This window comes from Moschus berezovskii, chromosome Y (genome assembly GCF_049115385.1).
Source record: "Moschus berezovskii isolate FMDL1 chromosome Y, NW_MosBer_1.0, whole genome shotgun sequence".
Classification (NCBI taxonomy): domain Eukaryota; kingdom Metazoa; phylum Chordata; class Mammalia; order Artiodactyla; family Moschidae; genus Moschus; species Moschus berezovskii.
The window spans coordinates 76,129,746-76,201,834 of record NC_142489.1 but is presented as its reverse complement, the minus strand read 5'-3'; the positions used below and the strand labels follow the sequence as shown (position 1 = coordinate 76,201,834).

General features: G+C 39.6%; 1 protein-coding gene across 1 annotated transcript; it reads right to left on the bottom strand.

The window, feature by feature from the left end:
* Positions 1-12,154: 12,154 nt before the first annotated feature.
* Positions 12,155-43,007, bottom strand: LOC129557788 (eukaryotic translation initiation factor 1A-like). The gene is made up of 7 exons (XM_088834532.1): positions 42,950-43,007; positions 21,422-21,525; positions 20,288-20,338; positions 15,981-16,062; positions 14,994-15,082; positions 14,212-14,337; positions 12,155-12,268 (listed from the first exon to the last, which is right to left on the bottom strand). Exons 1-7 carry the CDS (start codon positions 43,005-43,007, stop codon positions 12,155-12,157), a joined length of 624 nt encoding a protein of 207 aa, XP_088690658.1.
* Between the last annotated feature and the right edge of the window lie 29,082 nt (positions 43,008-72,089).

Below are 72,089 nucleotides of genomic sequence, written 5' to 3'. Positions count from 1 at the left end.
CTTCCCAGTTCCGAGCAGCTCAGGTGACCAGGTGTTTGGCGACCGCAGTCGCTGCAACCTATCCCCTCCCCGTCTCTGTCACTTGGTTTTCTGGATGTACAACCGGCACCCTTTCACAAGCGGATGTCAACTAGTAAGAAGGCCAATAAATCTTGGTTAGCAGCAAAGCCTGTTTGCAGTTTGGTATCGAATGTCTGTCTCGGTAGAGGACCTAAAGTCTTCACTTGCGACATGTCCCTGACATAGCTGTAGGTGTTAACAGTGAAGTTGCCTGAAGCTGTGGTTTTTCTGCTCGTCACAGCCCTTGTTGTGGTTGAAGATCATATACATCTACATGGGGTGGAGCCTGTCAGGTTGGACTGGATTGTAAGCTTGCAGTTTTCAACCTTGAATGGTGATCTCTTGGGGTTCTCAGAAATCCAGAGGACTCTTGATAAGTGTGGTGGCAGTAGACTACAAATTCTGCCACAGAGAAGGTGATACCAACATGCCTGGAAAATTGACTGGAGAGAAGGCCCATGTGGTTCCAATGCTTGGGAGGCCTTGAGATCCTCTAAACTTCCCCATGGCTACTGCCATCTAATGAATTTATACGGAGCTTAGGGAGGCAAGATTGCAATGGCATCAACATTTTTTTATTTCACTGATGAAATAGGCAGCAATTCCTTTGTCACTACACGTTGTCTCCTAGGGATTTAGCAAGAAATCTATGGTAAGGATAAAAGTAGTGGACTGCATCTTTCTGATGAGGACAGAATACCTTCCTGATACACTTATTTTTTTCTACCACTTCCCGTAAATTATTCACATTCTAATCTTCCCTAGGTCAAATTTACCGATAAAATAAGAATAAATTATAGCTTAGTTGAGTCTCTAAAGAAACTTGAATATTCTTAGTGAGCATTAGGAACCTGTAAGGATTATGAGTAAGAGAGTTCTTTACTAGTTTCCTTTCCCTGAGTACATAGGTAGGAAAAGGAGTCTCACTTGAAATTGATAGCCTCTTTGCAAAGAGTTTGTGGGTATTTGTGTTGCTATATCAGGTGTACCATACCATACCAGTTAGCTTAATTAATTTTCCCCTCAAACTTCTGGGGATCAAGTCAACAATCAAATGGTAGGCAGATTTAGTTTTTCTTCTTCTTCTGGATAGTGACTGTCCATCTTCTGCCTTTTTCTTCACATAGTAATGTTTCTGTGTTTTCTCTGATCACCTTTTCTTCCAGAGAAACAATTATATTAAGTACATATTTAGAGGTTCTATTTCCAAATAGGGTCAGAAAGAAATGACAGTTTATTCATATTTTGACTAAATACAAATAGGGTTAGGTTTTCAACATACAAATTTTGAGAGAATACAGCTTATTCATAAAATTGATTTCCATCTTTTCACTTGGTACTGAAGTATATTCATCTGTGTCACAGATTTCAACCAACTAATTGTGTCTTCTCAACCCAGAAAGCAGTTATGTGGGAAAAAAAAAAAAGTGATGCACATGATAAGTAAACTACTAATACTTTACACAGACAAAAGGCTTATTTTGTACATCAGTTCAGTTCAGTCTCTCAGTCGTATCTGACTCTTTGTGACTCCATGAACCGCTGCATGCCAGGCCTCCCTGTCCATCACCAACTCCCAGAGTTTACCCAAACTCATTTCCACTGAGTTGGGGACGCCATCCAACCAATTCATCCTCTGTCATCTCCTTCTCCTCCTGCCCTCAATCTTTCCCAGTATCAGGGTCTTTTCTAATGAGTCAACTCTTCAAATCAGGTGACCAAAGCATTGTATTTTCAGCATCAACTCCCACCATTGATCTCCTTTAGGATAGACTGCTTGGATCTCCTTGGAGTCCAACGGACTCTCAAGAGTCTTATCCAACACCACAGTTCCAAAACATAAATTCTGGGCTCAGCTTTCTTTATGGTCCAACTCTCACATCCATTCATGACTACTGGAAAAACCATACCCTTGACTAGATGGGACTTCCTTGGCAAAATAATGTCTCTGCTTTTTAATATGCTGTCTAGGTTGGTCATAACTTTCCTTCCAAGGAGTAAATATCTTTTAATCATGGCTGAAATCACCATCTGCAGTGATTTTGGAGACCAAAAGAATAAAGTCAACCACTGTTCCCACCGTTTCCCCATCTATTTCCCGTGAAGTGATGGGACCAGATGCCATGATCTTAAAACATTCAGCTTTCTGAATGTTGAGCTTTAAACCAACTTTTTCACTCTCCTCTTTCACTTTAGTCAAGATGCTCTTTAGTTCTTCACTTTTTCTATCAGGGTGATGTCATCTGCATTTCTGAAGTTACTGATATTTCTCTAGGCAATCTTGATTCTAGTTTGTGCTTCATCCAGATCCAGCAAATCATTGACTGTGCTAAAAACTTTGTGTGGATCACAACAATCTGAAAAATTCTTAAATGGATGGGAATACCAGACCACCTTAACTGCCCTGCCACCTGAGACTTCTGAATGCAGATCAGGAAACAATATATTGAACTTTGTCTGCAACAAAGGACTGGTCCAATTTGGAAAAGTGTAGGTATGTCAAGGTTGAATATTGTCATCTCATTTACTTAACTTATATGCAAAATACATCATGAGAAATGAAGGACTGGAGAAACACAAGATGGAATGAAGATTGCAGGAAGAAATAAAAATAACCTTGATATTCAGATGACACCTTCCTTATGGAAGAAAGTGAAGAGGAACTAAAGAGGCTCTGGTTGAAAGTGAAAGATGAGAGTGAAAAAGTTGACTTAAAACTCAACGTACAAAAAACTAAGACCATGGCATTCGGACATGGTAGATAGATGGGGAAACAGAAAAATGACCAACTATTTTTTTTTTTTGGGGGGGGGCTACAAAATACTGCTTTTGACTGTAGCAATGAAATTAAAACACGCTTGCTCTTTTGAAGAAAAGCTATCAATACCTATACAGCATTTTAAAAAGCAGGCCCATTACTTTACTGACAAAGGTCTGTATAGTCAAAGTTATGGTTTTTGCAGTAGTTATGAATTGGTGTGAGACTTAGACCAATAAGAAAGTCACGTGTCAAATAACTGATGTTTTTCAATTGTGGTATTGCAGTAGGCTCTTGAGAGTCCCTTGGAGTGCTAGGAGATCAAAATAATCAATCCTAAAGGAAATCAGTCCATAATATTCATTGGGAGGACTAATGCTGAAGCTGATGCCACAATGCTTTGGCCACCTGACGTGAAGATCCATTTCATTGCAAAAGAGCCTGATGTGGGGAAAGATTGAAGACAGGAAGAGAAGGAAATGACAGAGGCCAAGATGGTTGGATGGCATCACCGACTAAATGGATTTGAATTTGAGCTTGCTTGTCAAGATTGAGAAGGACAAGGAAGCCTGACGTGCTGAAGTTCATGGAGTGGTAAAGATTCAGACATGACAGAGTCTGAACTAATCCTAGCAAGCAGAGTTGATTACAAAATTTACAAAATGAAAAATAGTCCTTAAACAAGACCTAATCACATTTTTTTCCAGTTATTTTGCCCTAAATTAACCTGGTAATTGGGGTAGCCACCAATGTTTACTCATTGTTTTCTACAGAAAAATGATAAACTTTAAAAACTTTCATGACTGTATGTGGTTTTAGAAAGAGACCTTCTTACAGATACTCTCTTAACCTCCACAGAAACCAGAAATGGATGTTAACGAGCATCCATGTTTGCAGCATAGTTAGGCCAGGCAATATCAGAGCACTGGAGCTTAATGCAGAGAGAGAGTTATTGCAGGGCTATACAAGGAGATGGTTGGTTTACTGTGAAGAAAGCTGATAGCCAAAGAATTGATGCTTTTGAACTGTGGTGTTGGAGAAGACTCTTGAGAGTCCCTTCGACTGCAAGGCGATCCAACCAGTCCATTCTAGAGGAGATCAATCCTGGGTGTTCAATGGAAGGACTGATGCTAAAGCTGAAAATCCAAGACTTTGGCCACCTCATGCGACAAGTTGACTCACTGGAAAAGACTCTGATGCTGTGAGGGATTGGCGGTGGGAGGAGACAGGGATGAAAGAGAATGAGATGGCTGGATGGCATCACCAACTCGTTGGATATGAGTTTGAGTGAACTTCGGAGTTGGTGATGGACAGGGAGGCCTGGCGTGCTGTGATTCATGGGGTCGCAAAGAGTCGGACACGACTGAGCGACTGAACTGAATACAAAGAGATGGGTGGTTTACACGTTTAAAAATCCTGAAATCCCCCGAAAGCTTTCAGCAAATTCCACTTCTTATTGAAAGATGAGGAAGGCGTTTGATTAGCTATTGCAAATTACTTGCTGTCAGATCCTCTGTACTTGAAGTAAATTATGTGGTGTAACTGTGTTCCTATAAACTTGTTATTCCCTATGTTGAAAGGAAATGTTCCAGTATTTACTTTCACCTTCTAAGGCCCTGGTTAGAAGGAAGGGGTCCCTCATTTCCTGTCTGGGAACATTTATCCAGCACCCAGTCAGTGCTCCCACCAGTGCCCAGTCTCTGCTGAGGAGGCAGCTCTCAGTTCTCTGTGCCCTGCTCTTACCAAGGTCCTCATATCTTGTACAACCACCTTCAGTGAGGGAGCCGGGCGTCCAGCAAACAACTAGGACTCAGTAATTTCAGTCTCCCCTAGTGGGATCTGGGTCCCGTAGAGTGTGACCCATGCAGATTGCCACAAGCTTTAGGGCAGTGAGGTGGGGATGGGAAAGAGTTTAGCTATTACTCTGAACACTGGGCCAGGCCAGTGAGTGACTCTAGCAAGAGCTCTGGGCCTCTGAAAGACACAGCTTTTAGCTTGTCTACATATTCCACAGCTTGCTACTCAACCCAAGGTGAGAGATCCTGGAGGGCCCTGGGCAAAGACGCTGTAGCATATACTTCAAGTACAGAGAATCTGACAGCAAGAAATTTGCAACAGTCAATCACATGCGTCCCTTCAGTCAGTTCAGTTCAGTTCAGTCACTCAGTCGTGTCCAACTCTCTGCAACCCCATGAATCACAGCACGCCAGGCCTCCCTGTCCATCACCAACTCCCGGAGTTCACTCAAACTCATGTCCACAGAGTCGGTGATGCCATCCAGCCATCTCATTCTCTGTCGTCCCCTTCTCCTCCCGCTCCCAACCTTTCCCAGCATCAGAGTGTTTTCCAGTGAGTCAACTCGTCGCATGAGGTGGCCAAAGTAGTGCAGTTTCAGCTTTAGCATCAGTCCTTCCAATGAACACCCAGGATTGATCTCCTTTAGAATGGATTGGTTGGATATCCTTGTAGTCCAAGGGACTCTCAAGAGTCTTCTCCAACACCACAGTTCAAAAGCATCAATTCTTCGACAATCAGCTTTCTTCAAAGTCCAACTCTCACATCCATACATGACCACGGGAAAAACCATAGCCTTGACTAGACGGACCTTTGTTGCGTCCCTTCCCTTTCCTGAAAGCTTTTGGGGATTTCAGGAGGATTTTTAAAGGGTGCTCATATATATATATATATATATATATATATATATATATATATATATATATATATATGACTGTTGGTGGAGCTGGTCTTCTAACTTCACTAATGTTCTTGAGCTAAGGGCTTCAGCTCCATTATGCCCCATTCCACTGATATAGCCCTGATAAGTATATCTCTCTGTTTCTATAACTCAGGTATTTTTAACTAACAATATCATGCAATGATGAATTTTTTGTCTTCCTTGGTTGAATTGTAATATTTAACAAAAAAATTATTGGAGTATAGTTGCTTTACACTCTTGTATCAGTTTCTGCTGTACATCAAAATGAATCAGTTATATGAATACATAAATCCCTTCCCTCTTGGAATGCCTTCCCATTTAGGCCAAAACAGAGCATTGTGTAGAGGTCTTTGTACATTTCTTTCTTCTTATTTTGTTAATAATTTAAACTAATTTATTTTAACTGGATGATGTTTACTATACAATATTGTGATGTCTTTTACCATACATCAGTGTTAATGAGCCATTCGTGTACATGTGTCCCACAGATCCTTAAGCTTTCCCACAACTTCCTTCCCACTCTATTCCTCTCGGTTATTCCACAGCACTACTTTAGGCTGCTCTGTTTCATTCATGTGCAAACCTCAATGAGGATTTTCTTACATCAGCTATTCAGTTATATATATATCACATATGAAAATACAGGTGCAGGTTTTTCCACATGAAATATGAAATCTATATCACATTTAATTATCTAGCTGTAAATTTTTGGTAATGATATAGGGATTACTGTATGTTTGACATATGAATATCTGTGTACATATTTTCTGCCATCAATATAGAATTATTTGTTATTCACATAGGAAAATTTGAGCACACAATTTCCTTATTGAAGTATGGAAATTTATATTTCACAAATGAGCTACTCAATTGAATTTTCTGAGTGTAATTCTCTGCACTGAATTTCAAACATGAAATTCCAGGCGCAAATTTTCATTCCTAAAATATGAAATAAGAAAATTTCACAAATGAAAGTCTAGACAGAGATTAAGTTACATGAAATTTGGTACACTTTCTATTTCAGATAAAAAAGAATCTGATCACAGATTTCCTAGATTTAAGTATATCACATATGAAAAAATACACATGCTCTTTGTTTCACATTAAATATGTAATTTTCTATATTTCACAAATGATAACCTAGGCATGAATTTTCATACATAAATATGGGATTCACGATATTCCATATATGAAAGTCTGAAATGAAATGTTAAAGCCTTCATATTAAACTGCACATTTTCCTACACAATATATGGAATTCTCTGTTTAATATTTGAAAATATGGACATTAGTTTTCCTTCATTAAGTATCAAATTCATTGTACTTCACAGTAAGCAGACTAGCACAGACTTTGTAGACATAGATTCTCATATGTGACCTATGGACTTTGTGTTTCAAGTGTGTACATCACATTAGAAGTTTTCCTAAATGAAATATGGAGTTATGTATATTTTACAGTAGATAATTGGAGCAAAGTTTTTTCTGCTATATCAATATATGGGATTCTGTGTATTACATATATGAAAATCGTAATAAAATTTTTACCTAAATATGTAAATTTCTATATTTGACATAGAAATTTGGTAACAAATTTTCTTACATATACCATGAAATCTCTACATTTCAGATATAGAAATCTGTGAACAGGTTTTCATACATGATCTATGAGATTTTCATATAAGGAAATTTCAGGTCAGATATTTGTAACAAAATTATTGACCTCTCTATATTACATGAATGAATAAATGGGTGCCAATTTTCTCCCACTTGAAATGTGGAATTCTCTATATATCACATTTGATATCTGACCACCCATTTTTTACATGAAATATGAAATTATATATTTATCACATAAGAAAATCTCAAATTTTCCTATAGGAAGTATTGAACATCTCATATATCACATAAGAAAAAGTGGGTGCCATTTTCCCAGAAGCAATCTGCAGTTCTGTATATTTCACATATCAAAATCTGCACACCCATTTAACTACATAAAATATGGAATGCTTTATATTTCACATATGAAAATCAGGTGTTTTTTTACAGTTAAAATTGGAATTCTCTAAATTTTATTTATGAAAATCTCATTGCTATTTTTACTTCATGAAATATTGAATTTTTTTCACTCCATGAAAATCTGTATGCAGATTTTCTTATATGAAATATGGGATTCTCTGTTTTTCATGTATGAAAATCAGGGTGGAGATTTCTCTATATTTCACACATGAAAACATTGGCACTGGTTTCCTTAAGATACAGAGAACCAATATGGTGTTGGAATCACCTCTGTTTCACAAATGAAAATATGGGCACCACTGTTTCTTCATGAAATATGGAATTCTTCATATTTCTCATACATATAAAAAGACAACGAATTTCTACCCCCAAAATATGGAATTCTCTGTAATTTTTATACCAAAAAAAAAATTTCTGTAGATGCTGGATTTCTTTCATGGATGCTGGATCCCTCTATAATTCACATTTGAAGATCAGAATGAAGATTTTCCTATAAGAAATAAGAAATCTCTATATTTCATATAAACCACTGGCTTTTCAGGTGTGGACACATGAATCCCTGTTTGTGTTTGTGTCCCTGTGCCTTGCATGTGTATATTGTGTCACTTGTGTTTGTGTGTGTGTGTGTGTGTACGTGTTTGGCTCACTGCAAACACAGAAATGAAGGTTAAAGAACATGAGATGTGGAACAACCAGAAGTGTAAGAATGAGGCATCCACAGATCAGGGGAGACTAGTTTCCCACAACTCTGCAGTGCCCCTTCCCAGGACAGGAATGAGGAAAGGATGGCCAGTGGCTACTCCAGTTAGTGGGTCCACAAGTCTGCAATTACATCAGGAGACATAAACAAGCTCACAATTTCTCCTGTGTCATTTTCTGTGTTTGTATCGTAAGAGAGGGTGAAGGGTTTGAGTTATCAACCAGAGTAAATCAAGTGCTGAGGGGTTTCAAAACCCCTGTTTGTGGACCCCTCTGTCTGTGGGGGCATTGGCTGCCAAGTGGAAATAGTGGTCGTGATTAAGGCAGGACCCAGGATTGTGAAGAGGTCAAGGTTCTTCAGAAAAGGGCAGAGACTTAGAGGAGGAGGCACAGAGAGCCTGCTGCCCTAGAGACTAGCTCCACATGTGGGAAGGAGACAGTGTAAGAGCCTGGGCTAGTGCTGCCTGGGATCATTAACCTGTAAGCCGGAACACTCCTTCCCCAAGTGTGGCAAATACTGGCACCATGCAAGGCAAATGTCTTGCTAAAGTAGGTGGTCAGTGTAAAATGCCAGGCATCCTATTAGAGACAGTGTGTGAATTTCAAATCCATTTTGGCACTTCCAGCCTACCTAGCAGTGCAGAAACCTGAAGAAAGCACAGGTGTGAGATGTGTGTTTGTGCCCCTCTGCCACTGTGTGCCTATGAATGAGGGAACAGTGATGAAGCTAAACAGGCATGCTTTTTGCCTGCATGGACTCTAGAAAAGAGAGAAAAGGAGAAGTTCAGAGCCAGCTGGTTTAACGCTCCAGGAATTAGGGAATAGCACTCCTTCCAAACATGCACGATTGTCCATGCCTAAAGTCCTGATGTGAATTCCTTCCTTTCTTTGTGTTCTCATCCTTCTCTGTGGAGGGCAGAGGGACAGTGGTGTGGCTCTGCACCTGAGGGAGGGTTCTGTCTAACTCGCTGGAGCGCAATTTCTCGTTTTGTAATGGGCACCCTGAAGGAAATTCACACCACGTGACTCTCACAGGGAACCTGGAATCTGAGTGTCTTGGATGTACCCAACCCAACTGTAAACTGGGGTCCATGGACCACATGCTGTGTAGGCGATCAGGGATTCCTGAGCTGTAGGCCTAGCTACCACAGCCTAATAAGGGCTGCAGAATGAGAGAACTGGTGTTCAGTAAGTCAGTGATGACTGGTGGGGATAAAGGCTTCAAGAGGCATGAGCTGTGGGCCCAGAGTGGGTCGGCTTCCCAGGGTGCCACTCTGTGGGGACACTGTGTGTGTGGATAGTAGTAAAGAGCAGAGCCAATGGGAAAGAAAGCCCCTTAACATTCTAGCATTACGTCCAGTGCCTTATTTTGGCAGGACTCTTGGGATCCATGTGCATCTCCTTCACAAAATTGTATCAGAGCCTTTGGCCTGTAACATTCTCTTTGGCTTCTTGGAAGACCTCTTTTTTGACCTTTTCCTGGTACAGTGAGATAACACTTTGGGGAAAAGGAAAGTTGCAAAGAGAAAAATACACTTAGGAAGACCAGAGGAACCTCACAAAGAATGTTGCAGCTCTGCGGGTGTTTGGACTGTGATGATGGTGCAGCATTGACAAAGAATGATCTTGAGGGGTGCAGAATAATATAGAAGTGCTTCAAGTCAGCTCAGTGCTAAGTTCGGGGCCATTTTTGTGTGGTTCCTGGAAGGAAAGCTCAGGGAATGGGATCATGACAACTTGATTGCCAGTGTGAACTTGTCCAACAGTTCCTCCGTGGTGGCAGAAGGACATCCCAGAGGGCCTGCTGCACAATGTTATCATCTTCTGGCGTTAGGACATCAGTACACAATTTTAGGAAAATAAAAACAAAAACCAAAACAAACAAGCGTACAACAACCAGACCATGACAACTAGCAAACACAATGTAAGTGAAGGTTAAGTCTTTGGACAAGCCCATATTTGTATGAGAAAGTACACAGAGAAGTTTTTCACTGTGTCATGTGTGCAGATTCTTCTATTTTTGGCCAAGGGTTGAAGAAACATGTGTAAAAAGTACTAAAGAGCCAGGAAGCTTTGATTATTCATGAAGTCAACTTCTCAAGTTTATTTCTTGAGTGTTAAAACTGGTCCTCCATCTCAAATGCATTCAGCATATGAGTGTTCAGGAAGTTCACAGATTAGGCACCAAAAAACACACCAGTGAACTTTTTTCTTGGGTTTCATTATGTACACACTCAGTTTATAATCTGGGAAAGAATACCTAGCATCACTTGCTATGAACCATCCGAGGGTTTACTCTCCTTTTTTGTATTACAGAAACCAGCTAAATATGGATTCCCTATAAATTCTCAGAAGAAATATGTTTCAGAAATTACTAGATGAATGGTCTCTCACTACACACAAGTAAATTTTTATTGAGGTCATAAAACAAGGAATGAACTTCATTTCGTCTTAATACAGAGGATAATTTCAAATCACACTGTTAAAAATCAAAGTTAGTATTGAAATTTGCTGTGAAATACACAGACCCATAAATACACCAGTGACACAAAGCAAGGCCAAAATATACTGAGTGCAACACTTTCTTGTATTATTCAGTGGCTGTTCCTTCCTTTCCCTTATCTCAGCCAAGGGAAAATTAACAAAAGACTTACTTTCCAGAATTTACTTAGGAAATTAGATTTTCACACGTACAATGTGATTCTAATACTCAACAAACTGAGCACTATTTGGTTATAATGCACATGACTTTTGAGAATGAAATTACATACAACCAATTTTATCTGTAAAGGATCATCTAGTGACTTTACCCTCCATGGTTGTCGTACTTGATAAATATTTAAAATGCTAAGTAGAAACTGGAGCCTATTATACAGAGTGAAGTAAGCCAGAAAGAAAAACACCAATACAGTATACTAACGCATATATATGGAATTTAGAAAGATGCAAATGATAACCCTGTATACGAGACAGCAAAAGAGACACAGATGTATAGAACAGTCTTTGGGACTCTATGGGAGAGGATGAGGGTGGGATGATTTGGGAGAATGGCATTGAAACACGTATGTTGTCATATGTGAAACGAATCACTAGTTCAGGGTCAATGCATGTTATAGGATGCTCGGGGCTGGCATGCGGGGATGACCCAGAGGGAGGATAAAGGGAGGAGGGAGGTGGGAAGGGGGTTCAGGAAGGGGAACTTATGTAAACCCGGGGCAAATTAATGTCAATGTATGTCAAAACCGACCAATATAATAATGTAAAATAATTTGCCTCCAATAAAAAATAAATTAATTACCAAAATAAAATAAAATGCTAAGTAAAAACATTCTCAACAAACAGATCAAAACTTTCAACGTTAAGAAAACTGAGTATTAATTACTGTCAAATTTCTGCAATTTCTAATCCATCAGTTGAACATATGACTCCAACCTGTCTTCTGAAATCTTCATTTGGAAATGCCCTTCTTATGATGTTGGCAACCCCAAATTTTGAAAAGAATATATGTTATCAAACAGAATAAAATTACACTTGGGCAAGGTAAGTAAGAAAATTGCCCTTTTCATTAGCTTCAAATGCATACTTCTGCTTTCTTTACAGTCTATCAAAATCTCAAGAAACCTTTAGATAACTGGAATACATAGAAAGATTCTGCAAACAGACAAGTCCATTCAAACAGACAAGTTTATTTAAAACACCCATTAACTGGAGGTCAAACAGGAGAGGAATCTTCTCTCTTCTTCCTTTCCAGTATTTTAATGCATAATTTGTGGTGTGTTTCCATTACATTGAAAGAAGCAAGTGTTAACATTTTACTCAGAATACTTCAGTTTCATCACTTTTTAAAAGAAATATGATACTTGCAAACAACGAAAACAAACCACTGTTTATTTAAGGCACATCATTTAAGGCACAGTGTGCCTTAAACTACATTCATACTGAGGTTTTAGTCTTCTTAGCAGATGATGACCAAAATTCAAAGGGTGCATGATCCTCAGACCTCTGCGTTCAATACAGATCTGTAAGTGAAAAGAACATCAGACCTACAGAAAAATTAATTCTAATAATGCATATAGGATCATCTTACAGTAATTACAAAGTCCGTTTGAACTAAAGTTAAGGACACTGACCAGATTGTTTTCACAGTTCCTGTGTGTTTTCACTGAATCTCTATGATCTCCAAGAGAATAGAACATGTTATGCAAGCTATTCTCTTTTTCCATGATTTAAATTTACTTATTCATCTTAATTGGATTTTAGCCTTTTTTCTTATCCTAAAGAGTGAAGGACAGTACTAAATCAAATTCTTCTGATACAGTCTGATCGCAGGAGAAACACTCTAATTAATCCCAGGATAACTAACTCTGATAAGAACTGCGATTCTGACATAAAACAAATAAAACTAAACAGAATTTCCAAAATAACACTAATGCTTTTAATTACCCTTGTCTTTTGTCCTTTCCCTAACTGAACTGCTTAGTCACAGCTACAAAAAGCTGTTATCTTTTCCGTCTAAAACAAGGCTTATCTCTGTGGGACTTGGGGTTCAAGTGTTCCCTTTGGTTAGATTCCTTGCCTTCAACCCTAGCTCAGGCGTGACAACGTTCAGGTCTCAAATAACATACTATGCAACTGGTGCATTTTACATTCTTACCACAGAAAATAGCTGTCAGTTGTACCTCCACAGAATTAATTTAGCCACAAGGAATCTCTGGCAAAACTGAACAAAATGTAAGAAAGAGAGGACAGCATTTCTATGAAATCTGTTGTCAGCATTACAAATGACCTAGATACTACAAAGATATCATTAAACTGAAACCCATTTAAAAGACACTTGATTACTGGAATCCTTCTTTGTATGTAATCATTTTTCAGTTTCTGATTTACAACGGATTCATAAAGATCAGCGTCCACTCTTTCAAGTGAAACTGCCTTTTTTTCTTTAGCTATGATAGACATGACATCTTTGAGATGTTCATTTTAACCTTTACATGATTCAAAACTCCAAATACATAAAAGACGATGACGGAAGTGTCAAAATATATAAAACAAAAATCGACGTAAAATTGTTAGAGCCTCTGATAAATGATAACAAAACCGGAAGAGAAAAAATGAAAAAACGCTTTTAATGATACTGCCACAATACTTTTCTAATCCTTTTTCCTTTCCTATTTCTCGTGCACTTTAAAATGCATACAACATCAGTAGATTATAGGGCTTCCCTGGTGGCTCAGAGGGTAAAACATCTGCCAGCAATGCTGGAGACCCGGTTTCCAGACCCGGGTCGAGAAGATCCCCTGGAGGAGGAAATGGCAACCCACTCCAGTAATCTTGAACAGAGAACCTCACTGAAATGGACGGAGGAGCCTAGTAGGCTACAGTCCAAGAGGTCGCAAAGAGTCAGACACTACTGAACGACTTCACTTTCACCTCAGTAGAGTATTATCATACGTTTAAAAATCTGTAACAATCTGGCTTTAAAAAAATGGCAAAAATGTCTCCATTGAAGGTGCATATCCAGCTGTTCTAATTCATAGTGTGACTCATCTCAAAGAGCCTGGGTTTTCAAGGTTCTTTTTGGCCATGCCACGCAGGCTGCTGATCATTCTTTTCGGAGCAGGAATTGAACTCACGACCCCTAGAGTGGACACTGAGAATCTGAAAATTCTAGACCACCAGGGAAGTGCCTTGGTTTCATTTTCTAAATGATTGGGAAATCCATCAAAGTATAAATGGACTGGTATGGACAGGATAGATGCGACAGACTGTGTAGAAAGTCGCAAGCTGTATAATCTTGGGAAATATGTGATTGCTCACTTCCACTTAAAATTCAGTTTCTCTGAGTGTCTGAAAATGCTCTTAATTAAAACGTTGGTGACTGAAAGATATTGAAATCTGTGTACTAGGGCAGTGATGCAATTTAGACTTCCTAAAATCTCCTCTCGGAATTCTGAAATTCTACCTTAGTATTCAATCCAACAGTCATTGACGATTTTGCACGAAGGACCAAAACAAGAAGAAGACACCTAACAGGCCTTACAAGAGTATATATAAACCATACTGTCATTGCAATTATTGATATGTCTGTCTGAAAAATCAAGAGATACAAATCAATAAAATTTTTACTGAAATACATTCATAGTAGAACAGTGAGGTATTTAAGTCTTATCACCACTATCTCCTTACCAAGATAAGCAACCATTTCACACACAAAAACTCCAAACTAAAAGTTTGTCCTAGAGAGATACAGGACAATTAATGTAACTTCTAAACACATGGGCAACAAAACAGGCCTTCATTTTAAGAATGCTTTGGAGTACACTAAAATTCCAGAGCTTCAGCAAACTGGCTGCAGCATACTTTACTTCTATTAACGTACCAGCTTTGGGAGATGATACATTTTAAACCTGTCTGCAAAACATCTTAATGCTATCTCTGTAGACCCCCCTTGCGTAATAAAGTGTCATTATGAAGTGCCCACTGTCAGGCCTAATTGATTTAAGAAAACAAACAAACAAACAAGGATCCCATGAATTATAAAGTTTTCAAAAATTCACAACGGTTGACACAGTGGTTCTTGAATTTTAATGAATATTCAAATTCATGGATACCTACTCTTCAATATATATTCAATTCAAGCGTTCAACCTTCTGAGACCTGAGGTGGTGGAAGATGTGGCTACTTTCTTGTACAAGACATGAAAGAGCACACATGCACATGGTTCAATCTGGACTTACACCTCACCTCAATGTCTTCATCCTCACCTGCAGTGTCCTTAAACTGGATTTTGTCATCATCTTCAGGATCAAAGGTATCTGTTTCACTATGTTCTGCTAAAAACACAGTAAGAGCATACTCTTAAAAATATCAAATCAAGGTGTTCCTAGATTAATTGCTGATTTAAAAAAATAATACTGGATAAATTGTGAAACACTGAACTGTACAAGAAACTGCTTGGACTCAATCTTCGATTCAACTGTCTCATTCAGAGAAAAATCTTCCTAACTGCAAACATATCACAGAGAACAAAGTCACAATGAAACCACTAAAAGAAATTCACAGCCAAGTAAGTATTGATCTGATTCCCACTTATCTTAGGATTTCTTAAATGGCCTAATTGTCATCAGAATCTTCACTCTTCCTAAAAATCACCTCACTTTATAATAAAATGCACTGTAATAGAAAAAGTAACACTGCTCTCATGTTCAAAACGTGAGTTTAGTATATGTCCTCTCTTTTGTTACCAGAAGCATATTTTAATCTTTCCAAGCTTACTAGAGGAAGAATAGAATACTTTTCTCTTTAAGAAATAAAAGGGATATCTTTTAAAAACACTCTCCACAAAACACCACAACGACACTCTATATACTAAGAAACACTGAACACTGCTCCATAAAAATCCATACCAGTACCATAATTGTTGTTATAGAGTTTCTGAAACCAGGTATACTCTCTTAAGAATTGTTCACAAGAGGCACTACTTTAACAATTCTTACAGATAAGTCTTGAGTCTGTAAACTTTATAATTCGCCACCCAAAGAACATATTGTAGGAAGAGAATCCATTACTAAGTTGTTAATATACTAAAGTATTTAGTACACAGTTACAGTGAATTGAAACCTATATGTAAAAATACATAATAGAGAATTCTGAAACAACTGCTTCACCTAAACACTAACTAGCAAATGCTATGAGAAGACAAGGAAATGTAAAAACTTTGATATTAACTACCATATTCTGGAAGTTTTCCGTAAGCCTTCAGACTTCTAGCTTCAGCTGCATTGTACTTTAAAATTACATCTGCTTTGTTATCCTTGGAGAAGAACAAGGAAGGATCAAAACCGGTCATGCAAAGAATCATCATTTCTTTCATAAGTTAATTTCAAATTAAACACTCTTATGTAAAACGTTACTATTCGCTCACCTTCCTTCTATCATCTGCACACACACACACACACACACACACACACACACACACAAATCCTCATGACGAGGTTGGCATGCATGACCAAATAAAGTATAGACTAGGATTGTGATGTATACAATGCACTGAATCAAAGTAAGAAAAGGAAACATGGGTGGTGGTGGTTTTGCAATGTTGTCCTTGTTCACACTCTAACACTGTAGTTCAAGGTGGAAGTGGCATTTTTACCCAAGAGAAACCTGTCTATAATGCAGAGTTCTTAGAGTATCTTAATGAGTCGAATTGTTGGAATTGCTTTAAAAAGATACTGGTATCTTCCTAAAACCTGGCAGGCTTGAAGTGAAGGCCTTGTGTGTTTATAAAGCTCTTCTGGGTGTTTCTGATGCAAATATGCCTGAAAAGCACTGCCCTAAAAATGTTCATTTGAGGCAATGATTCTAAATGTTTACAATTAACCTAGCAAAGGCCTACAGAAAGGCAATTGAAAATATCACAGTCATAAAACTGCAGTGTAATACATACCAACACTTATCAAACTCTAATGTGCACAAAACACATGTAGGTATTGTGTGAAAACTCTGAGTCCAACTCAGTAGGGAAGAGGTTAGCTAACAATGTGCTAATACACTTCCACAGAGTGGGGATGCTGCTATTATCTTTACATTATGATTCGAGCAACAAGGGTTTGTTTTTATCCACACCAGGTGAAAAATCAGAAGAGCTGTTTGTGGCTATCACTTTAAAGTTAGCATTTTAACCCCTTAATGAATTAATAAAACTGGTTACACTGCCCATGAGACAAAGAATTAACCTGGGAACTAACAATTTTTCGCTCCATTTCCGGGATTATAGGCTGTTAAACTAAAATAAGTGGGCACAAAATTGATACACATTTAAAGACAGAGTATATATTGCTGTCATCACGTACTCAAAATGGAAAGGTTATGAATGGATGATCCAGATCACAAAAACATACAAGGGAAAAATATTCAGTAAAATCAACATACAAAAATCAGGTATAGTAGTAATGTGTCCGTATTACCCAAAGTAATGTAGAGATTCCATGTAATTCCTATAAAATTCAAGTAGCAGTTATTTTCAGAGACAAAGTTAGATGGAACCTCAAACTATCTTAAGGGCCAAAGCGATCTTGAGGAAGAATAAAGCTGGAGGGCACACACTTCCTGCATTTCAAACACAACTGTCCAAACAATATGGCACTAGAATTCCACCAATAATGCAGATGCTGGAAAAAAACTGAGCACTCAGAATACAATTTTTCAAAGACAGTCAACTAATACGAACGGAAGCAAGGTTACTGTGGAGAGAAGACGTCCTTCCCAATAAACAGGACTGGGAAAACAGTACTTAACCTAAACGTGGACCCCTATCATGCACCAGAAACTACCTAAATGTACCCTGAACTAGATCACAGATTTAAACACAGACCTGAAACCATAAAACTGCTGCAAGGGAACATGGTGTAAAACTACCAAATGTAGTGCTCTTGCACTCTGATTTTGGTATAGGACTCCAAAGCCATAAGGAATGCAAACAAAACCTAGTAGGTGTAAATACTTCACACTAAATTGCTTTTGCACAGAAAAGGAAATTGTCAACAACGACTAAAAAGACAGGGTACTAGATCGGTAAACATATTTGCGAATGATATGACCAATAAGGGATTAACATCCAAAGTAGATAAATCCTGCCTTTTGCAACAACGTGAATGAACCTGGAGAGTAGTGTGCTAAGAGAAGCAAGTCACACAGAGAAAGCAAGCACTGTAGGACCTCATTTTTATGTGGAGTCAGGACTGAACACAAACTAGTCAAAGTTCAGGGATGCTCCTGATCTCTCTCAGCTTCGAGTGACCTGGATTTTCTGCACAGGCCTGAAATGAAGAGAAGAACTATCAGTCGCCTGGCTGACTATCAAAGGTATGCCCCTGCAAGCTCAAAGCCTAAAAGGAGAGACTGAGAGCCTTGCTGGTTTTTAATGAAACCTCAAACATGGGCTGTCTGTGACATTGTGAACAAACATTCAGTGGCCACGTGCAAGGAAAAGACATATGACGTACACAATCTGTCTCTGAAATCATGCAACAAACCATGGCAAGAAAAAATCCTTGGGAGAACAAATCTGATCTCCCATCTCACCATGTAATATTTGCATTTTCTGGCTTTCAACGACAACAAAAACCATGAGACACACAAAGAAACACGGAAAGGTGTTCAGTCACATACCAGAAAATAAGTACTCAATACAAACCATGGCTGAGAAAGCCTAGAAGCTGGACATAACAGAGATGTTACCTCAGGTAGCATTCATTAAGAGAAGACAAGAAACAAGGTGCATAATATGTTTTTAGTTGAGAAGAATATTTTACTGGAGAATCAAGACAAACATATTCTTTAAAACAAAACTAGTGGAGATAAAACGTGGAGTCAGTTCAGTTCAGTCGCTCAGTCGTGTCCGACTCTCCGCGACCCCATGAATCACAGCACGTCAGGCCTCCCTGTCCATCACCAACTCCCGGAGTTCACTCAAACTCATGTCCACAGAGTCAGTGATGCCATCCAGCCATCTCATTCTCCGTCGTCCCCTTCTCCTCCTGTCTCCAACCTTTCCCAGCATCAGAGTCTTTTCCAGTGAGTCAACTCGTCGCATGAAGTGGCCAAAGTATTGCAGTTTCAGCTTTAGCATCAGTCCCTCCAATGAACATCCAGGATTAACTGGCTTCAAAATGTCTCTTTAATCACTAAGAGCACAATCACACCAAAAAAATCAACAAGGAAACAGAAGACTGAAACTTTACAAATCACATCATCTTAACTATTTACAGAAAATATGACCCGATAATAGAATATAGAGAAAGAGAAAGTGAAATCACTCAGTCGTGTCCGACTCTTTGCCACCCCATGGACTGTAGTCCACCAGGCTCCTCCCTCCATGGGATTCTCCAAGCAAGAGTAGTGGAGTGGGTTGCCATTTCCTTCTGCAGGGGATCTTCCCAACCCATGGATCGAACCCGGGTCTCCTGCATTCCAGGCAAAGGCTTTAACCTCTGAGCCACCAGGGAGAGAGAGAACAATTATTTCACTCAAAATTTTGTTGAGCACACGTGATGCGTTTGACACAAAAATCGAAAGGATTTCTGTCTTACAAGTCATACTTCAAGTATTAATATCGTAGTGGGCAACTACCAAGTAGTTTTCTAAGTATTCATATTGGATTTATAACTTACACTCTAAATGACCTAGTCTATGTCTTACCTTTCTCCTATAATTGAAAACAAAAGAAAAAAAAAAAAACTTTCTTTGGAGATAGAGGTTTGGCCTGATTTAATTGCAACATCTACAGCAGTGATTACTCAAACTTGGATTTAAGACCTTTATATTTAAACTTCGTAACTGAGAAGCCAATATAAAGTTACTAATTTTTTCTTTTAATGAATGAGAATACTAACGAATATCACTGTCTTATGCTACTGTTTAGCAAAGGGCTTTTAAAAAAATATTTAAAAAGCAAAATAGGTGGAGTCCTCTGGTGGCCCAGTGATAAGGACTCAGGGCTTCCTCAGCAGTATTCTGGGTTCAATCCTTGACTGGGGATCTAAGCTCCCACAAGCTGCAGTGCCATCAAAAATGAAAGAAAAATTATGAAAGGAAAATGAATAATATAGCTCTGTGATATACATATCATAAAATAAGAAGATACCTTCTCATTTTACTGCAGAACACGCAAAGTGTGTGTGCCATAATTATGTGCACCATAATCCCTGAAAACCCATCATAGAGCCATGAATACACCTGGACTTTAAAGGAGGACAGACCGATGAGCTGTAGTAGTTATCCAAAATTATAAGAGAATATTTAGTACTTATTATATTTAAAGTAAATAAACAGTCAGTCTTCCCACAAAACACTATGTACTGGCATTCAGCCAGAATCCTATTATCTTAAACATCGTGGATCATAATAAATTTTGATGCCAGAAGGATGAGAATCATAACTGGCTAGAACAGGTCGATTGCATTTTATTGCATCATCTAAATACTGATATTAGTAATTCCTAAATTGAGGAACATTATAAAATTAACTGTAATTGTTACCTGATAGCCTCGAAGATCAATCAATATAATATCGGAAGTATTTATCCAAACCTATATTTAAACAAACAAAGAAACAAAAAAGCTCACAGTATACTCCATGAAAAGTGCAAATAATAGTGTTCGATGTAAAGCCATACTGAATACAAAAAATACAATTCTTTCGGTATGGGAAAAGTAGCTATTAATAATTACGGCGAAACTGCAGATGAGTGTGTGTGTGGGTGTCGTGTGTGGATGTGCCTGTATCTGTGTATTATCTCTGTGTGTGCTCATGCCTAGGAGGCAAAGTTTAGTTAAAGATACTTACCGTGTTAATTAAAAACTAAAGTTAGGCAGTTCAGTTTGGGTCCAATTTTCTAATTTAGGATATTGCAATATATAATAATTTTACTTCAACTGAAGCATTTAAATTTACGAAAGCATAATTCTTTTATTGCTTTACATGAATTACTTTTACTCACAAATCGCACTGGACGTTTCTAGTTCTTTTAAACAAATGAAAAGAAGTCATATACACAAATATAGCCATCTAGTTACCAATCGACATCAATTCAGGCCCCTAACTCACTACTAACTGGAAAAGAAGGACTCAACAGAACAAAACTGTTTTGAATTATGCTTGAAGGAACTTTTAAACAATATGATCAATCAATGTGCCAAAATTACTGAATAAGATGCTTTATCGTGTTCCAATTTCAAATGTTCCTAACGCCACATAGAACTGTTCCCACAAAGCAAAGTCTTATCCAGGACCACACAGTACATTTAATTAGCAATTAGACTCCTTTTGTCTTAAAAATAATTTTCAGGTGTTTTATTTTTCTTTCTTTCTTTCATGGCTTAATATTTTTGTTAAGAGACTAGGCCATTTGTTTCATACATGAAATGTGTCTGTTTCCTCAAGAGCAAACATTTCTGGCATAAGTCCAGGCTAGGTATCACAAATCATTCTTTCTAAATCTAAACCCTATTTTTAAAGTTACCAAGGATTTTCTAGTTTTATGGCCTTATATTGCCTTGTATATCACTGATTTTGAAGTTTTCAAGAATGCACCAAATTCAGTCACTTGGAAGAACAGATATATATTTTAAAGGTAATTTTTGTACTAAAGGAAAATATGTCTCCACACTGACCTTTCTTCTCAAACTTCCTCGGATATGACATATCCTTGTCACTCCATCAAAACACATTGCTTCCAAACGTGCATTTCCCAACATTTTGGTTACTTGAGCATATTCTTAGGAAGGGACAAAACAGAAAAAAACAAAACCGTAAAATACTGTTCAATTTTTCTTAAAATGCAACTCTTGTTATTAGGTTGGTAATGCCACTTTTAGTGCAAAATTTAGACCAAACCATGATTTTAAAAAGAACACAATGTTCAAGTATTACAACAAATGAGTGCTGTCTCAAGGTGACGTATGTTAATTTTATCCACGAAAATGAGAGGACGCTTAAGATCTCAAAGAATGTCTATAGTCTCTTCCAGCTACACTTTTGCATTTATCCTCCTGTCTTTAGAGCAAGGAAAAGTCAACAAAAGTGAAGCAGTTAATTTAAAATCACAAATGTTGGGGGGAGGAACAAGATGGCGGAGGAATAGGATGGCGAGACCACTCTCTCCTCCACAAATTCATCAAAAGAACATTTGAACAAGGAGTAAAGTCCACAAAACAACTTCTGAATGCTGGCAGAGGACGTCAGGAACCCAGAAAAGCAGCCCATTGTCTTCGAAAGGAGGTAGGAAAAAACATAAAAGATAAAATGCGAGACAAAAGAAGTAAGGACGGAGCTCCGTCCAGGGAAGGGAGGCTTTAAAAAGAGAGAAGTTTCCAAACACCAGGAAACACTCTCACTGGCGAATCTGTGGCGATCCTTGGAAGATCAGAGGGCCACATAACCCTATTTTTTTTTTAAGATTTTTTTAAAACCCACAGACTACCCGCCAAACGGTAACTCCCAGCGGAGAAGCAGCGCAGACACCTGCATACGCCATTAGCAAGCGGGGACTGGGCAGGGAGGAGCCGGCTGAACTGCTTAGAGAGAGGACTGGGCTTGAATGCCACGAGAACAATTTGGGAGAACTGGGGAGAGCAAAAGCGGACTGTGGGATAGCTTCCCCATGAAAAGGTGGAAAGCTCTAACCTAATACTCGGCCAGCCCCGCTCACAGAATAAAGGATTGAGCAGAGCAAGCCGGCTGCGGTCGGCCCATCCCCCATCCCCCGCAGAGACAGGCAGGGAGCGCAGCCAGAGCCGGAGCGGGCACCCGCGGCCCCAGAAAAGCATCTGATACAAACTGCAGACAGGCTTGTTGCTAATCAGGACTTCTTGGGCTCAGGCGGGTCAATAACCCCCTGAGAAGGTGAGCCGATTGTACACCCAGAAAACTGAGTGGCGGGGACTGGGGAGGCAATAAGTCGCAGAGACAGCGCTCGCCAAACACCTGGTCCACTGAACTGCTCGGACCAGGGAAGGCACAAAACGCAGGCCCAACCAAGTCTGCGCCTTTGTGGAGTACCTGAGAACCTGAACTTGAGCCGCTCAGACCTGGGAAGTGCATACAACCCAGTGCCGGCCTCGGACAGTTCCCGGCAGAGCAAACTAGAGCCTGTGCAGTGTAGACTGGGACAGCATACGTGCTGTGAGCAGGGGCAAACCCAGTGTGGCCGAGACGCTGTGAGCACTCCCCACAGACGCCAGAGATATTCGTCTGCAGCGTTCCTCCCTTCCCAAAACAGGACTGAACAACTGAGCCTTAAAAAGTGTCCACCCACCCCCTAGTATCAGGGAGGAAATTAGACACTGAAGAGACCAGCAAACAGAAGCTAAAACAGAGGGAACCACCTTGGAAATGACAGATAGAGACGTCTAGAGGCTACTCCAAGAATAAGACCAAAAACCAGAGGCAAGAGGCTTAAGCCCAAATCCTGAGAACACCAGAGAACTCCTGACTCCAGGGAACATTAATCAATAGGAGCTCATCATACGTCTCCATACCTACACTAAAACCAAGCACCACCCAAGGGTCAACAAGTTCCAGAGCAAGACATACCACGCAAATTCTCCAGTAACACAGGAAACTAGCCCTGAGCTTCAATATTCAGGCTGCCCAAAGGCACTCCAAACCCACTGACATCTCATAACTCGTAACTGGACACTTCACTGCACTCCAGAGAGAAAAAATCCAGCTACACCCACCAGAACACTGACACAAGCTTCCATAACCAAGGAACCTTGACAAGTCACCTGTCCAACCACACACACAACGAGGAAACTACATAATAAAGAGAACTCCACAAACGGCCAGAAGAGGGAAAGACCACCCCAAGCAAAGCATTTTAAGCAAGATGAAGAGGCAGAGAAATACCCAGCAAGTAAAGGAACAAGATAAATGCCCATCAACACAAACAAAAGAGGAAGATATAGGGAATCAACCTGATAAATAATTTCGAATTTTGATGGTGAAAATGATTCAAAATCTTGAAAGCAAAATGGAGTTACAGATAAATAACCTGGAGAAAAAGATTCAGAAGATGGAAGAAAGGTTTAATAAGGACTTAGAGGAAATAAAAAAGAGTCAATATATAATGAATAATGCAGTAGATGAGATCAGAAACACTCTGGAAGGGACAAACAGTAGAATAACAGAGGCAGAAGACAGGATAAGCGAGCTAGAAGATAGAATTGTACAAATAAATGAAACAGAGAGGAAAAAAGAAAAACAAATTAAAAGAAATGAGAACAATATTAGAGACCTCTGGGACAATGTTAAACGCTCCAATATTCGAATCATAGGAATCCCAGAAGAAGAAGACAAAAAGAAAGACCATGAAAGAATACTTGAGGAGATAAGAGTTGAAAACTTCCCTAAAATAGGGAAAGAAATAATCACCCAAGTCCAAGAAACATAGAGAGTCCCCAACAGGATAAACCCAAGGCGAAATACTCCAAGACACATATTAATCAAATTAACAAAGATCAAACACAAAGAACAAATATTAAAAGCAGCAAGGGAAAAACAGCAAATAACACACAAGGGGATTCCCATAAGGATAACAGCCGATCTTTCAACAGAAACTCTTCAGGCCAGGAGGGAATGGCAAGACATACTTAAAGTGATGAATGAAAATAAACTACAGCCCAGACTACTGTACCCAGCAAGGATCTCATTCAAATATGAAGGAGAAATCAAAAGCTTTACAGACAAGCAAAAGCTGAGAGAATTCAGCATTACCAAACCAGCTCTCCAACAAATGCTAAAGGATCTTTTCTAGACTGGAAACACAGAAAGGGTGTATAAACTCGAACCCAAAGCAATAAAGAAAATGGATACGGGATCGTACTTATCAATAATTACCTTAAATGTAAATGGGTTGAATGCCCCAACCAAAAGACAAAGGCTGGCTGAATGGATACAAAAACAAGACCCCCATATATGTTGTCTGCAAGAGACCCACCTCAAAACGAGGGACACACACAGACTGAAAGTGAAGGGTTGGAAAAAGATATTCCATGCAAATAGAGACCAAAAGAAAGCAGGAGTAGCAATACTCATATCAGATAAAATAGACTTTAAAACAAAGGCTGTGAAAAGAGACAAAGAAGGAAACTACATAATGATCAAAGGATCAATCCAAGATGAAGATATAACAATTCTAAATATTTATGCACCCAACATAGGAGCACCGCAATATGTAAGACAATTACTAACAAGTATGAAAGGGGAAATTAACAATAATGCAATAATAGTGGGAGATTTTAATACCCCACTTACATCTATGGATAGATCAACTAAACAGAAAATTAACAAGGAAACACAAACTTTAAATGATACAATAGACCAGTTAGAACTAATAGATATCTACAGGACATTTCACCCCAAAACAATGAATTTCACCTTTTTCTCAAGCGCACACGGAACCTTTTCCAGGATAGATCACATCCTGGGCCATAAATCTAGCCTTGGAAAATTCAAAAAAAGTTGAAATCATTCCATGCATCTTTTCTGACCACAATGCAGTACGATTAGATCTCAATTACAAGAGAAAAACTATTAAAAATGCCAACATATGGAGGCTGAACAACACGCTGCTGAATAATGAACAAATCACAGAAGAAATCAAAAGAGAAATCAAAATATGCATAGAAATGAATGAAAATGAAAACACAACAACCCAAAACCTCTGGGACACTGTAAAAGCACTGCCAAGGGTCAAGTTCATAGCAATACAGGCACATCTCAAGAAACAAGAAAAAAGTCAACTAAATAACCTAACTCTACATCTAAAGCAACTAGAAAATGAAGAAATGAAGAAGCCCAGGGTCAGTAGAAGGAAAGAAATCGTAAAAATTAGGGCAGAGATAAATGCAAAAGAAACAAAAGAGACCATAGGAAAAATCAACAAAGCCAAAAGCTGGTTCTTCGAGAAGGTAAATAAAATTGACAAACCACTAGCCAGACTTATCAAGAAACAAAGGGAGAAGAACCAAATCAATAAAATTAGAAATGAAAATGGAGAGATCACAACTGACAACACAGAAATACAAAGGATTATTAGAGAATACTATCAGCAATTTTATGGCAATAAAATGAATAACCTGGAAGAAATGGACAAATTCCTAGAAAAGTACAACTTCCCAAAACTGAACCAGGAAGAAATAGAAATTCTGAACAGACCCATCACAAGCACGGAACTAGAGGCTGTATTCAGGAATCTTCCAGCAAACAAAAGCCCAGGTCCAGACGGCTTCACAGCCGAATTCTACCAAAAATTTAGAGAAGAACTAACACCTATTCTACTTAAACTGTTCAAGAAAATTGCTGAGAAAGGGAAACTTCCAAACTCATTCTATGAGGCCACCATCACCCTAATCCCAAAACCTGGTAAAGACCCCACAAGAAAAAGAAAACTACAGGCCAATATCACTGATGAACATAGATGCAAAAATCCTTAACAAAATTCTAGCAATCAGAATCCAACAACATATTAAGAAGATCATACATCATGACCAAGTGGGCTTTATCCCAGGAATACAAGGATTCTTCAATATCCGCAAATCAATCAATGTAATACACCACATTAACAAACTGAAAAATAAAAATCATATGATTATCTCAATAGATGCAGAGAAAGCCTTTGACAAAATTCAACATCCATTTATGATAAAAAATCCTCCAGAAAGTGGGAATAGAAGGGACATACCTCAACATAATAAAAGCTATATATGACAAACCCACAACAAACATTATCTTCAATGGTGAAAAACTGAAAGCATTTCCCCTAAAGTCAGGAACAAGACAAGGGTGTCCACTCTCACCACTACTATTCAACATAGTTTTGGAAGTTTTGGCCACAGCAATCAGAGCAGAAAAAGACATAAAAGATTCCTTTTCCAAATTGGAAAAGAAGAAGTAAAACTTTCACTGTTCACTGATGACATGATCCTCCACACAGAAAACCCTAGAGACTCTACCAGAAAACTACTAGAGCTAATCAATGATTACAGTAACGTTGCAGGATATAAAATCAACACACAGAAATCCCTTGCATTCCTATTCACTAATAATGAGAAAATAGAAAGAGAAATTAAGGAAACTATTCCATTCACTGTTGCAACGAAAAGAATTAAATACCTAGGAATATATCTACCTAAGGAAACAAAAGACTTGTACATAGAAATCTATAAAACACTACTGAAAACAATCAAAGAGGACACTAATAGATGGAGAAATATACCATACTCATGGATTGGAAGAATAAATATTGTAAAAATGAGTATACTACCCAAAGTAATTTATACATTCAATGCAATCCCTATCAAGCTACCAACGATCTTTTTCACAGAACTAGAACAAATAATCTAACAATTTGTATGGAAATACAAAAAACCTCGAATAGCCAAAGCAATCTTGAGGAAGAAAAATGGAACTGGGGGAATCAACAAGCTGGACTTCAGGCTCTACTACAAAGCCACAGACATCAAGAGAGTTTTGTACTGGTATAAAGACAGAAATATAGATCAATGGAACAAAATAGAAAGACCAGAGATAAATCTAAGCACCTACGGACACCTTATCTTCGACAAAGGAGGAAAGAATATTCAAAGAAGAAAAGACAACCTCCTTAACAAGTGGTGCTGGGAAAACTGGTCAACCACTTGTAAAAAAATGAAACCAGAACACTCCCTAACACCATAAACAAAAATAAACTCAAAATGGATTAAAGATCTAAATGTAAGACCAGAAACTATAAAACTCCTAGAGGAGAACATAGGCAAAACCCTCTCCGACATAAATCACAGCAGGATCCTCCATGATCCACCTCCCAGAATATTGGAAATAAAAGCAAAAATAAACAAATGGGACCTAATTAAAATCAAAAGCTTCTGCACAGCAAAGAAAACTATAAGCAAGGTGAAAAAACAGCCTTCAGAATGGAAGAAAATAATAGCAAATGAAGCAACTGACAAAGAATTAATCTGAAACATATACAAGCAGCTCCTGAACTCATTTTCAGAAAAATAAATGGCCCAATCAAAACATGGGTTGGCCAGAGAACTAAACAGAGATTTCTCCAAAGAAGACATACAGATGGATAACAAATATATGAAAAGATGCTCAATATTACTCAGAGAAATGCAATTCAAAACCACAATGAGGTCCCATTTCATGCCAGTAAGAATGATTGCTATCCAAAAGTCTACAAGCAAAAAATGCTGCAGAGGGTGTGGAGAAAAGGGAACCCTCTTACACTGTTAGTGGGAATGCAAACTAGTACAACCACTATGGAGAACAGTGCGGAAATTCCTTAAAAACTGGAAATAGAACTGCCATAAGACCCAGCAATCCCACTAATGGGCATATACACCGAGGAAACCAGAATTGAAAGAGATACATGCACTCCAATGTTGATCGCAGCACTGTTTATAAAAGCCAGGGCATGGAGGCAACCTGAAGTCCATCTGCAGACGAATGGATAAGAAAGCTGTGGTACATATACACTATGAAATATTACTCAGCCATTAAAAAGAATGCATTTGAATGAGTTCTAATGAAGTGGATGAAACTGGAGCCTATTATACAGAGCGAAGTAAGCCAGAATGAAAAATATCATTACAGTATACTAATGCATATATATACGGAATTTTGAAAAATGATAATGATAACCCTGTATACAAGACAGCAAAAGAGACACAGATGTATAGAACAGTCTTTTGGACTCTGTGGGAGAGGGCAATGGTGGGATGATTTGGGGTAATGACATTAAAACATGTATATTATCATATGTGGAACGAATCGCCAATCCAGGTTCCATGCATGATACAGGATGCTCAGGGTTGGTGCACTGGGATGAACAAGAGGGATGGGATGGGGAGTGATGTGGGAGGAGGGTTCAAGATGGGGAACACATGCACACAAGGGGCAGATTCAAGGCAATATATGGCAAAACCAATACAATAATATAAAGAAAAAAAAATTTTTTTTTTGTACAGTTCTTCTGTGTATTCCTGCCAACTCTTTTTAATATCTTCTGCTTCTGTTAGGTCCATACAATTTCTGTCCTTTATCGAGCCCATCTTTGCATGAAATGTTCCCTTGGAATCTCTAATTTTCTTGAAGAGCTCTCTTGTTTTTCCTATTCTGTTGTTTTCCTCTATTTCTTTGCATTGATCACTGAGGAAGTCTTTCTTATCTCTCCTTGCTATTCTCTGGAACTCTGCATTCAGATGCTTATATCTTTCCTTTTCACCTCTCTTCTTTTTACAGCTATTTTTAAGGCCTCCTCAGACAGCCATTTCGCTTTCCTGCATTTCTTTTCCATGGGGATGGTCTTGGTCCCTGTCTCCTGAACAATGTCACGAACGTCTGTCCAGAGTTCATCAGGCACTCTATCAATCAGATCTAGTCCCTTAAATCTATTTCTCACTTCCACTCTATAATCATAAGGGATTTGATTGAGGTCATATCTGAATGGTCTAGTGGTTTTCCCTACTTTCTTCAATTTAAGTCTGAATTTCGCAATAAGGAGTTCATGATCTGAGCCACAGTCAGCTCCTGGTCTTGTTTTCGCTAACTGTATACAGCTTCTCCATCTTTGGCTGCAAAGAATATAATCAATCTGATTTAGGTATTGACCATCTGGTGATGTCCATGTGTAGAGTCTTCTCTTGTGTTGTTGGAAGAGGGTGTTTGCTATGACCAGTGCTTTCTCTTGACAAAACTCTATTAGCCTTTGCCCTGCTTCATTCCGTGCTCCAAGGCCAAATTTGCCTGTTATTCCAGGTGTTTCTTGACTTCCTTCTTTTGCATTCCAGTCCCCTAGAATGAAAAGGACATCTTTTTTGGGGGTTAGTTCTAAAAGGTCTTGTACGTCTTCATAAAACCGATTAACTTCGGCTTCTTCAGCATTACTGGTTGGGACATAGTCCTGGATTACTGTAATATTGAATGGTTTGCCTTGGAAACGAACAGAAATCACTCTGTCATTTTTAAGATTGCATCCAAGTACTGCATTTCGGACTCTTTTGTTGACCATGATGGCTACTCCATTTCTTCTAAGGGTTTCCTGCCCACAGTAGTAGATATAATGGTCATCCGAGTTAAACTCACCCATTCCAGTCCTTTTTAATTCACTGATTCCTAGAATGTTGACGTTCACTCTTGCCATCTCCTGTTTGACCACTTCCAATTTGCCTTGATTCATGGACCTAACATTCCAGGTTCCTATGCAATATTGCTCTTTACAGCACCGGATCTTGCTTCTATCACTGGTCACAACCACAGCTGGGTATTGGTTTTGCTTTTGCTCCATCCTTCTATAGTTATTTCTCTATAGTTATTTATTCCTTCTATAGTTATTTCTCCACTGAGCTCCAGTAGCATACTGGGCACCTATCGACCTGGGGAATTACTCATTCAGTATCCTATCATTTTGCCCTTTGTTACTGTTCATGGGGTTCTCAAGGCAAGTATACTGAAGTGGTTTGCCATTCCCTTCTCCAGTGGACCACATTCGTCTGTGGTCCATGTGATCAGTCCTGTGATTATGATTTCAGTTTGTCTGCCCTCTGATGCCCCCTAGCAATACCTACCGTCTTATTTGGGTTTCTCCTACCTTGGTCGTGGAAAATCTCTTCACAGCCGCTCCAGCAAAGTGCAGCCGCTGTACCTTACCTTGGACGAGGGGTATCTCCTCAAGGCCGCCCCTCCTGACCTTGAACAGCAGATCTAAATAGTGATATACAAAGAATTCCATATATCAACTAGAAATAGTTACACTTAAATGGTGAAATAAAAAAGATAAGACTACCATATTTCATGTCAGAAAGTAAGTGCCTTGGTTTTATATGTGAAATTTAGAGGATTCCCAAATGCACATGAGACTATCTACACCCATATTTTCATGAATTAATTGCTGAGGTTCCATATTTCATGTGCGAAATTTTTTGCCCAGGTTTTCAAAACAGGAAATAGGGGTCATTCCGTATTTCATGCAGAGAAAATGGCATCAAAATATTTATATGTGAAATATACAGCTTTCCACTGGTCATGTGGGGAATCCAAAATCTAAAAATTCACATGTTACTATAGAGATGTACACATTTCCCTGTAGAAAAATTTACACCCAGACTTTCATGTGACACATAGAGTTTATTGCGTTTTTCATTTTGGGAAAATTTCACATGGACTTTCATCAATGCAATACAGAGAATTATAAATGTAAATAGGGAAATCAGGTATCAGTCAAATGAGAAATAAGTCAATTCTATATATTTTTTGCTCGTCCGAGATCTTAATTTTTGAATCATCAGTTCAGTTCATTTGCCCAGTCGTGTCTGCCTCTTAGCGACCCCATGGACCACAGCATGCCAGGCCTTCCTGTCCATCACCAACTCTCAGAGTTTAATCAGACTTATGTCCATTTAAACCATGATGCCATCTAACCATCTCATTCTCTGTCGTCCCCTTCTCCTGCCTTCAATCTTTCCCAACATCAGGTTCTTTTCAAATGAGTCATCTCTTCTGAATCATGGACAATTCCATATTTTATGTGTGAAAAATCTGACACAGCTTTTCAAATGTGAATAATAGAGGCTTTGTAATTCATATGAGCAAATCTGTCCTCAGATTTTCAAATGTTAAGTATACCAGATTCCATATTTCTTGTCGGAAGATTGTATCGGTGAAATATACAGAATTTTATTGCTCAATCATGAAAATCACATTGTCTTATATGAAATAGAAGATTCCAAATTTTTTGTAGCAAAAGCGATGCCATTTTTCAAATATGAAATACAGAGCAATCTGCATTTAATGATGGAAAGCAGCACACAGATTTTCAAATGAGAAATCTGAAAATTGCATCACGATTTCCTATTTCATGCAGAAAATTCTGTGTCCATACGTTCATATAATATACAGAAAATTCCCTACTTTTAATTGAAAAATCTATCCCCTGGTTCTTATGTGAAACTGAGAATTTTATCTTTCATGTAGGACTATCTGGTGTGATTTCAATACATGAAACAGAAAATTTGGTAATGCATCCATAATCACATGTTGTTTCACATATGAAAATATATCCCTAGATTTTCATATTTGAAATATCAAATATTTCATGTCATTTTTCATGTCCATATTCCATGTCAAAATATTTTAATTCAGATTTTGGTGCATGAAGTATTCAAACTGTCATAGTTTAGGAGGTAAGTTCTGTACCATGACATTCATTAATGAAGTAGAGAAAGGCAGGAACATCTAATTTTTCTATGGACATATAGACAATTCCATGTTTCAAGGTCGAAAATCTCATCCCAATTAATATATGTGAAATACAGTTGTTGGTGATATTCTGTCACTCAGTCAGGTCCAACTGGTTGCAAGACAGGACAGCGGCACTCCAGACCTCCTTATTCTTACTGTCTCCGACATTTTGCTGAGACTCATGTTCATGGAGTCAAGTGATGCTGTCCAACGATCTCACCCACTGTCGTCCCCTTCTCCTGCTGTCCTACATCTACCCACATCAGAGCCGATAATAATTATTATTATGTTCAGTGACAAGGCAGAACCTCAATCTTTTCCCATGTATTATTTCTTCACACGAGGGTAGCCAAAGTATTGTAATTTCAGCTTCAACTTCAGTCTTTCCAATGGATATTTAGGGTTAGTTTCCTTTAGGATTGGTGGGGTTGATCTACTTGCTAGACAAGGGTCTCTCAAGAGCCATCTCTCGCACCCAGTCGCAAAGTCTCAATTCTTTGGCACTCAGCCCACTTTATAGTGAAACTAGCACATCCGTACATGTCTACTGGTAAAACCATAGCTCTGACTATAGGGACGTTTGTTGCCAAAGAGATGTCTCTCCTTTTCATTACATTGTGTCTATGTCTAGGCTTATCATAGCTTTTCTTCCCAGGAGCAGGGGTCTTTTACTTTCGTGGATGTAGTCACTGTCCCCAGAGATTTTGAAGCCGAAGAAATCTGTCTGCCACTATTTTCATTTTCATCCTTTCTATTTGCCAAAACATTGCTAGTCTTTGTCCTGCGTCATTTCATACACCAAGGCTAAACATGCCCATTGCACGAGGTATCTTCTGATTCTCTGTTTTCACATTCCAGAACCCTATAATGAAATGGACATATTTTCTCAGCATTAATTTTAGAAAGGGCTTGCAAGTCTTCCTAAAATCACTCAAGTTCCCTAGTAGCATAGATGGTAAAGAATTGAAAAGCAGAGACTTCCATTTTTCATGTATTAAAATCTGCATCCAGATGTTCTTGTTCAAGAAAAAGAACTCCTCATTCCTTGTAGGAAAAATAACTATCCTGATCTTTAGCTGTGAAGTGTAGAAAATTCTATATGTAATGTAGGAAAAAAAATCTTCACCAAATATTCATATGTAAATTGTAGAGAACTGATATTTCAAATCGGAATATAGGCATTGATTTGACTATGTGAAATAAGTAATTCCATATTTCCAGTAGGAAATTTGGCAACTGTATAGATGATGTGAAACAAAATGATTTCATACTTCATGGAAAAAAAGCACCATGCCTAGAGTTTCAAATACGGAAAATATAGAAATCCATATTACATGTAGGAAAATCAGAGCGAGCTTTTCATTTGTGAGATACAGACAATTGGAATTTTGGCCCATATTTTGCTAAATGGAATATAGACAATTCATTATTTTAATGGAGTCCAACTTCAATTGAGTTTTTATGTGTGAAATATAGAGAATTCCATATTTAAAGGAAGAAAATCTGTGCCCAGATTGACATATACTAAAATCAATGGCTAGCATTTAATAAGTGAAATATGCAAAATTCCAGATGTCATGAAGGAAATTTAGCATCCAGTTATGTATAGGTGAAATATATTTAATTCCCATTTTCATGTAGAAAAATATGCATACAGATTCTCATATGAAATAGAGATTTTCATTGAATTTTCTTTTCTCTCTCTCTTTTTGTTTTAAACTGCAAAGACTTTTATTTTTACTCAAAATGATACAGAAAATCATTCCACTGGTACTGAACAGTGGAATAAAATGAATTGACAGGATAGAGTGACAGAACTGAGGCTTTCAAACTCTGCTGGTTACGAGTAGACGCTTGAGAGTTCCTTGGACTGTAAGGAGATCAAACCAGCTAATCCTAAAGGAAATCAGTCCTAAAATTTCATTAGAAGGACTGATGCTGAAGCTTAAGCTCCAATACTTTGACCACCTGAAGCAAAGAGACAACTCATTGGAAAAGACTCTGATGCTGGGAAAGATTGAAGGCAGGAGGAGAAGGGGATGACAGAGGATGAGATGGCTGGATGGTATCAGTGATCGGATGGACATGATTTTGAGCAAGCTCTGGGAGTTGGTGATGGACAGGAAAACTGGTGTGCTGCAGTCCATGGAGTAACAAAGAGTCAGATATGACTAATGATGGAACAACAATTAATAAAGAAGGTTAGCAGTAATGATGGCTTGAAACCCTTCAGTATAAGTGAAGATGATGAGAAGTGTTCAAATGCTAGATTTGCCAAAGACTGAAATGTGGCCTGTGAAGGAAAAAAGTCAATGATGACTCTGCCATCTTTTTTTTTTTTAACAATTGGAATTGAGTTGCCATTTTTTGAGAAAAAGACTAAAGCAGGTTTTGGAGTCAGGCAAGAAATGTGCTAAATTGGAGACAATTATTGGTCAATTATGTAGAAATATCTAGGAGATTAGAAGTTTCCTTTTTAGAAGAAAGAACTATCTTTTAAAAGTTCCTTTTAAATTATTATAAGAGAGTTTCCCAGTTTCTGTCATATGAATAAGTCCTTGGTGGGATCTAGAATGCTGACTTTCTTCTAGACATGCTCAGTATACTTAAAACCCAGACTGAAAAAGCCTACATTGTCAAGTTGAGTCCCTGATTCCACATCTCTTGGGGTGTTATTTTGTTCCCTCTTGTTCAAAAAAGTGAATTGCCTTCTGCATTAAACTGAATTGTATACAGTACTTGTACCAGTCTGAAATGTACCACATTAAGAAAGAAAAGACTGGATATGAAGAATGTCCAAACTCGATTTTCAATAAAAAATGCCCTATTAGCCTAGCAGCACTGAGTTTTAGCCTTATAATTCCTCCAGTGATGTTTTCCCAGTGGTCCTGTTTGACACACTTAACTCTTGGGGTTTCTTGTTGGACTTACTGATTTGTGACATGAATTAGAAAATTTGGTAGAACAGGAGTTCCTCTGGGTGTATGCAGTGTCCTGTAGGTACTTGATTAGTCCCTACTTACAAAATCTGAGCCTATTTGCAGGTAAAGGGATTAACTAGATATTCAGTAAGGTATTCACAGAGGTTAAAGTTTAGCTACAAGGGCTCTCAGTACCACGTTTATCAAGTACTGGGATGAAATGAGAGCTATACTTCAATTTTGACATTTGAATGATTATTTCAAATGAGGTAAATCCTCCCTAAAATCTCCAAGCCAACTTTATTTGTCCCTCCTAAAATGTCTATTACCTGACTAGGTATTGAGATCCAATTGAAGATATACAATGTTAGCTATGCACGTTGTTAAGTATAGTGTTCTGGTGACATTCAGCAGTGTTCAGTAATTAGCTGAATGAACAGGTGTAAAATTATATTAGTTATTCAGATGCTAATTTGCAGTAACGTGTGCTGCCTGATTTGGGAGGGTTCTTGTCTGAACTACAACCAGTAAGATTTGTTACTTAATTAGGAAATCATTGTGTGTGTGTGTGTCTGTGTTTGTGATTCCCACCATTAGAACCATTAGTCTTGTTTTGGTCTAAACTTTGGGAACATTCTTGGTAATGTCATTCCTATGGCTTTAGGTACTATACAGGTGACAGGATGAAATCTACCTTTCTGTGGGATGTCTTAGTTAGTGCACAGCTCTAGGCAATGCAGAGAGGGGAACATTCACAGATGTAATATGCAGATTATAAAAGGAGATAGAAATTCACTCTCCCACTGCAAATTGAATCAACCATTCCTTCCAAAGTTTGGTAAACAAATGTGTTATCCCTTTCTGAATGGATTCACAAACAATTGAAAATGAAACTGTGCATCCTTTTGGCTAAGATCAAGTGAGATCTCCATTTTCATTGTGGAAATTGAGGGTTGAGAAATTCACATATGCAATATAGAGAATTCCATATTTCATACATGGAATTTACATGCATACATTCATATTTGAAACTCTGAGTTCTGTGTTTCACGTAGAAATATTTTGCCCGTACGGCAATATGCGACCTATGGAGAATTCCCTATTTAGAGACTGAATTCTCTCTATATAAAAAGAATTACAGATGAAGAATCTCTAAATAAGGAATATCAAAGTCAGCATCCCGCTAAGGGACATGACTCATAAGTGCCAGGGGCATTGAAGTCAGCTCATTTACTGTACAGAGGCCCTTTCAAAGTGGTTCTGTTTTCTTCCTGCCTCCAAGTGAGAACACATGCCAGCTAACCCTATCACCTCAGCACTTTGGGGCTGGGAGCAGCAGGAGGATCATCCTAAGCCATCCACTACAAAGCACTGATGCTTAAAAATTTTGTGAATACTTGAGTGATGTTGGAAAGTGGCAAATTCTGCAGTTTCAGTTCAGTTCAGGCGCTCAGTCATGTCCTACTATTCATGAGCCCATAGCCTTCAGTATGCCATACCTCCCTGCATATCATCAACTACAGGAGTGTGTTCAAAGTGATCTCCATTGAGTCGATGATGCCATCAAGGCATCTTATCCTCTGTCATCCCATTCTCCTCTTGCCTTCAATCTTTCCCAACATCAGGGTCTTCTCCAGTGAGTCAGTTCTTCACATAAGGTGGCCAAATTACTGGAGTCTCAGCTTCAACATCAGTCCTTACAAAGAGCACTTAGGACTGCTCTCTTTGAGGATGCACTGTTTGAATCTCCTTGAAGTCCAAGGGATTCTCAAGAATCTTATTCAACACCACAGTTGGAAAGCATCAGTGCTTCAGTGCTCAGGTTTTTTTTTTTTTTTTTTAATAGTCCAAATCTCACATTCATACAGGTCTAGTGGCGAAACCATAGCCTTCATAAGATGGACCTTTGTTGATAAAGTAATGTCTCTGCTTTTTAATATGCTGTCTACATGGATCATAAGTTTCCTTCTGAGGAGGCCGTGTCTCTTAATTTCATGGCTGCAGTCACCATCTGCAGTGATTTTGGAGATCAAACAAATAAAGGCAGCCACTTTTTCAATTCTTTCCCCATTTATTTGTCATGAAGTGATGGAACCAGAGGCCATGATCTTAGTTTTCTGAATGATGAACTTTAAGCCAGGATTTTCACTCTCCTCTTTCACTTTCATCAAGAGGCTCTTTAGTTCTTTTTCACGTTCAGCGATAAGGGTGGTATGATCTTCATATCTAAGGTTATTGATATTTCTCTCTGCAATCTTGTCTCCAGGGTGTGCTTCATCCAGCCCAGTGTTTCTCATGATGTATTTGACAATATACAGCCTGACGTACTCCTTTTCCTATTTGGAAATAGTCTGTTGTTCCACATCCAGTTTTCACTGATGCTTCCTGACCTGCATGAAGACTTTTCAGGATGTAAGTCAGGTGGTCTGGTATTCCCATCTCTTTCAGTATTTTCCTCAGTTTATTGTGATCCACACAGTCAAAGGTTTTGGCATAGTCAATAAAGCGGAAATAGATGTTTTTCTGGAACTCTCTTGCTTTTGCGATGATCCAGAGAATGTTGGCAATCTGCTCTCTAGTTCCTCTGCCTTTTCTAAAGCCAGCTTAAACATCTGGAAGTCCATGATTCACATATTGCTGAAGTTTGGTTGGAGAATTTTCAGCATTACTTTACTCATATGTGAGTTGAGTGTAACTGAGTGGTAGCTTGAGCTTCTTTGGCATTGCCTCTTTTGGACAATTCCACTCAGCAAGCAGCATCAACTTATGCTACAGAGCCATCAGACTCCCAAGCCTTACATAAAAGAAAGATGTACCTGATCCTGTGGCTGAAAGAATAATGCTGCATTTGAGAAAGACAGAAAGCTCTTTGTAGGGGTTCTGCATACCCCATCTCTTTGCATTGTAATCTGACCCATTCTGTTTCTTGGCTGCTTTGAATCTCCCTGAAAGGCCCTGAGTGCTCTCTTCCCACCACTTGATATCCTTGGGCTTGATTCCCTGGCTTCAATCTGCCAGCCTGTCCAGTTCTGGCAGTTCGCATGCAGTTTTGGGCCAGTGAGTGGACACACAGACACAGATGCACCCAACGCTAAAAGGAAATTTTCACAGATGCAGAACCATACCTTTGCTTGTCCCGGATAATGGACTTGGGTAAGCACCTCTTATTTTCTCTGGTGGTTTTCTTCCATTTCCTTGTCAATCAAGTTCGTGTCCTCTTCTATCTATAATGTTTATTCTGGAAGGTTACAAAATGTTAGGATATGCTCATGAGGAAGACTGACCTGCAAAGAGTTGGGTTGGCTGGAAATGCTCGTGGTGGACAACTGAATGAGTGATGCTATTCTGTATTCCTCCATCACATTGACTGGTTCACAGTGCCAGTCACATTGGCATGATTCTATTCCATACGCTTTCCTTGCAGCAGCCACACCAGAAATAGCATGGGGCTTTGGACCGCACTGACTTTGAGCACCTCATCTCAGAAAGCTCTCTCAAAATCATTGTTTGTCAATGACATGCTCTTATGGCAGGCCCAGTACCTATTCAGGCCCAAGACCTTCTGAGAGAAGTGCGCCTGTGCCTCCTAATTGTGTAATAGTCTGTTTGGAGATGTTTTCACTTCCCCCTCCCGCTCTGGTTATCTCCCTGTAGCAGGGAAAGGCCAAATCGAGGCCTCCAAAAGGCCAAAGAGAATGTGACAGGACTGTGTCTGAAACAATATCATGAAGAAGGTACATATGGATCCAAAGCACCTCTGCTGAAACAAGTCACTGAACGTGAAATACAAACGGTCAGGTGGCTTCCTTTTTTGGCAACACCACAGTTTACTTCTACCCACACATACACAGAACCCCCACACAGATCACACCATGGAGAGCCTGCCTACCCTGGGCCCACAAATCATGGCTCTATTGTTCAGAATGTGGCATTCCTCTCCCAAATGTTCCAAGAGGGCATGATTCCAGGCCAGGCCCCCCTAACATGCTAAATGCCAAGGCTCTCTTTCTCTTGCCCTCATAAAGCTGTGGTAGAGAGTCTCATGGTGCACATTTCACTCAGGATTACCACAAAAAAAATCAGAGATTGTCCTTCAGTGAGACTTTCAGAACCATCCCTCAAGTTCAGAGAGATATTTTGCCTCTCTGCCATCCACAGGCAAGGATGAGATCCCAGAGAAAGAAAGAAATTTATGTCAGGATTTCTGGCTGAAGAAGCCGGACATCTTTGTGATGACTGCTATTCCTTGTGCCCTAAGACTGAAAAGCTGAAGGCTCTGAACTGTTCTCAGGAACATCACTGTCCTAGGATCCCTTGATGCAAACAGCCAACCATCATTCAGTTCAAGTTATTTCTGTCCCTCATTCATCCTACAATTTATGACCCCATCAACCAAAGCATGCCAGGCTTACCTGTTCATTGAAAACTTGCTTAAATACATCTCCATCAAGTGGTAATGCAATATCTCTCTTGCTGTTCTTTGGAAAATGTTGATGCCATCCAACCTTCTTAATTTCTGTCGTCCAATTCTCCTTCTGTCGTCAGTCTTTCCCAGTATCAGAGTGTTTTACAGTGTCTTTCATCACCTCAAGTGGCCAAAATACTGCAGTTTCAGCTTCAGCATCTCTCCGAATACTCATGAACAAGATGCAGTGTAAATCTCAATCGTCTTTTCCAATATGATCGATCAAAATATCAGTTCTTCGGTAGTCAGCTTTAAGGTCCAAACCTCACATCCATACATGACTACTGGAAAAACCATAGCTTTGACTAGATGGACGTAATGTGTCTGCTTTTTAAAATGATGTCTATATTTTCCTAGCTTTTATTGCCGCAGTCACCATCTACAGTGATTTTGAAGTCCAAGAAAGCAAAGCCTGTCATGGTTTCCACTGTTTCCCTGTCTCTTTGCCATGAAGCGTTGGAACCAGATGCCAGGAACTTCAGTCATTGAATGTTCAGGTTGAAACCAAAATTTTCACTCTCCAATTTCACTTTCATTAAGAGATTTGTTAGTTTCTCTTCACTTTCTGCCGCAATGTTGGTGGCATCGTATATCTGTGTTTGTTTCTATTTCTCCTAGCAAACTGGATGCCAGCTTGTGCTTCATCCAGCTTGGCATTTCACATGACGCAATCTACATAAGTATATAGGATGACAATACATAGCCTTGAGTTGCTACTTTGCCCAGCTTGGAACCAGTCCATTGTTCCCCATCCATGATAACTGTTGTTTCATTATCTGCATAGAAGTTTCTCAGGAGGCGTGTCAGGTATTCCCATCTCTTGAAGAATTTTCCACACTTTTTTTGTTCCATAAGCTGAAGGTTTTGACATAGTCAATAAAGCAGTGGATGTTTTTGTGGAACTTGCTTGCTTTTTTGAGCATACAACGGGTTTGGGCAATTTGATCTCTGGTTCCTCTGCCTTTTCTAAATGCAGCTTGAACCTCTGGAAATTCTTTCTTTGCATACTGTTGAAAACTTCCTGGAGAATTCCGTGCATTACTCTTTGCTTTATGTGAGATGAATGCAATTGTGTGTTAGTTCAAAGAGTCTGACATTGTCTTTCTTTGGGAATGCAATGAAAAGTGATCATTTTCAGTCTTGTGGCCACTGCTGAGTTCTCCAAATTTACCTTCATATTGAGTGCAGCACTTTCACAGCATCATATTTTAGGATTTGAAATATCTCAACTGGATAGTCATCACCTCCAAAAGGTTTGTTCTCACTAATGTTTCTTAATGTTAAAGCCTTCCTGACTGTGCATTCTAGGATATATGGGTCTAGTTGATTGATGATACCATCGTGCTTTACAGGGTTGAACACTTTCTTTGTGTTTTTGCCACCTCTTCTAATATTTCTGCTTCTCTTTTTTCCCTAATATGTGTATCCTTTATTGTGCCCTTCATTGCATAAAATGTTCCCCTGGTATATTTAATTTTCTTGAGGTGATCTCTAGACTTTCTTATTCTATTGTTTTCCTCTATTTCTTATCATAGATCAGTAAGGACGATTTTCTTATAAGCCATAGTTATTCTTCAAAACTCTGCATTCAGATGGGTGTAAATTTCCTGTTAATTTTTCCCTTCCACTTCTCTCTCTCTTTCTCTCTCTGTTTCCTTTTCCTCAGTTGTTTTTAAGGCTTCTTCAGGTAACCATTTTGCCTTTTGCATTTCTTTCTGTTGGGGATATTCTTCATTGTTTCACTTTGTACAATATCACAAACTTCTGTACAAAGTTCTCTTTCAGATCTAATTCCTGGAATCAATTTTACATTTGCTATTGCAATCAAAAGATATTTTATTTAGGTTATACCTGAATGATGAAGGGGTTTTCTCTACTTTCTTCAATATAAGTACAAATTTTTTTTCAATATATGTTGTTGGTCTGAGCCACAGTCAACTCCCAGTATTGTTTTGGCTGACTGTATAGAGACTTCAGCAATACATGAACTGTAAATTTCCAGATGTTCAAGCTGCTTTTAGAAAAGACAGAGGAACCAGAGATCACATTGCCAACATCTGCTCAATCATCAAGAAAGCAAGAGAGTTCCAGAAAACACATCTATTTCTGCTTTATTGACTATGCCACAGCCTTTGTCTGTGTGGATCACAATAAATTGTGGAAAATTTTTAAAGAGATGGGGAAACCAGGTCACCTGACCTACCTTTTGAGAAACCTATATGCAGGTCAGGAATCAACAGTTAAAACTGGACATGAAACAACAGACTGATTCCAAATAGGGAAAGGAGTATTTCAAGGCTTTTTATTGTCACCCTGCTTATTTAATTTCTATGCAGAGTACATCATGAGAAATGCTGGGCTGGAAGAAGCTGGAATCAAAATTGCCGGGAATAATATCAATAACCTGAAGTATGCAGATGGCACCACCCAAATGGAAGAGGGTGAAGAAGAACTGAAAATTCTCTTGATGAAAGTGAAAGAGGAGAGTATCAAACTTGTCTTAGAGCTCAAATTTCGAAAACTAAGATCATCATATCTGGTCCCATCACTTCATGGAAATAGATGGGGAAAGAGTGGAAACAGTGTCAGGCTTTTTTGGGGGGGCTCCAAAGTCCCTGAAGATGGTGATTGTTGGCATGTAAGTAAAAGTCATTGACTCCTCATAAGGAAAGTGATGACTAACCTTGATATTATATTAAAAAGCAAAGACATGACTGCCAGCAAAGGCCCATCTAGTCAAGTCTATTGTTTTTCCATTGGTCATGTATGGATTGAGAGTTAGGTGGTGAAGAATGTTGAGTGCCAAACAATTGATGCTTTTGAACTGTGGTTTTGGAGAGACTCTTGAGAGTCCCTTGGATTGCAAGGAAATTCAACCAGTCCAAAAGGACTGATTCTAAAGGAGATCAGTGTTGTGTGACCTTTGAAAGGACTGATGCTAAAGCTGAAACTCTAATATTTTGGTCACCTCATGCGAAGAGTTGACTCAATAGACAATACCCTGATGCTGGGAGGGATTGGGGGCAGGAGGAGAAGGGGATGATAGAAGATGAGATGGTTGGATGGCATCCCCCATGCAATGGACATGAGTTTCAGTAACTTAGAAGTTGGTGATTGACAGAGAGGCCTGTTGTGCTGCAGTACATGGGGTCACAAAGACTTGGACATGGCTCAGCGACTGAACTGAACTGATCTGAACTGAAAGAGATTCTCTATCCTCAGCTCCATTGTATATTATCAGTTTGATTTGTGTATTGATCATCTGATGATGTGCATGTATGAAGTCACATCTCATGTTGGAAGAGGGTGTAGCCAATGACAGTAACTTGTTTTGGCAAAACTGTTTTAGATTTTGCCCTGGTTTATTTTGCACCCGAAGGCCAAACATGTCTGTTTCTTTAGGTAGTTCTCAATTTCCTACTTTTCCATTCCAGTCCCATATGATGAAAATAGCATCTTATTTTTTGTGTGTAAGTCCTAGAATGTCCTACTGGTAATCACAGACCTACTCAACCTCCGCTTCACCCTGGCCAACAGCTCAACTTCTACTTTAGCATTACTGGTCATGACGCAGACTTGGATTGCCGTGCTACTGAATGGTTAGTCTTGAAAGCAAGCAGAGATGTTTCATTTTTATATTGCAATCAAGTACTGAAATTCACACTGTTTTTATTGATGAGGGCAGCTTCTTTCATTTCTCCTCTAGGGATTCTTGCCCAACTTAGAAGACAAAATGATCATCTGAATTAAATTTGTCCATTCCATTTAATTTTAATTCAATGATTGCTGAAACTTTGATCTTCACACTTGTCATCTCCTGTTTGACCACGTAAATTTTACCTTCATCATGGACCTCACATTCTAGGTTCCTATGAAATATCATTCTTTACAGCATCAAACTTTACTTTTATCACCACTCACATCCAAAACTTGGTGTTGTTTCTCCTTTGGCTCCATCTCTTCATTTTCTCTGGAGTTACTTCCTCACTGAGTTCCAGAAGTATTTAGGACACTTAACAACCTGGAGAGTTCATCTTTCAGTATCCTATCTTTTTGGCCTTTCATATCGTTCATGGGGTTTTCAAAGCAAGGATACTTAAGTGGTTTTCCATTCCCTTCTCCAGTTGACCACATTTTGCCAAAATTCTCCACTATGTCCAATCTATCATGGGTGGCCCTGCACGGCAGGTCTCATAGTTTCATTGAGGTAGACAAGGTGTGATCCATTTGAAGTTTGGTTAGTTTTCTGTGATTGTGCTTTTCATTCTCTCTGCGCTCTGATGGATAAAGATAAGAGGCTCATGAAAACTTCCTGATGGAAGAAACTGACTGTGAGTGAGCCTTGGTCCAACTCTGATATATGGGGCCATATTCAGTGAATCTTTAATCCAATTTACTCTTGATGGGTGTGGCTGTGTTCAGGCCTTGTTGTTTGAACTGAGACCAAACTATCATATGGGAAATGAAAGTCATATCCTTCAAAAGGATTTGAGCAAGCACTCTTGTATTCAGGGCCTGAGACCCCTCTGCAATCCACTTTCTGACGGAGACTCCTGGATACTCACAAGCAAGTCTGGCTCAGTCTCTTTTGGGGACATTGCTCCTTATTCTTGACTCCTCATGCACACCAGGTTTTGAATGTGCCCTCCAACAGTCTGTTTCACTCCTGTAGAAGCTGTATAATCAAATTCCACTGGCCTCCAGAGTCAAATTCCCTGTGGTTTCCAGTCCTTTGGCCAGATCCCTGGGTTGATAAAACTGTAGGAGTCCTAGAGCATCCTTAAATGTATGAAACTTTCTTTGGAATCATTATCCTGCAACTTGTGGATTGTGTACTAGGCGGCTTTATGTTAGATTGAAAGGTGACCTCCTCTGAGAGAGATTATGTCAGAAACTGCATGACCCAGGCGTGTAGCAGCTGGAGCCTCTCTTCCCTGTCAGGCCATTGCTGACCCATGCCTCTGCAGGAGACACTCAATCACTCAAATGAAGTTCTGACTCTCTCTCTGTGCAGTCACTGGGTATAGGTGCACAAAATGTTTTATTGAGCACTTTAGATATCGCTTGTATTTATTGATTCTAAGTGCAAATTCACCACTGCTACAGTCTTATTGGGGCTTTTCCTTTGACTTTGGACATCTGTTGTTGTTGCTGTTTTCGGTGGGACCCAACATTCTCGTGTCAATGGTCCTTCAGAAGCAAGCTGTAATTTTGGAGTTCTCACAGGGAAAGTTGGGTTCACACCCTTCTACTTTCCCATCTTCACTCCCTCACGGGCACACACTGCCAAAGGCGGAAATGCCTCCATCCCACGTCTGCACTTTCTTCACCTTTCTGAGCTGTTAGATAGACTTGAAGTGCCTGGACAAAGCCAAGGTCACCCTGTGTTTTCTGGATGCGTGTCGTTTCAAAATGAAGGATCCTACCTTTTCATGTCATTTGTCTCACATGATGCTATTGTTGGTCACTCGTAAAGAGAGAGTGTGTTACCTGATTGGCTGATCCGAGGCAGCACTCTCCCAGGGCCTTCCCCTAATTTGGAAAAGTTCTCTAGTGCAATAGGTTTTCTTTCTGTTCCTCCTCCTTTCAGTTTCTACTCTTTTCTGAAGGACCTTCACCTCTTCACACTCTTATTTCCAGTTATAGCCATGTCCACTGTTTCTGCAGGCCAGCCTACTTCCCACAGACTGAGGGGTCCACAGGCTACGTTTTAAAAGCCCCACACCACTGGAGTTATACTGGATTAATCTTTAAGCGTTCCACATTCTCTTCTTGGTACAAACACACATCACCACAGCAGAAACTGTGAGCTTCTTCATGTCTCTTGATGTAAATCCAGATTTGTGAATTCACAGTCCTAAGTTGTCATTGGTCATCCTTTCCTCATTCCCTGTCTCAGAGATGCATGGGCCAGTCTCTCCCAGTTTGTGGATGCCTGGTGCCTCCTACTGCTTGCTCCATATCTCGTGGTCTGTAAATTTCATCTCTGGGTCAGCTGTGATTCGATTCAAATCCACAGAGAAAAACACACAGACATGTGGAACAAGCCTACGTGGCTACACACACACATGTGCAAGGCACATTGAACCATAGGCAAACAGGGAACATAGGTGTTTCTGCAGCTGAAGAACCAGTGCCTCATATGAAATATAGAGATTTCCATATTTCTTATAGGAAAATATCCATTCTGAACTCAAATATGAAGTGTGGAGAAGTCCAAATTCCATGACGGAGACTCCCCCCAGGTTTTGATACAGTAAATACAAATCATTTCCCACTTCATGGAATCAGTTCTTTATTTTGGTATATGTTTTCAGAAATACAACAAACTCTTTACTTCATGAAGAAACAGTGGTGCCCATATTTTCACTTGTGCAATAGAGATAATTCCAATTTCATACTGGTTTTCCATGTCTTCAAAAAGCAATGATAAGATTTCCATATGTGAAATTTCCAGAACTTCACCCTTGATGGTAGAGAGTCACCACGCAGATTCATGTATGAGGTGTAGACTAGCCCACATTCCACATTAAAAAAAAAAAAAAATTCCAAATTTTCTTATAATGAAGAAAAACATTCAATATATCATGGAGTAAAACAAGCATCGCCATATTTGCAAGTAAAAATGTAGGTAATTCTCCATTTGAGTTCAATTCAGTCCAGTCTCTCAGTCGTGTTCAACTCTTGCTACCCCATGAACTGCAGCTTGTCATGCTTAACTGTCCATCACCAACTCCCAGAGATTACTCAAACTCATATCTGTCCTGTCGGTGATGCCATCTAACCATGTTATCCTCTGTCATCCTCTTCTCTTATTGCCTTCAATGTTTCCCAGCATCAGGATCTTTTCCAATGAGTCAGTTCTTTGCATCAGGGGTCGGGAATATTGGAGTTTGTGTTTCAGCATCTGTGCTTCCAATGTATATTCAGGACTGATTTCCTTCAGCCTCTTTGACGTCCTAGAGACTCTCAAGGTTCTTCACCAATGCCACATTTTAAAGGCATCAATTCTTCCATGCTCAGCTGTCTTTACACTCTAAATCTCACATCTGTACATTACTGCAGGAGAGAACATTACTTTGACCAGGTGGACCTTCGCTGGCAAAGCAATGTCTCTGCTTTTCAATATGCTGTCTAGGTAGTTCATAGCTATTAATCCAAGTACCAAGTGCCTTTTAATTTTATGGCTGCAGTCAAAATCTGCAATTATTTTGGAGCCCCCCCCCCCCACCAAATAAACTCTATCAGTATTTCCATTGTTTCTCCATCCATATTTTAAGCATGGATGGGACCATATGTCATAATATTAGTTTTCTGAATGTTGAATTTTAACTCATAATTTTCGCTCTCCTCTTTCATTGTCATCAAGAGGTTCTGTATATCTACTTCATCTTCCACCATAAGAGTGACTTCATCGAGTATTTGAGGCTGTTGATATTTCTCGAAGCAATCTTTATTCATGCTTGTGCTTCTTAAAGCCTGGCATTTAGCATGTTTTACACAACATATGAAGTATGGACGGAGGTTGGTGACATTGTACAGGAGACAGGAACCAAGACCATCCCCAAGAAAATGAAAAACAAACAAACAAACAAGAAAAAGGCTGTCTGAGAAGACCATACAAAGATCTGTGAGAAAAAGTGAAGCCAAAAGCAAAGAAGAAAAAAAAAAAAAAAAAAGATTTATCCATTTGAATGCAGAGTTGAAAAGAATATCAAGGAGAGTTAAGAAAGCCTTCCTGAGTGATCAACGCAAATAAATAGATGGGAACAATAGAATGGGAAAGACTAGAGCCCCTTCAAGAAAATTTGAGATATCAAGGGAATATTTCAATGTAAAGAATGGCTCAATAAAGAACAGAAATGGAATGGACCTAAAGAAGCAGAAGATATTAAGAAGAGGTGCAACAAATACTCAGAAGAAGTATACAAAAAAGATTTTACCACCTATATAATCACGATACTGTGATCACTTACCCTCCTCTAGGGCCAGACATTCTGGAATGGGAACTCAAGTGGGCCTTAGGAAATATCACTTTGAACAAAGCCCGTGGAAGTGACAGAATTTCAGTTGAGGTATTTCAAATTCCAAAAGATGATGCTGTGAAAGTGCTGCACTGAATATGTCCGCAAACGTGGAAAACTCAGCAGAGACCAAAGGACTGGAAAAGGTCAGCTTTCATTACAATCCCAAAGAAAATCAATGCCAAAGAATGCTCAAACCTACCACACAATTGCACTCATCTCACATGCTTGCTAGTCAATAATGTTCAATATTTTCCAAGCCAGGATTAAAAAATGGGTGAACTGTGAACTTCCAGATGTTCAAGGTGGTTTTAGAAAAGGTAGAGGAACCAGAGATCAAACAGCCAACATCTGCTGGATCATCGAAAAAGGAAAAGAGTTCCAGAAAAACATCTCTTTCTGCTTTATTCACCATGCAAAAACCCTTGACTGTGTGGATCTCAAAGAACTATGGAAAATTCTGAAAGAGATCAGAATACCAGACCACTGGACTTGCCTCTTGAGTAACTTGCAACTGAGGAATGGATAGTTAGTACTGGATATGAAACAACATTGTGGTTCCAAATAGGAAAATGAGCATATCAAGGCTGTACTGTCACCCTGTTTATTTAACTTATTTGCAGAGTACATGGGAGAAGGAAATGGCAACCCACTCCAGTGTTCTTGCCTGGAGAATCCCAGAGACGGGGGAACCTGGTGGGCTTCCGTCTATGGGGTCACACAGAGTCGGGCACGACTGAAGTGACTCAGCAGCAGCAGCAGCAGAGTACATGAGAAGCGCTGGGCTGAAAGAAGCACAGTTAGAATCAAGATTGCTGGGAGAAATATCAGTCAACTCAGATATACAGGTGACACCACACATATGGCAGAAAGTAAAGAAAAATTGAAGAGTTTCTTGATTAACGTAATGAGGAGAGTGAACACGTTGTCTTAAAGTTCAACTTTTAAAAACTCAGATTATGGCCTCCAGTCCCATCACTTCTGGCAAACAAATGGGGAAGGAGTGGAAAGAGTGTCTGCCAATATTATTTTTTTTGGGGGGTAGGGCTCCAAAATCACTGTCGATGTTGATTGTAGCCATGAATATAAAAATACTTACTCCTTGGAAGGAAAGTTTTGACCATCCTAGATAGCATATTAAAAAGCAGAGACCTGATTTTGCCAAAAAAGCTCTGTTTATTTAAGCCATGGTTTTTGCAGTAGTCATGTATGGATGTCTTATTTGGACTATAAAGAGTGCCAAGAATTGATGCTTTTGAACTGTGGTGTTGGAGAAGACTCCTGAGTGTCCATTGGTCTGCAAGGATATGCAACCAGCCAACCCTAAAGGAGATGAGTCCTGGATGTTCATTGGAATGACTGTTGCTGAAATTGAAACTCCAATACTTTGGCTAGCTGATGCGAACAACTGACACAAAGGAAACGATCCTCACGCTGCAAAAGAATGAGGGTAGGAAGAGAAAGGGATGACAAAGGATGAGATGGTTGGATAGTATCACCGATTCAATGGACATGAGTTTGGGTTGACTCAAGGAGTTGGTAATGGACAAGCAGGTCTGGCGTTCTGCGGTTCATGGGGTCACAAAGAGTTGGACACTTCTGAGCGACTGAAGTGGACATTACATATAATTTAAATAAGCAGGGTGACAAATTGCAGCCTTGTCATAATCCTTTCCTTATTTGAAAGCAGTCCATTGCTTTACATCCAGTTGTAACTGTTTCTTCTTGAGTTGCATACAGATTTCCTAGGAGGCAGGTCAAGTGATCTGGTATTCCTATCACATTATGAGTTTTCCATAGTGTCTTGTGATCCACACAGTCAAAACCTTTGATATAAACATGAAGTAGAAGTAGATTTTTGTTTGTTTGCTTGTTCCTGTAGCTCTCTTGTTATTTTGATGATCCCACAGATGATGGATATTTAATTTCTGGTTCCTCTGCCTTTACGAAATCCAGCTCGAACATCTGGAATTTCATGGTTCATGTACTGTTGAAGCCTGGCTTGTAGAATTTTGAACATTACTTTGCTTCCGTTTGAGATGAGGGCAAGTGTATGTTTGCATGCACAGTCTGTGGCATTATCTTTCTATGGCATAGGAATGAACTTTTAAAGGCCTGTGTCCATTGGTGAGTTTTCCAAATTTGCTGGCATATTGAGTGAAGCACTTACATAGCTGTTAAATAACTCAACTAGAATTCCATCAATTCCACTAGCTTTCTTCATATGGATGCTCCATAAGGACTGCTTGACTTCACATTCTAAGATGTCTGGCTCTAGGTGAGTGATCAAAACATCTTGGTTATCTGGTTAATGAACACCCTTTTTTGTATAGTTCTTCAGTGTATTATTGCCACCTCTTCTTAGTATCTTCTGGTTCCATCACGTCCATGAAAATTCTGTACTTTATTTCGACCATCTTTGCATGAAATTTTCCTTTGGTATGTCTAATTTTCTTGAAGTGATCTCTGGTCTTGCACATTCTATTATTTTCCTCTATTTCTTCACTTTGATCACTGAGGAAGCCTTTCTTATCTTTCCTTCCTATACTTTGGAACTCTGCCCTAAAATGGGTATATCTTTCCTTTTCTCCTTTGCTTTCAGCTTCTATTCTTCTCATTTATTTGTAAGGCATCTTTAGAAAACCATTACACCTTTTTGTATTTCTTTTTCTTGAGGATGGCTTGGTCACTACTTCTTCTACAGAGCCACAAACTTCTGTCTGTATTTCCTCAGGCACACGTTCTATCAGATCTAATCCCTTGCAACTCTTTGTCACTTTCATGTTTAATCCTAAAGGATTTGATTTAGATCATATCTGAAGAGTGTAGTAATTTTCCCTCCTTTTTAAATTTAAGTCTGAATTTGGCAATAAGGACTTCATGATCTGAGCCTCAGTTAGCTCTCAGTCCTGTTTTTGCTGACTATGTATAGCTTCTCCATTTTCGGCTGCAAAGAAAAGAATCAACCTGATTACAGTATTGCACATCTGATTATTCCATCTGTAGAGTCTTCTCTTGTGTTGTCGACCAGAGTGCTTGCTATAAGCTGTGTGCTCTCTTGGCAGAGCTCTGTTAACCTTTGACTGGGTTCCTTTGGTACTCGAATGCCAAGTTTGTCTGTTACTCAGGTATCTCTTGACTTTCTACATTTGCATTCCATTCCTCTATGATGAAAAGGACATCTTTTTTTTTTTTTGGGGGGGGGGTGTTAGTTCTAGACCGTCTTGTAAGTCTTCATAGAACTGTTCCACTTAAGCTACTTCAGCATAACTTGTCAGCACACAGACTTGGATTACTACACTATTGAATGGTTTGTCTTGGAAAGGATCAAAGATCCTTCTGCTTGTTAGACATCTTGTGATCTGTCACCTTCATCTCTTCATCAGTTGTGGAAATACACATATCCACACAGGTAAAACAGAAAAACACAGCTCACAAACTCATACGTGTAGACACACACAAATGTTCAAGGCACAGGGAAACAGGAAAACTGGGAACATAGGTGTTTCTGTAGCTGAAGAACCAGTGCATCATATGAAATATAGAGATTTCCAGTTTTTTTAATAGTAAAATATCCATTCTGATCACAAATACGAAATATAGAGAAGTCCAACATCCAAGATGGAAAATTAGCACCTAGCTTTTAATACAGTAAATACAGGACATCACATATTTCATGGAAGAAACTCTTTCTTTTGCTATATGTTTGGGAAATAAAAAGATTCTCTAATTTATGATATAACAGTGGTGTCCAGATTTTCATTTGTGCAATAGAAAAAATTGAAATTTCACACTGGCTCTCCTTATCTTCAGAAAGAGAGTGACAAGATTTTCATATGTGAAATATACATATTTCCTCATTTAATGGCAGAGAATTACTAACTGGATTTTCATACATGAGGTGTAGAGAATTCCACATTTCACCTAAGGAAAACAGCTTCCATATTTCCATGAATGAAATAAAAAATAAAAAAAAAAAGCCAAGTATCAAGTAGTAAAATCAGCATCACAATATTCGCATGTAAAAATGTAGGTGATTCTACATTTGATTTTAGTTCAGTTCAGTCTCTGGATCATGTTCAGCACTTTGCAACACCATGGACTGCAGCACCCCACGCTTCCCTGTCCATCACCAATTCCCGGAGCATACACAAAGTCACGTCCATCGAGTCAGTAATTCCTTCCTACCATCTCATCCTCTGTTGTCCTCTTCTGCTTTAGTTGTCAATGTTTCCAATCATCAAGGTCTTTTCAAATGAGTCAGTTATTCTCATCAGGTGGCCAAATTATTGGAGCTTCACCTTCAAAATCAGTCCTTCCAATGGATACTCAGGATGGATTTCCTTTAGCCTCTTTAAGGCCAAGTGACACTTAGAGTCTTCAGCAAAACTAGTTGAAAAGCATCAAGACTTCTTCCCTTAGCTATATTTAGAGTCCAAGTCTCACACCCATACATGACTGCTGAAAAGACCATAGCTTTACCTATGTGGAACTTGGCAAAGCAATGTTTCTGCTTTCCAAAATGCTGTCTAGTTTGGTCATAGCTTTCTTTCAAGGAGTACATCTTTTAATTTCGTGGTGCAGTCAACATCAGAAGTAATTTTACAGTCCCCAAAATAGTATCTTTTGCTCCTTCCATTGTTTCTCCCTTTGCTGAGCATTGATTAGATTGGATATCATGATGTTAGTTCTCTGAAAGTTGAGTTTTTAAGCCAAATTTTTCACTCCCCTCTTTTATTTTCATTAAAAGACTCTTTAGTTACTCTTCACTTTCTGCCATAAGGGTGATGTCATCTGCTTCACAGAGTTTATTTGTATTTCTCCCAGCAGTATTAATTCAAGCTTGTGCATCATCCAGCTTAGCATTCCACAAGTTTTATACTGCATAGAGGTTAATTAAGAGGAGTGACAACATGCAGCCTTGGCACAATCTTTTCCTGATTTGGAAGCAGCCTGTTATCCCGTATCCTGTTGCTTCTTGACCTGGATATAGATTTCTCAAGAAGCAGGTCAGATGGTCTGGTTTTCCCACCACTTTATTATTATTATTTTTTCACAATTTGTTGTCATCCCCACAGTCACAGGCTTCGGCATAAAGAATGAAGCAGAAGTAGAGGTTTTGGCTTTACTTTTTCTTTTTAGAGATCTCTTGTTTTTCTGATGATCCTATGGATGCTGGCAATTTGATCTTTCATTCCCCATCCTTGTCTAAATCCACCTTGAACATGTGGAAGTTCATTGTTCATGTACACTTGAATCTGGATTGGATAATTTTGAGCATTAGTTTTCTACTGCTTGACATGGGGGCAAATGTGTGGTAGTGTGAACATTCCTTGGGATTTGGCCTTTCTCTGGGATTGGACTGAAAACTGAACTTTTCCAGTCCTGTGGCAATTGCTGAGTTTTTAAAATTTGCTGTCATATTGAGTGTAGCACTTTCATAGAATAATTTTTAGCCTGTGAAATAACTCTACTAACACTCCATCAGCTCCACTAGTTTTCTCTATATGATGCTTCATAAGGATTACTTTACTTCACATTCCAAGATGTCTGGGTCTAGATGAATGATCACACCATCGAGGTTATCTGGGTATTGAAGATCCTTTTTCTATAATTCTTCTGTGTATTCTTGACACCTCTTTTTGATATATTCTACTTCTGTTAGGTCCGCACCATTTATTGCCGGGAGCCAGTGAGGGAAATCCTACCCATGGCAAAGGTTAACTGGGGAAGAGGCCTGATGGGCAAAGGCTAATCAGGACTCGAGGAGCCCCCTGGACTTACCTGAGCATCTACCCCAAAGAAAACCGGAGTCTGACTGCTGTACTATCTTACTACTCTTACCAAGTCCTCTAATACTTACGGGGGCTTCCCCGCAACCACCTTTCTCTGAAAACATTAATTCAAAGCTGTAGTTTAAAAGTTCTCCTCGGCTTAATAGGAGTGTTCCAATCCAAGCCCCTCTGATAGCTTTCTAACTTGCATGACAAGTTTGTCCGGGCTCTTACAACTATGAGTGTGACTGTTTATAGCCTCCCAGCCATGCAAGGACAGAAAGCCTAATATTCTAAAATACAGGAATCTGTGGAAGAAGTTAAAATCATTAGAGTAGTACTAAAAATGATTTCATTGTTGAATCAATGCTTGCTGCAGTTTCTTCTATCTATTGTATCCTTGGAAATATATTAATCACATATAGAGAATATAAGCAGTATCCTTTGATTTAACCACATCAGATCTTAAGTTAATAAATTCCTTTCTTGCAGCTCACTACACTGGTGCCTTATAGGAATGTAACTTTGTTATGCACCTAACTTTAGGAAAGAAAAGTCTTTGACTTGCTAACTAACCTATTGTCAGGAGAAGAGGGCCATAAAACTGTTAGCAGGCCCCCTGGCCAGAAGGGGGTAAACCACCTAAAACTTTTGTCACGAGACACACAAAAATAAGCCCTGATCCTGATAAGGATCAAGACTGCTGACCCCACTTGATTTTGGCGTGACTTTATACCTCCCTTTCTCTGTTTCTTAGGCACATAACTTAGGGTATAAAAGCAGCACTGGAAAATAAAGTTTTGGGCCTTGCTCACTGAAGCTTGGTCTCCCCGTGTCGTTCTTTCTCTTTTTCCGTCCTTTTCTCTATTCTCCTTTTTCTGGTTGAGATCCTTGGAGAGCTGGGCCCTCTGAGTTTACTTATCTGCCTGGGTTTCTAAGACCCACTCGAGGGGGTGCCCTGGTAGGGTGCCCCCAGTGATTCGAGAGGGCGCCTGCGGCCTACGTAAACAGAGCAAACCCCATGCTGGGGTTTTATTGGTTTCCAGCATAAACCAAGGAATCATCAGCCCCTGTCTCTCTCTCTCTCTCTCTTTCTCTCTCTCTCTGATGCCGACGCCGTTCATCCCGAGGATACCTTGGGCCATATCGAGGTTGGTCCCCAATAATTTATGTTCTTTATTTTGACCACATTGGCATGAAATGTTCCCTTGGTATCTCTAATTATCTTGAAGAGATCTGGCCTTTTCCGTGCCATTTTTTCCTCTCTGTTTCTTTGGACTGTTCACTGAGGTAGACTTTCTTATCTCTCCTTCCTCTTCTTTGAAACTCTGCACAAACGGATATATCTGTCTTTTTCTCCTTTGTTTTAGCTTCTTCTCATTTCTCAGCAATTTGTAAGGTATATTCAGACACACATTTTGCCTTTTTGCATTTCTTTTTCTTGAGGATGGTCTTGATCACTGCCTTTTGCACAATTTCACAAACCTCTGTCTGTAGTTAGTCAGGAACTCTATCAGATCTAATCCCTTGGATCTATTTGTCACTTTCACTGTGCAATCATAAGGGATATCATTTAGGTCTTACATCAACAGTCTAGTGATTTCCCTACATTTTTAAATTTAAATCTGAGTTTGGCAATAAAAGTTCATGATCTGAGTCACAATAGATCTCAGTCTTATTTTTGCTGACTGTATATAGTTTCTCCATCTTTGGCTGCAAAGAAAAGAATCAATCTGGTTTCAGTTTTGACCATCTGATAATGTCCATGTATAGAATCTTGCCTTGTGTTGCTGGAAGTGAGTGATTTCAATGAGCAGTGTGTTCCCTTGGCAAAGCTCTATTTTTTTTCATTGGCTTCATTTTGTGGTCCAAAGCCAAATTTGTCTGTTACACCAGGTATCTCTGGACTTCCTACTTTTTCATTCCATTCCCCTATGATGAAAAGGACATCTTTTATGAGTGTAAGTTCTAGAAGTTCTTGTAGGTCTTCACAAAGCTGCACTACATCAGCTTCTTCAGCATTACTATTTGTTGCACAGGCATGGATTACTGTGATGTCGACTGGTTTGTTTTGGAAATGAACAGAGATCATTCTGTCGTCTTTGAGATTGCCTCCAAGACTACATTTTGAACTCTTTATTAACTATGACAGCTACTCCATTTTCTGTAAGGGCTTCTTGCCCACAATAGTAGACATAATGGTCATCTGAGTTAAATTCACCCTTTCCAGTCCATTTTAATTCATTGATGCCTAAAATGTCAATTGTCACTCCTGCCATCACCTGTTTGACCCCTTCTGAACAACCTTAATTCACGGACCTAACCTTCCAGGCTTCTATGCAATATTACTATTTACAGCATTAGAATTCATTCTATCTCAAGTCACATCTGCAACTGGGTTCTGTTTTTACTCTGGCTCCATGTCTTCATTCTTTCTGTCATTTCCTCTGCACTGATCTGCTGTAGCATCATTGTCAACTACCAACCTTTTGAGTTCCTCTTTCTGCATGCTATATTTTGCCATTATATGCTGCTCTTGAGTTTCTCAAGGCAGGAATATTGAAGAGGTTTTCCATTCCATTCTCCAAGGACCACATTCTGTCAGAAACCTTCACTATGACCCTGCCATCTTGTGTGGCCCTACATGCCTGGCTCATAGTTTTATTGAGTTAGACAAGGTTATGGACCAGGTGATCAGTTTGGTTAGTTTTCTGTGATTATGATTTTCATTCTCTCTTCCAGCTGATGGAGAAAGAAAAGAGGCTTGTGGAAGCTTCCTGATGGGAGAGACTAACTGAGGGGAAAACTGGTTCTTATTCAGATAGACAGGTCCATGTTCAGTTGAGTTCAGTTTTGTGGCTCAGTCCTGTTCAAATCTTTGCATCCCCATAAACTGCAGCATGTCAGGCCTCCTTATCCATCACCAACTCACTGAGTTTACTCAAACTCATGTCCATTGATTCGGTATGCCATCCAACTATATTCTGCTGCCCCTCCTCCTCCCACCTTGTACCTTTCCCAGCAGCAGGGTCTTTTCCAATGAGCCCATTCTTCACATCAGGTGGCCAAAGTATTGGAGTTTCACCTTTAGCCCCAGTCCTTGCAAGAAATATTCAGGACTGATATCCTTTAGGATAGTCTGGTTGGATTTCACATAGGCATCCAAGAGACTCTCAAGAGTCTTCTCCAATTCCACAGTTCAAAAGCATTAATTTTCCTGCTCAGATTTCTTTATAGTCCACCTCTCACATGCTTACATAACTACTGGATAAACAACGGCTTTGACTAGATGCATATTTCATGTAAAATTTCTACACTACATTTTCATATCTGAAATAAGCATAGTTCATGGCTTATAAGACAATGTGTTCCCTCGTTTTCACATTTGAAAGAGTAAAAATCACACCTTTCCATGTCCAAAATTCCTCAACAGTTTTTCATACGTCAATTATAGAGAATTCATTACCGCTAATCGGAGATTCTGCTTACAATTTTAAATATGGGAGATATAGAGTATTCCCTACTTCAGTTAGAAACATCTGCACCTAGATGTTGAAATATGAAATATACAGAATTCCATGCTTTGAGGAATTACTTTAGTTTGTTTATTTTAAACTTAGGGATAATTATTTTACAGAATTTTGTTCAAAAGCATCAATTCTTGCACGCTCAGATTTCTTCACAGTCCAACACTCACATCCACACATGACCATTGGAAAAGCCATAGCCCTGACTAAATGGAGCTTTGTTGGCAAAGTAATGTCTCTGCTTTTTAATATGCTATCTAGGTTGGTGATAACTTTCCTTCCAAGGAGTAAGTGTCTTTTAATTTCATGGCGCAATAAGTATCTACAGTGATTTTGGAGCCCAAATTATTAAAGTCTGACACTCTTTCTCCTGTTTCTCCATCTATTTATCATGAAGTGAAGGGACCAGATGCCATGATCTTACTGTTCTGAATTTTGCGCTTTAAGCCAACATTTTCACTCTCCTCTTTCAATTTTATCAAGAGGTTTTTAAATTCCTCTTCACTTTCTGCCATAAGGGTGGTGTCTTCTGCATATCTGAGGTTTCCATATTTCTCCCAGCAGTCTTGATTCCTGCTTGTGCTTCTTCCAGCCCAGTGTTTCTCATGATGTATTCTGCACATAAGTTAAAAAAGCACGGTGACAATATACAGTCTTGACATACTCCTTTTCCTATTTTTAACAGGTCTGTTGTTCCACATCCATCACTAACTGCTCTTTTCTCACCTTCATATAATTCTCTCAAGAGACAGGTCAGGTTGTCTGCTATTCCCATCTCTTCCAAAATTTTTCACAGTTTCTTGTGATCCACACAGTCAAAGGCTTTGCATAGTCAATAAGGCAGAAAGAGAGGTTTTATCTGGAACTCTCTTGCTTTTTCCATGATCCATCCGAATTTGGCAATTTGATCTCTCTTTCCTCTGCCTTTTCTGAAACCAATTTGAACATCTGGAAGTTCACTTTTACCCCTTCTATTTGCAGAGTAGTGATGGGACCAGATGCCCTTATCTATGTTTTTAAGAATGCTGAATTGTCAGCTTGGTTTTACACTCTTCTCATTCACCCTCATCAAAAGACTCTTTATTTTCTCTTCACTTTCTATTTGTTTCAGTGTTGCCATCTATATATCTGAGGCTGTTGATGTTTCTCCCAAACCTTGATGCCAGCTTGTGATTTACTCATTTGTTATTTTAATAGTATACTCTACTTAAGATTCTCATAAACAGAGTGACAATTTAGAGATTTGTCACTCTCTTTTCCCAGTTTTGAACATTCAATTGTTCCATGTCTGTTCCCAATTCTTGCGGCTTGACTCATTTAAGGATGCTTTCAACTTTCACGTCCTCAATCATTTTCCAGTTACCCCACCCCTTTTGGTTTTTGGTGTTCTCCATCTAGACACCTAAGTTTCTCATTGTGGGGCATTTATCATTGCCCCAGTCAGAGCTTTGCCTGTTTAACTTGTTGTTGTTGTTTCTGTTGCACACCTCAGCATGCTTCATTGATTTCCTCCTTTCTCAGTTCAGTTCAGTTCAGTTCAGTCGCTCAGTCGTGTCCGACTCTCCGCGACCCGATGAATCACAGCACGCCAGGCCTCCCTGTCCATCACCAACTCCCGGAGTACACTCAAACTCATGTCCACAGAGTCGGTGATGCCATCCAGCCATCTCATTCTCCGTCGTCCCCTTCTCCTCCCGCCCCCAACCTTTCCCAGCATCAGAGTCTTTTCCAGTGAGTCAACTCGTCTCATGAGGTGGCCAAAGTATTGGAGTTTCAGCTTTAGCATCAGTCCCTCCAATGAACATCCAGGATTGATCTCCTTTAGAATGGACTGGTTGGATCTCCTTGCAGTATAAGGGACTCTCAAGAGTCTTCTCCAACACCACAGTTCAAAAGCATCGATTCTTCGGCGATCAGCTTTCTTCACAGTCCAACTCTCACATCCATACATGACCACGGGAAAAACCATTGCCTTGACTAGACGGACCTTGGTCGGCAAAGTAATGTCTCTGCTTTTTAATATACTATCAAGGTTGGTTATAACTTTCCTTCCAAGGAGCAAGCGTCTTTTAATTTCATGGCTGCAATCATCATCTGCAGTGATTTTGGAGCCCAAGAAAACAAAGTCTGACACTGTTTCCACTGTTTTTCCATCTATTTCCCATGAAGTGATGGGACCAGATACCATGATCTTTGTTTTCTGAATGTTGAGCTTCAAGCCAACCTTTTCACTCTCCTCTTTCACTTTCATCAAGAGGCTTTTGAGTTCCTCTTCACTTTCTGCCATAAGGGTAGTGTCATCTGCATATCTGAGGTTATTGATATTTCTCCCAGCAATCTTGATTCCAGCTTGTGCTTCTTCCAGCCCAGCGTTCCTCATGATGTACTCTGCATATAAGTTAAATAAGCAGGGTGACAATATACAACCTTGACGCACTCCTTTTCCTATTTGGAACCAGTCTGTTGTTCCATGACCGGTTCTAACTGTTGCTTCCTGACCTGCATACAGGTTTCTCAAGAGGCAGGTCAGGTGGTCTGGGATTCCCATCTCTTTCAGAATGTTCCACAGTTTATTGTGATCCACACAGTCAAAGGCTTTGGCATAGTCAATGAAGCAGAAATAGATGTTTTTCTGAAACTCTCTTGCTTTCTCCATGATCCAGCGGATGTTGGCAATTTGATCTCTGGTGCCTCTGCCTTTTCTAAAACCTGCTTGAACATCTGGGAGTTCACGGTTTACATACTGCTGAAGCCTGGCTTGGAGAATTTTGAGCATGACTTTACTAGCATGTGAGATGAGTGCAATTGTGCGGTAGTTTGAGCATTCTTTGGCATTGCCTTTCTTTGGGATTGGAATGAAGACTGACCTCTTCCAGTCCTGTGGCCACTGCTGAGTTTTCCAAATCTGCTGGCATATTGAGTGCAGCACTTTCACAGCATCATCTTTCAAGACTTGAAATAGCTCAACTGGAATTCCATCACCACCACTAGCTTTGTTCGTAGTGATGCTTTCTAAGGCCCACTTGACTTCACATTCCAAGATGTCTGGCTCTAGGTCAGTGATCACATTATCGTGACTATCTTGGTCGTGAAGATCTTTTTTGTACAGTTCTTCTGTGTATTCCTGCCACCTCTTCTTAATATCTTCTGCTTCTGTTAGGTCCATACCATTTCTGTCCTTTATCGAGCCCATCTTTGCATGAAAAGTTCCCTTGGAATCTCTAATTTTCTTGAAGAGGTCTCTTGTTTTTCCTATTCTGTTGTTTTCCTCTATTTCTTTGCATTGATCACTGAGGAAGGCTTTCTTATCTCTCCTTGCTATTCTTTGGAACTCTGCATTCAGATGTTTATATCTTTGCTTTTCTCCTTTGCTTTTCGCCTCTCTTCTTTTTACAGCTATTTGTAAGGCCTCCTCAGACAGCCATTTCCCTCTTTTGCATTTCTTTTCCATGGGGATGGTCTTGGTCCCTGTCTCCTGTACAATGTCACGAACCTCCGTCCAGAGTTCATCAGGCACTCTATCAATCAGATCTAGTCCCTTAAATCTATTTCTCACTTCCACTGCATAATCATAAGGGATTTGATTGAGGTCATATCTGAATGGTCTAGTGGTTTTCCCTACTTTCTTCAATTTAAGTCTGAACTTCGCAATAAGGAGTTCATGATCTGAGCCACAGTCAGCTGCTGGTCTTGTTTTCGCTAACTGTATACAGCTTCTCCATCTTTGGTTGCAAAGAATATAATCAATCTGATTTCGGTGTTGACCATCTGGTGATGTCCATGTGTAGAGTCTTCTCTTGTGTTGTTGGAAGAGGGTGTTTGCTATGACCAGTGCATTCTCTTGACAAAACTCTATTAGCCTTTGCCCTGCTTCATTCCGTGCTCCAAGGCCAAATTTGCCAGTTACTCCAGGTGTTTCTTGACTTCCTACTTTTGCATTCCAGTCCCCTATAATGAAAAGGACATCTTTTTTGGGTGTTAGTTCTAAAAGGTCTTGTAGGTCTTCATAGAACCGATTAACTTCGGCTTCTTCAGCATTACTGGTTGGGGCATAGGCCTGGATTACTGTAATATTGAATGGTTTGCCTTGGAAACGAACAGAAATGGAGCTACCCCACGCCTGAGGCCAGGGCCGGCGGCCGAGAGGAGCTACCCCACGTCCAACAGGCGGTGGCTGCGCGGGCGCAGGAGGGCCGAGAGGAGCTACTCTGCGTTCAAGGTCAGGAGGGGGGGCCTTGAGGAGATACCCCTCGTCCAAGGTAAGGTACAGCAGCTGCACTTTGCTGGAGCGGCTGTGAAGAGATTTTCCACGACCAAGGTAAGAGAAACCGAAATAAGACGGTAGGTATTGCTAGAGGGCACCAGAGGGCAGACAAACTGAAATCATAATCACAGGAAACTAGCTGATCTAATCACATGGACCACAGCCGAATGTGGTCCCCTGGAGAAGGGAATGGCAAACCACTTCAGTATACTTGCCTTGAGAACCCCGTGAACAGTAACAAAGGGCAATTTGATAGGATACTGAATGAGGAATTCCCCAGGTCGGTAGGTGCCCAGTATGCTACTGGAGCTCAGTGGAGAAATAACTATAGAAGGAATAAAGGGATGGAGCAAAAGCAAAACCAATACCCAGTTGTGGATGTGACCAATGATAGAAACAAGGTCCGGTGCTGTAAAGAGCAATATTGCATAGGAACCTGGAATGTTAGGTCCTCCTTTCTACCGCCACCTAATTAGTTATTTCTCGGTCTCAGTTATTCTACAGTTGGTTCCTTCCAAGGTGTTGTTAATCTCAGTTATTGCATGGATTATTGCTGTTTGACTCCTTTATTTCTTCTAGATCCATGGTAAAAATGTTTATTTCTTCTCATTCCAGTCCTCCAGTATATTTACCGGCAACTCTACATATCTTTCAAGATTTTGATCATCTTTAGTTTCATTATTCTGAATTATTTTTCAGGAAAACTTCCTAACTCCTCTTCTTTTCTTTGTCTTTGTGGGTTTTTATCATTTACCTTCAGCAACTGCATATTTCTCTCCCTTTTCATTTTGCTTTGATTACTGTGATTTCGGTCCCCTTTCTGCAGGCCGGAGCGTTATAGCTCCAATATGTTGTGGATCCTGTCCTTTGTGGGTGGGATTGGACCAGTGACTTCTCAAGGTTTAATGCTTCGGATCATTTGTGTGTGTGCACTGGCACACGGATCTGTGTCTCTTCTCTCTGAAATTCAATAAATTGTCCATGGACAGTGCTTTGGGGTGTTTGTGAGTTTGGTATGGCTTAGTGGACCCCCTTTTATAATATTCACTGTTTTGTTTCTGTTTGCTGAAGAATAGGTGTGGTTTCTCTTGTACTGAACTTACTGACACAAGTATGGAGATTGCTTTCCATGTAGACACGGAAACTCTGGGATGTGTGCCTGTCCTTTAATGTTCCTTGAGGTAAGGAGTTCGATGTTGCTCTAAAGTTCTGGAATTGACATCTTGGCCTCTGGGTTTCTTTTCCCAGGTTGCAGTAACATCAAAAGTCCACATCCACACAATACAGAAGATAAACCCCAGGTTAATGGTGACACAACTCTCCTCATCCAGAAAGTATCAACAGGATGAACAGAATTTCAGACAGCAGAGAAAAGGGAGGAGAGTGAAAGAGGTGCCTATGAGGAGATAGGGGAGTGTTAAAATGGAAAACAGCAATCAATTCAGGAAACGAATCCATAAATGAAATCAGATCGTAAAGATTTTGTTACTAAAGTCACAACATTGATATCAATTTTGGGAAAATAAAAGTTAAGAAACAAGAAAAATAGTGTAAAAAAAGAAAATGGAGTCGAAATTTATTCTCTCATATATAAAAAATGTGTTTAAAAATAGATTTATATGTGTTTTGTTTGAAATATAATAATAGTTAGTAGAAATAAAAGTTTAGGGTATAATAAAGGACTAAAATAGTTTAAAGTTAAATAAATCATATGGAAATAGATCACAGAGTTTCAAAGCAGTTGTGTGATTTTTGGTTTCAATATAGTGTCAGACAGTCTCTTGTTGAAGCTTGTATTGTCAAAGGTTCCTCAGTTGAACAGTCTGGGCATATATTGCTGACTTATTCCATTGAACCTGTCACTTCTGGGTTGGTTTTCGTTTCTTTGTTTATATTTCCTTCTTTTATTTGAAAACCTCTCCTTATCTGGTTTTCACCATGAAACGAGGGTGCAATAGCCTCATATTCGAGCTCACTTGTTCAGTGCTTTGGGGGGTGAGAAGTGGGACACAGAGAACAAATACCATTGGAATATTGGGGGTGCTTGAGGTGGATTGATCACATTGGGCTTTTGAATGACAAATGTGACTTGTACTTTCTGGGTCCACACTGCTCAGATTCCTGGTTGATACATGAAGGCACAGTCCCAAGTGGGCCCTGTGTTACATGCACTTCCCAGCCAATCAGGCAGTCAGATGCTTGGCAAGGGCCATGACAACGATTGGCTATGTGCTTTGTGCTCTTCCCAAGTCCAAAATCTCAGGTGACTGGTTGGAGGCAAGGCACAGTCCCAAGTCGGCCGTGCATCTTATGCAGCTCTCTGGTCTCAGTCACTCAGTTTGCTGCCTATGCCAGCGGGCAGTCTCAAGTATGCCATGTGTCTCCTCAGACTAACTGACCCAGGCTGTCATGTTCCTGGCCTATGTGAACTGTCCATGAAGTGAGGAATTCATCATTAGCAACTGTCAGCCAGCTTAGAGCTTGGTAGGGGATGTCTCTGGTGCCAAGATACTAGTAGCCTATTTCCTTCTGCCTCTGGCAGTCGTACAAGTTCCTCTCTCAATCCGTGGAGGAAAGGGTCTTAAATGGACACTGGCTTGGTCTCCTTTGGTATTTTCTAGTGCACAATCTTCTGTTCTGTGAGTATGCCATGGTTCAATGTGGCCTTAGAGCCTTCTCACAGGAAAGGTCCTTTCTAAAATTTCTGTCTCCGGTGTCCCCATGGTTTAGGTTTGCATGTTATCTTAGCTTCATCACATTGTCCTCAGGGCACTAAAGCCTGCTTTTAACCATAATGTGTTTGATACATCCCAGACCTGCCTTCAATGCCCCATGTATGACAGTGAACGGGAGCATCTGAATCATTCCTTGGCTAGTGATCGGTTTTATTGGCATAATCTGTGTTTTTGTTCTTCCTCTGTCTAGTTCTATTTCTTCCCCGACTGACACCTATGAGAGAGGGTTTCCTATTTTGTGCAAATTTCTCCTCCTTTAAGACTCCTTCTCCAAGGCGAGTCTCGATCCCTAAAACATTTCCTCCCTTTCATCACATATTTTTTCTTACCTACTTTTTAAGAGACTGATTTTCCTTTATCAGTTTCTAGGGCCCATCAACATCGGTCACAAATTGGTTTGTGGAAGGTGTTCCACGTGCAATCTATCCTTTGATGGATTTGTGTGGGACAAAGTGGACTCAGGCTCCTATTCCTCTAACATAATGAGACCACCACCGCAACCCTGGAAGATCCATTTTATTAACTGAAATCTTGTTGTTGTTCAGTCACAAAGCCATGTCAGACTCTTTGTGACCCCTTGGACTGCAGCACACAAGGCCTCTCTGCCCCTCACCATATCTCAGGGTCTGCCTGAGATCATGTCCATGAATGGGTGAAATGATACAGACTTCTCCTCCTCTCTAACCCATTTGTCCTCCTTATTTCATTATTTCCTACGAAACAGGGTCTTTTCTCGTGAGTCAGTTCTTTGCTCAGGTGGTCAAAGCTTTGGAGACTCAGCTTCCGCGTCAGTGATTCTAATGCATCTTCAGAGTTGAATTCCTTTATGTTTTACTAGCTTGATCTCCTTGCAATCCAATGGACACTCACAAGTCATCACAAGCAGAGCACTTTGGTGTTCTCACATCCATACATGTCTACTGGAAAGACCATTAGTGTTACTCAATGTGATTCCTTTGGTCAAGTCAACTCTTCACTTTTTAACACACTTACTAAATTTGTGAGCACTTTGCTTCCAGGAAGCAATTGTCTTCTAATTTTATTGCTGCCATCACCATCACAGTGAATATAGAGCCACAAAAGAGGAAATCTGTCACTGATTTTGCTTTTCCCACCTTTATTTCCCATGAAGCAGTGGGACCAGATGCCATGATCTTACTTTGTGTAATACTGAGAATTCAAGTGTACTGTTTACCCTGTTTTCCTATCAACATTAAGAACTATTTTATTCTTTTACCTTTGTTTTCCCCTCAGTGTTTTGGATAAGAAATTATTTTCTAAGAGTATTCTAAGATGGTCGCTACTCATTATATATAATACTTTTGGTTTTAAGTTTCCTGTTGGAGCATTTGTGTCATGCTTCTGTGACAACTCTGTTAAATGTTGACAAAATGCACAGCCTATATTACATTTCTCTATTAACATAATATATTGAGCCTGTTCATGTTCTCTAGTTAGGTTTTCTCTAATGTGGCAACTACAAAAATACAAAGGAGGACAAGAAAAAAAAGATATAATGTGGAGGGCTGCATGAAGCTGAACCCCTGTGGTATAAACGGAGATAAATTTTGATCATCAATGATTTCTATTGAAATATTTGGTACCAGAAGTTTAAAGGATGAAAGAAAAATGTACATACTGAATTATGGAGAAGCAACTTTAATGTACACATCATATAATTTGAATATTCAGCAGTTCATTTGAGTTCAGATGCTGTCATCACCGACTGTTTGCGACCCCATGAATCACAGCATGTCAGGCATCCCTGTCGATTACCAAGTTGCGGAGTTCACTCGAACACATGTTCATCGAGTCGGTGATGCCATCCAGCCATCTCATTCTCTGTCGTCCCCTTTTCCTCCCACCCACAATCCTTCCCAGCATCAGAGTCTTTTCCATTGAGTCACCTCTTCGCATGAGGTGGCCAAAGAATTAGAGTTTCAGCTTCAGCCTTAGTCCTTCCAAAGAAAACCCAGGATCAATCTCCTTTAGTATGAACAGGTTGGATCTCCTTGCAGTCCAAGGGACTCTCAAGAGTCTTCTCCAGCACCACAGTTCAAAAGCATCAATTCTTTCTTCACAGTACAACTCTCACATCCATACATGACCATTGGAAAAACTATAGCCTTGACTAGACGGACCTTATTTAGTAAAGTAATGTCTCTGCTCTTTAATATGCTATCTAGGTTGGTCGTAACTTTCCTCCCAAGGATTAAGTGTCTTTTAATTTCATAGCTACAATCAGAATCCACAATGATTTTGGATCTGACACTGTTTCCTCTGTAACACGTTTTATTTCCCATGAAGTGATGGGACCAGATGCCATGGTCTTTGTTTTCTGAATGTTGAGCTTCAAACCAACCTTTTCACTCTCCTCTTTTGCTTTTATTAAGAGGCTTTTTAGTTCCTCTTCACTTTCTGCCATAAAGGTCGTGTAATCTGCATACCTGAGGTTATTGATATTTCTCCCGGCAATCTTGATTCCAGCTTGTGCTTCTTCCAGCCCAGCATTCCTCATGATGTAATCTACATATAAGTTAAATAAGCAAGGTGACAATATATAACCTTGACGTACTCCTATTCCTATTTGGAACCAGTCTGTATCTCTAAGTAAATGAGAGTTGTGGTTTTATGTGCTCAAGGTGTCCTCTTATGTGTGAACCCCATCTCTTACACAAAGAATAGTGGAAGATAAGCTCGATTAAGGGATAGTCTTTCAGCAATAGGATCTATATTATTCAGGCAGAAAGTTATTAAGTAGTGTTGAGGTTCCCAAACAGTTCATTTAAGATCTTGGAAGCAATCAAAGATTTTGATCACCCAAATAAAGTTGTCTAAAATTATATTTTAACATATACACATATATACACAACGTGCATGTTTGTATGTATGGGTGTGTGTATAGAAAAATGTACAATGGCTTTTAATTCCTGTTAGGCAAAGCAGCAATGGAAAAAAAATTCAAACCCAAAAGCAGAATGATTCAAAAGTCTACTCGGTTATTGAATATATGTAAGTGGAAATACTTCCAAATATGTTTCTTTGGCTACATCTAAAATATGAGGACTCCTTTATATCACTCCCCTCTTTGGTTTTAATAAATATCTACCAATTTTCAAATGTTTGTCCAGGTTTAATAACAAAAATAAACACTTATGGAAATATATATATATGTATATATACATATATAAATACATCATAGATATACAAATACCTATATAAAATAGACAGATATGTTTGCTTAACAGAAAATATTGATACCAAGTTTAGATGCCAGAATTATTTCCAACTCCATGCTCCATCTCATCATGAAAGAGCCAAAGTTATTGTTGACTCAAGCACTCCAAGAACTGGGGATCCTGATTAAAAATTGAACCTGGAACTGGGATTCTCAGTCACATATGATCACGCTCTAAATCCAACACTTTATTTCCTTTCTTGTTCTAATCAGTCGCTTCTTAAGATTGAAAAGTATGAAAACCGAGAGAGAAAAATAGGAGATTCTAGACTTCCTCGTGTTCCAAGAGTCATATTAATCAGAGAAAATAGAAAAGACAGAAACAAAGGAAAATAATAAAGCGATATAGAATAATAATATTTTAGCCATTAAGCAAAGTCAAGGATCTTTAGTTCATCCTCAAGTGCCATAGACAACATTCTGAGCAATATCCTGTGAACAGTTTTAGAGATACTAAAAATCACTGCAGATGCTGATTGCAGCCATGAAATTAAAAGACGCTTACTCTTTGGAAGGAAAGTTATGACCAACCTAGGTAGTATATTAAAAAGCAGAGACATTACTTTGCCAACCAAGATCTGTTTAGTCAAGGCTATGGTTTTTCCCATGGTAATGTACAGATGTGAGAGTTGGACTGTGAAGAAAGCTGATCGCCGAAGAATTGATGCTTTTGAACTGTGGTGTTGGAGAAGACTCTTGAGAGTCCCTTGTACTGCAAGGAGACCTAACCAGTCCATTCTAAAGGGGATCAATCCTGGGTGTTCATTTGAAGGACTGATGCTAAAGCTGAAACTGCAATATTTTGGCCACCTCATGCGACGAGTTGACTCACTGGAAAAGACTCTGATGCTGGGAAAGGTTGAGGGCGGGAGGAGAAGGGGACGACCAAGAATGAGATGGCTGGATGGCATCACCAACTCTGTGGACATGAATTTGTGTGAACTCCGGGAGTTGGTGGTGGACAGGGAGGCCTGCAATGCTGTGATTCATGGGTTCTCGGAGAGTCGGACACGACTAAGCGACTGAACTGAACTGAAAGCCCCAACCAGGCTGAAATGTAAGTACCTAGACCACAGAGCAGTTGGAACCAGATGGGCAATGATGTTGACTCCAAATATCCTCAGTAACAGGCCACTAGTAGAATGTCCCCAAACTATATCACACACCCCATGCCCAACCTCACTGTGTCATTAAAATCGTTCCCCTGAACATATTCAGGGAGTCTGGGTCTTTGAAGGACCAGCTGCTAGGTTCTACAATAAACTATTGCACAGAAGTGAGTAATCAAAGTTTAGTTGGGTTCAGTTCAGTTCAGTTCAGTCGCTCAGTGGAGTCCGACTCTTTGCGACCCCATGTATCACAGCATGCCAGTCCCCCCTGTCCATCAGTAATTCCCAGAGGTCACTCAGACCCGCCTCCATCGAGTCTGTGATGCCATCCAGCCATCTCATTCTCTGTCGTCCCCTTCTCCTCCTGCCCTCAATCCCTCCCAGCATCAGAGTCTTTTCAGTGAGTCAGCTCGTCGCAAGAGGTGGCCAAAGAACTGGAGCTTCAGATTGAGCATCAGTCCTTCCAATGAACATCCAGGACTGATCTCCTTTAGAATGGACTGGTTGGATCTCCTTGCAGTCCAAGGGACTCTCAAGAGTCTTCTCCAGCACCACAGTTCAAAAGCATCAGTTCTTTGGCGATCAGTTTTCTTCACAGTCCAACTCTCAAATCCATATGTAGCCACTGGAAAAGCCATACCCTTGGCCAGATGGACTTTTTTTGTCAAAGTAATGTCTCTGTTCTTTAATATGCTATCTAGGTTGCTCATAACTTTTCTCCCAAGTAAGCATTTTTTAATTTCAAAGCTACAATCAGCATCCACAGTGATAAAGTCTGACACTGTTTCCCCATCTATTTCCCATGAAGTGATGGGACCAGATCCCATGATCTTAGTTTTCTGAATGTTGGCTTCAAGCCAACTTATTCACTGTCCTCTTTCACTTTCATCAAGAGGCTTTTTAGTTACTCTTCACTTTCTGCAGTAGGAATGATGTCATCTGCATATATGAGGTTATTGATATTTCTCGTGGTAATCTTGATTTCAACCTGTGCTTCTTTCAGCCCAGCATTTCTCATGATGTACTCTGCATAGACGTTAAATAAGCAGGGTGACAATATGCAACCTTGAAGTACTCCTTTTCCTATTTGGAAGCTGCCTGTTGTTCCATGTCCAGTTTTAACTGATTTTTCCCTGACCTGAATACAGGTTTCTCAAGAGGCAGGGCATTTGATATTTCCATTTGATATTTCTGGCATTTCCATCTCTTTCCGAATTTTCCAGATTTTATTGTGATCCACACAGTCAAAGGCTTTGGCATAGTCAATGAAGCAGAAATAGATGTTTCTCTGCAACTCTCTTGTTTTTTCCATGATCCAGAGGATGTTGGCAATTTGACCTCTGTTTCCTCTGCCTTTTTTAAAACCAGCTTGAACATCTGGAAGTTCACGTTTCACATATTGCTGAAGCTTGGCTTGGAGAATTTTGAACATGACTTTACTAGCCTATGAGATGAGTGCAGTTGTGCGGTCATTTAAGCATTCTTTGGCATTGCCTTTCTTGGGACTGGGATGAAGACTGACCTTTTCCAGCCCTGTGGCCACTGCTGAGTTTTCCAAATTTGCTGGCGTATTGAGTGCAGCATTTTCACAACATCATCTTTCAGGGTTTGAAATAGCTCATCTGGAATTCTGTCACCTCCACTAGCTTTGTTCATATTGATGCTTTCTAAGGCCCACTTGACTTCACATTCCAAGATTTCTGGCTTGAAGTCATTGATCACACCATCATGATTATCTTGGTTGTGAAGATCTGTTTTGTACAGTTCTTCTGTGTATTCTTGCCACCTCTTCTTAATATCTGCTGCTTCTCTTAGGTCCCTAAAATTTCTGTCATTTATCGAGCCCATCTTTGCATGAAATGTTCCCTTGGTAACTCTAATATTCTTGAAAATATCTCTTGTCTTTCCCATTCTGTTGTTTTCATCGATTTCTTTGCATTGATTGCTGAGGAAGTCTTTCTTATTTCTCCTTGTTATTCTTTGGAACTCTGCATTCAGATGCTTATACCTTTTTATTTCTTTGCTTTTCGCTTCTTTTCTTTTCACAGCTATTTGTAAGGCCTCCCCAGACAGCCATTTTGCTTTTTAGCATTTCTTTTCAATGTGGATGGTCTTGGCCCCTGATTCCTGTACAATGTCATGAACCTCCATCCATAGTTCATCAGGCACTCTGTCTATCAGATCTAGTCCTTTAAATTTATTTCTCCTTTCCACAGTATAATCATAAGGGATTTGATTTAAGTCATATCTGAATGGTTTAGTGGTTTTCCCAACTTTCTTCAATTTAAGTCTGAATTTGACAATAAGGAGTTTATGATCTGAGCCACAGTCAGCTCTGGTCTTGCATTTGCTAACTTTATAGTATTTCTCCACTTTGGCTGCAAAGAATACAGTCAATCTAATTTTGATGTTGACCATCTGGTGTTGTCCATGTGTCGAGTATTCTCTTCTGTTGCTGAAAGAACTTGCTTGCTATGACCAGTGTGTTCCCATGCAAAACTCTATTAGCCTTTGTCCTGTTCTATTAGCCTTTGTTCTGTGCTCCCAGGCCAGATTTCCCAGTTACGCCAGATGTTTCTTAATTCCTATTTTTGCATTCCAATCCCCTAAAATGAAAAGGACATGTTTTTTAAGTGTTAGTTCTAAAAGGTCTTATAGGTCTTCACAGAACCGTTCAACTTCGGCTTTTTAAGTGTTACTGGTTGGGGCATAGGCTTGAACTACTGTAATATTGAATGGTTTGCGTTGGAAATGAACAGAGATCATTCTGTTCGTTTGGAGATTGCATCCAAGTTCAGCATTTCGGAATCTTCTGTTGACCATGATGACTACTCCATTTCTTCTAAGGGATTCCTGCCCACAGTAGTAGATATAACTTTCATCTGAGTTAATTTACCCATTCCAGTCCATTTTAGTTCACTGATTCCTAGAATGTCTATGTTCAATCTTGCCATCTCTTGTTTGACCACTTCCAATTTGTCTTGATTCATGGACCTATCGTTCCAGGTTCCTATGCAATATTGTTCTTTGCATCATCAGACCTTGCTTATATCACCAGTCACATCCACAACTGGGCATTGCTTTTGCTTTTGCTCCATCCCTTCATTTTTTCTGAAGTTATTTCGCCACTGATCTCCAGTAGCATACTGGGAACCTACCGACCTGGGGAGCTCCTCATTCAGTATCCTATTATTATGCCTTTTCATACTGTTCTTGGGGTTCTCGATGCAAGTATACTGAAGTGACTTGCCATTCCCTTCTCCAGTGGACCACATTCTGTCAGACCTCTCCACCATGACCCGCCTATCGTGGGTGGCCCTAAACACCATGGCTTAGATTCATTCAGTTAGAGATCAGTTAGAGAAAACTGTGGTCCATGTGATCAGATTGACTAGCTTTCTATGATCACGATTTCTGTGTGTCTGCCTTCTGGTGCCCTCTCGCAATTCCTATCATCATATTTGGGTTACTCTTACCTTGGTTGTTGGGTATCTCTTCACGGATGTTCCAGCAAAGCACAGCCACTGCACCTTACCTTGGACGGGGACTATCTCCTCATGGCTGCCCCACCTTATCTTGAATATGGAGTCGATCCTCATGGCCCTCCTGTGCCCGCACAGCCAGCGCCACTTGGATGTGAGATAGCTCTTTTCGGCTGCTGCCCCTGGCCTTGGGTATAGGGTAGCTCCTCTTGGCCTCTGCCAAGAATCACTTTTATTTCAGAAACCAAATGGATTTACTGATTTGATTTATATATATACAAATTCTTTAGGAATGAGATTTTGCAGGCTCATGGTTTTTGTTGCTATTTGTGTAAGGAGCCTGTATTTTAAGTTGATGCTGATGTATAAACACTGGTTGAACATTGCCCATCAATTTCTAGAAGACCAATGATGTTGTTATGTCACAGCTACCCTTCACTTGCTAGGAGACCAGTGACTTTGTGATGTCACAGCTACTCTTCCATTGCTAGGAGAT

Coding starts and splice junctions, on each gene's coding strand:
- LOC129557788 (XM_088834532.1), bottom strand. CDS start 43,007: ATGACCAGTAATGCTAAAGTAGAAGTTGAGCTGTTGGCCAGGGTGAAG. Junction 21,526..42,949: donor CAGGGTGAAGCGGAGGTTGA/GTAGGTCTGTGA, acceptor TCCCTTCCTAAG/AATATGCTCAAGTAACCAAA. Junction 16,063..20,287: donor TTGATCTTCGAGGCTATCAG/GTAACAATTACA, acceptor TTCTTCTCCAAG/GATAACAAAGCAGATGTAAT.